The 60,948-nt window shown below is 40.0% G+C and overlaps 4 protein-coding genes across 5 annotated transcripts; 3 read left to right on the top strand and 1 right to left on the bottom strand.

The window, feature by feature from the left end:
- Positions 1–6,453: 6,453 nt before the first annotated feature.
- On the top strand, positions 6,454–8,147 carry LOC112573949. Its single transcript, XM_025254665.1, has one exon. The coding sequence runs from the start codon at positions 6,607–6,609 to the stop codon at positions 7,783–7,785; it is 1,179 nt and encodes a 392-aa protein (XP_025110450.1). The 5' UTR covers positions 6,454–6,606; the 3' UTR covers positions 7,786–8,147.
- Positions 8,148–22,621: 14,474 nt separating this feature from the next.
- Positions 22,622–41,596, bottom strand: LOC112573445 (solute carrier family 35 member E1 homolog). The gene is made up of 6 exons (XM_025253828.1): positions 41,092–41,596; positions 37,410–37,480; positions 34,911–35,048; positions 34,135–34,260; positions 32,600–32,845; positions 22,622–31,079 (listed from the first exon to the last, which is right to left on the bottom strand). The coding sequence occupies exons 1-6, from the start codon at positions 41,411–41,413 to the stop codon at positions 30,753–30,755; spliced, it is 1,230 nt and encodes a 409-aa protein (XP_025109613.1). The 5' UTR covers positions 41,414–41,596; the 3' UTR covers positions 22,622–30,752.
- A 143-nt stretch (positions 41,597–41,739) lies between these two features.
- LOC112573444 (fukutin-like) lies at positions 41,740–48,193 on the top strand. Its single transcript, XM_025253827.1, has 9 exons — positions 41,740–41,941; positions 42,253–42,367; positions 42,646–42,690; positions 43,993–44,166; positions 44,481–44,764; positions 45,112–45,371; positions 45,655–45,788; positions 46,314–46,438; positions 46,697–48,193. Exons 2-9 carry the CDS (start codon positions 42,272–42,274, stop codon positions 46,923–46,925), a joined length of 1,347 nt encoding a protein of 448 aa, XP_025109612.1. The 5' UTR covers positions 41,740–41,941; positions 42,253–42,271; the 3' UTR covers positions 46,926–48,193.
- Positions 48,194–48,909: 716 nt separating this feature from the next.
- On the top strand, positions 48,910–59,926 carry LOC112574379. 2 transcript variants are annotated; one of them, XM_025255423.1, is made up of 14 exons: positions 48,910–49,343; positions 52,776–52,868; positions 53,309–53,392; positions 54,083–54,250; positions 54,426–54,703; positions 55,165–55,610; positions 56,010–56,191; positions 56,613–56,757; positions 57,270–57,346; positions 57,645–57,827; positions 58,160–58,300; positions 58,544–58,621; positions 59,052–59,121; positions 59,570–59,926. In XM_025255423.1, the coding sequence occupies exons 2-14, from the start codon at positions 52,796–52,798 to the stop codon at positions 59,790–59,792; spliced, it is 2,148 nt and encodes a 715-aa protein (XP_025111208.1). In that variant the 5' UTR covers positions 48,910–49,343; positions 52,776–52,795; the 3' UTR covers positions 59,793–59,926. The 2 variants fall into 2 exon arrangements, with proteins under 2 accessions (XP_025111208.1, XP_025111209.1); XM_025255424.1 differs by having other exon boundaries at positions 48,910–49,037.
- The last annotated feature ends 1,022 nt before the right edge of the window (positions 59,927–60,948 follow it).

Genomic DNA, 60,948 nt, shown 5'->3' on the forward strand with positions numbered 1-60,948 from the left:
AAAAATGGAACCTCACACTTAGCAAAGAGGACCACTGGTCTCGAAAAAAATTGAAGATAAAGACCAGACCATGTCTGAGGCTGAAAGGACCTCAGATGGTAAGCAACTTCGCCACTTTGACGAGCAGGGAAGTTCGGGAAGACCAGAAGAAATGAAGGTAAACTGTCTCCACCAGGATCCTCCTCGCCAGACGAGCGACAAAGAAGCCATTGAGGCAGGAGGTCACAAAGACAATTATATCACGCGGCGAAGTCACAAAGAAAATTATCATGCAGTCTAGTGGCAAGAGCTCCTTCGGTAGGGACTTCAATGAGTCCCCTTTGTTCCCTGTTTTAAATGGCCGGGATACGTAATAAATAAAGGTTTGGTGAAAGACAGAAGGAAAGCTAAAACCCACTCGCACAATCAGTTTGCGAGGACTGCAAGAGAAGCTGTGGCGAGCGTTTCTCCGACATCTGCTCAAAAAGAGTAGAATAGGTTTTGTGCACACTCCTCCTCTCCTTCCCTTGTGCCACAAACGGGAAAAAAGGTCTTTGTTGAAACGAAACCATATCCTTAAATTTTATTGTCTTGCGACTATTTTTTCCAGTTTTCAACAAAACGAGGTCCACATCTTTGGCACAGCGGATGGTTCAAGGTGGGGTCTGATCCCAAGGGTTTGTCGGATCCCATTTCCTCCTGTAAAAGCTGTGCGATTGGTAGATGCTTGCCTTCGTCACCTACACAAAGATGTACAGACAATATCCGTGCGTATCATGATCGATGGAGCGATCGTGAAGATAACCACCCTCGCTGAACTTTGACCTTTCTGTTTTCTCATGGACTTTTTTTCCATGTAGCAGTTCATTTGAAACAAAGAGTGCTGAAAAGCGTTGATCAATGGCGAGCAGGGTGGCCGACATGTCAGGTGCACAGAGTGTTTGTCAGCGTGTCGACTTAGTGTACGGCCTCCCGTAAGTGCAGAATGTTTTGGTAGAAATACAAATTCGCAGGAAGTTTCTTTGTCAACTTCTTTGATATTCATCTCCATTCCGCAGTGACTTGATCTTGGTGTCTTTCTAATAGGATTTTATTGTTATTTGGTGGGGCGCTTGCTCGAGATTGCGTTCTAGCTCATGGCTCGATGAGTTCGTGGTTCGTGGTTAATTGATCATCTGCACATTTTTTGTCTCGCTGCAGTTTTACCAGACATAAGTGTCAAAGTACGCCCAATAAAACTAAAACTGCCAAAGGTCATTACATTCCTTGCCTTTTCCCCTCTTTCAGATGGCGCTGCTGATTGAAGGGGGAGCCGACGTCAATACCAGGGCCAGCAACTGCGAGACTCCCTTGATGGCGGTCGTATATCGCATCAGCAACAAGGGAGCACGTGCACGTGCGCTTCGCCAACTGCTGGCGGCAGGCGCTGACGTCAACGCCAGGAACGGTCAAGGCTACACGCCCGTGGCCTACGCATGCGCGCTTGACCAGACTGATTCTCTCCGCCTGATGCTGGAGCAGGTGCGTGGCTGATCAATCTCCACCACATTCCTTCCTCTTCCTCCAGCTGTCATCAAACACATCAGAGTCAATCGACCTAAAGGTCACAGGGTTTTTTTTCTCCTACCTACATGTTGATTTGCACTCGCATGGAGGACTTGAGTCTTTATTGTTTTTCGTTGATATTTTTTGACTGGATTAGTATTGTGGTGACAATGACGATATCAAAACATCACACACACACACATCTGCATCCCCTTCCCCAAGGTGTTAGTTTGACCGTTCTTCTGTGAGCATATTCCTCCTCGACAGCCTCATCACTGACGTGTACAGGTGGACTGCTGTCTGTTCGCCGAGACCAATGCTTGAGCCTCTTGCGAAGTTCTCCGCTGTTAGTCTCGGCGAGCCGTAACATAGACTGTGACTAAACCGGAAGCTTTGTAGTCTCATGCCTCGTTTTAGGAGTTAACTGGAAAAAAAATCGTCTGCCAGCAGTCCAGTGATACAAGTTCGAGGCCTCATCATTAGTCACCAGTTTCCCACTCTCTCCCGCCGCGTGTTTACATTGTTTTGCATGAAAGCTTTGAAGCTGAAAAATTAAGCGACTCCCTCGTGTTTGTAGTCACGGACCGTGTCCGCGCTGTTTACAATGTGGTTGTCAGACTACTAGTGCAAAACAAAAACATTGGCACAGGCAGACAGTGAGAATGGACGGACGGTACAGTTTTAGTGTTTAGAAACACTTGTCCTTCCTTCACTACAGGTACATCAAGGCCTTGCTTCGGTCTTCATTCTGTGGTAGGAGCGCTACTTTCCTATGTAACTGATGTTTACTGTGTTCTTACTATGTTTAATGTAAATTGTTTTACCAAGTTGTAATGTTTTCTATGGTGTGCACATCGGATCACCAATTACACTAGTCCGTCAACTACTGCTCCATGACTACCGAATGTTTTTAAGGGAACTGGAAAAATGACTGGAGACAAACTCAGTGCAAACTTTTAAAAAAAAAAACCACTTTTTAAAAACTTGGAAACGAAAGGGATTGGAGTCTTAACATGCATGCGTGGAATGACAAACGTGACATTTATTGGACACTAAGAAGGAAAAAAATAATTTATTACACATCTGATGTACGATTACCACAGACAAACATGTACAAAACTTCTGAAATAGTTTTTTTTTTTAAGTGTTTTGCGTGTTTTGTGTGAATTCATTGATTTGTGGCTTATGGCTACGATGAGCAGTCCACGTCCTTGCTGCCGTTTGTGATGAACATATTCTGAAGAAGCCACAAAAAAGAAGAAAAAAAAGAAAAAAGAAAAAGCAATTTCTTTTTCAATCTCAGAATCTCGGTGCGAGTATAGATGTTTCTGTGTATATATATATATGTTTTATGTGGTTTTTTCTCTCTCTCTCTCTCTCTCTCTCTCTCTCTCTCTCTCTGTCTGGGTTGGTCTTTATGTTTGTCTGCGTGTCTGCGCCTGTGCCTTATGTTCGAGAGTGTTCTGTGTTTTCGTGTGTGTGTTGTGTGTTTTCTTATTTATTACTTTGTCTTGGTTTACAGTTTCGGTCATGAATATCCCCCTTTTTTTTCTTGTGACTGGTTTGTCTCGATGTAAAAAGCATCTTCCTACTATCTCTCTTCATCTAAACAAACTTTCTTTTCCCACCTCCACACCGACACACACCTGTCTGTCCTCTGTACTGTGCACTTCTACCTGTGAAACTATTGATCTCCACCACCACCAGACGCCACACAAGCTGATGAAGCCTCGCATTTCACTTCCCTCACCACCATCGACACACCTGAGAGGACAGGCTTGTCCACCTTATCACAGGTGCGCATTTGCAACAGACCGAAACCGCTTTTCAGCCAAAGTTTACACAGCTTATCATGATTGCTAAAAAGTGTTTTTTCCCTTTCCAACAAATTTCTTTTTCTATTGAGTGTCACATTTTGTGAATACTCTACCTTTGGTAACAGCTCCGTATGAGTAATTCCATGTTTTTTATATTGAAACCGGGGAAAAATCCTCTGATAATGTTTACCTTAGAATAGAAAAAAAATTCCACTGCGTTGTTGCATGTAAAAGTATCACGTGACATGCGATGGTATGTCCGCAGAGAACGGGTCTGTATTACCTAACTTGAAAAAGACTGCGTGCTGGGATTAATTTCCTGTCCCCAGCGATCTGCAGGCTTCCCAACGAGCTTTTTTTCAAAGTGAGATAATAACACGTTGGAGGTTTTTTCTACATTCTGTACATCCTGGGGAGGCGACACCTCCAGCTCGCAGTCAGCACAGGGAGGGGCCCAGATGGCGGTAGAGGACAGGTTGACGAGGTGAGGACAGGAGAGGAGAAACAAAATGACGCGAAAGAAATTCGATAAGAATTTATTCTGACGTAAGCAAACGGTTCCCATGCGTCAGAGGTTTGCAGTTGTCGTGGCTGTATCTGCAGCAACCGGTCTAACCCCCGAGTGCCTATAGCCGTTGAAGAGTAAGGGTCAATACGCGTTCTGCTTCTCTCCACGAGGGGAACTAGTCCATTCTGTGACGTCAAAGAAGTATTGATCTCACCTGGCGGTGTGCGGATTGGAGGGTAAACATCAACCTTTTGGCCTGTGTCCAGACCCAACGGTCGGCCGCCATCGCGCCCTCCATTGCTACTTTGCACCTCTCGTGTCGTTGCTTGTTGTGTTGAGTCGTTTTCCAAACAAGTGACCCCAAGTCTCCTCGGGACACCCGGTCACACGCCGGCCGCTCAGGTGGGTGAAGGTTGCAGATGACCTAGCGATATTCTCCTGCCTCTCGTGTTCATGCTTCAGCAGGGGGGAGGCTCGTGTTTTGCCGAGCGTTGTCGGGCATTCGGTTGTTTGGAAGAGTATTGCAGGGATTGGGTTGTTTTTTTTTCTTTTTGCCTGCTGGATTGAGTTTCCTTGATTTGTGGCTTAGGACCTGTTTGCTGTGTCGATTGAGAGGGCAGATGATGATGATGATGATGATGATGATGATGATGATTGATAGAGGGTGATGATGACGACGACGACGACGATGATGATCATGAGGAAAAGAGACTGCAGATGAACAATATGTAGACAGATGTCATAGGTCTATAGAGACACCTGTGTTAATCCCCCTTTCAATGATTTTGATTACTAAGAAACATTTTTTTAAATTTTACATCGTTTGTATACTTGTCTGTGTTAATCGTCTACACATGTGAGTGAAAGAGACGGAGAGAGGAAGAGGCACAGAATGGGACAAAGACAGGAAGTAGAAAGTAAAGAAAGTAAAAAAAGAAAGAATGTAAAAAAAAGGAGAGAAACAATCTCCTCAACAGTGTTGCCATCTGGAGATGGAGAGATAGTTGCAGAAGGTAAAAATCAGCTACAGACATTTTCATTCCAACTTGTATTGAGTTTCATCGCTTTTATGATAAAATCGATCTGCAACCAACCGGTCAAACGGTATCAGGTCCTGCAAATGGAAAATGGCATTGAAAATACTGAATTATTGACATGAAACACTAGTGGGCAAAACTGTTCAGATGACATAAAAACATTTTGTCAAGCATCGGTGGCGGGTTAATGTGTCTTACTTTCTTCAATTATGGTTTCCCAGCAATCTCTAAATGTGTATATTTTACACTTTTATAAATTGTTATTCTAGTTCATCTCCTGTTCAGCTGTACAGTGTGTGGCTGCTGTAGTTTACCCAAGTACATAAAATACAATTAATCTGCACGATACCTGAAAACATTGTCACCTGCACAGTGTTCAAATACAACTCAGTGAGTATTCCACATATTTTCGCAGTTGTTTATTATATACACATCCCTGAAATCATAAAGCTGCCATACACCTGTGATATTGATAAGAAATATTGTTTATTTATCCTGGCGATGAAAAATGTTGACGGTGCCTCCGCGGCGGTAAAACTGAAGAGGAGATGAAACTAAGTTTTCAAGTCAAAAATATATTTTACAGGCTTGACAGATCTTTGAGAAGGGGAAAAAATACAGTTTGGGTCAAATATCTTTTTTGTGTGTGCTGTGATGAATAAAACTAGAAATACTACACACAAAAATAAATGTTTTCTCATATTCATTGTCTGTGCGGTATTGACATATATGTAAACTTTGTTTTATGTTTTATGTTTTACTTGCGTAATAAAATGTTTTAAAATGTATAAATCAACACATTGTCAAATATCTAGAAACTTACAACTCTTGCCATCTTTACTCATAACACGTTTGCCTGTAATCTTTTTCTAACTTCTTGGTATTAGCTGTGTTAGAGCATTTCCCGTTGTTACAATACTGAATAAGAAACAAGTGACAGTTTCTGTCTCTTTACTATCCTCCCTTCTCTGTATTTCATTCCATTTGACATTCTAGAATAAAAAATATATGGGTATGAGTTTATTTATATATACACCTGCATGGGTTGATGCTCCTGCTTACAACAACCTATGTAAGTTAATCTCATTATCAACGCTCGCCCTCCCAATCTCAAACTTTCCCAGGGTCTTCACAGGATGTACATATCTACCATCTAGTACTGAAATGAGGGTTGCTTTCTACATGCATGTTGGAATCTGTATGTACAATCTTTGAATGAATGTACTGTTTTGTGCTAATGATGTGAAAAAATCTCCCTATCTTAAAAGGAAAATAATCTTCACCGGTAAGTAAATAATTCCATTTGTCAACAGACATCTTTTCCATCTCGCTAGAAAAATTCGGGCACTTCTTTACAATTTGTTTTAATACTGTTTACAGGAGAAGGTGGATGTGAACCAAGGGGACGTGCATGGGGTCACCCCTTTGATGGTCGCCGCTGCTCTGAACCATCACGCGTCCGTCAGCGCCATCATGGACCGCGCGCGCGCAGGTCATCTACGAGTGAACGTCTCGCCAGCCTGACGACACCGACTTCACAGCTCTAGACTACGCCTCCCTCGGGGGAGACCGGACTTTGGTGGACCAACTGAAAGCTGGTCGCAGAAATTCGGCAAAACAGAACGTGACGAAGAACAGAAGCATGGAGGTCATCAACAACAACATCAAACTCACAACAATAACATTAACAATAATCACGTGATGAGGCTGAATAGTAGAAATGGCGGTCGAGTTCCTTACCAAGGCTGGCGAGGAAATCGAGCTGACTCAGATCAGCCCTTTAGACTCGAAAGACTCCAACCTGGCACATATTCATCATTTCGCTAAGGAAGTGCGGAGTGCTCAGGTGCAGAGCGAGGCTCACGTGACGGCCTTCACCGCAGGTTCGTCTTCCAGGCCTGCAAGCCGAACCTCGTCTGCGGCCTCCCGACCCATGACATCGTCCAAGACCAGGTCGCGGAGTCTAGAACGTGCCGGGACTTCGCGCCGGAAGTCGTATGGGTGGCCGCAGCGTGGAGCGCCCCGGAAGTCGACTGGGCGCGAGGTCACGGCACTCTACGATGGGGATGTCTGCGGGGAAGAGTACGACGACGATGACGACATTGACCTGACGAGCTTGCGTGACCTGATGGGCACGGTACGGGAGGCAGCGCGTGAGATCCGCGAAATCGTAGAACCCATGAAGAACGCTCGTGACGAACACGTCTTGACGAGACGGCGAGGGGGCAGCGACAAGGAGAAGAAGCGGAGGCACCGCAAGGGTCACCGCGGAGACCCAGAAGAACGTCGTGGGGCAGGCCAGCGCCACCAGGTCCAGGCGGAAGTTCACGTCATCTCCGAAATCAGCGGCCGAGTCATTCCTCCCTTACCTCCTCCCTCTCCGCTTCCTTCCTTCGGCACCGCAACTCGACTTGGATTCTCCCCCTCCAACCCCACCTGCCCCTTTCATCATCCCCCACCTTCTGCATTTCTGCACGTGGAGAACGAGGAGCTTTCGCAGACGTGGCCTCGCAGGGGGCGCAGCAAGTCTAGGGATCGACTGTTGTCCGGAGAAGAACTCCACCCCTTCGCGAGAAGCGTGGGCAACACCCCTGTCACCATTCCCAAACAGAATTACATGTCCGAGGTGCGCAAGTCTCCCCCTCCCATGATTCCTCCTGCTGCGGCGCGTGCCGAGCGCCAGATCCTGGAAAGGTGTACGGGCGCCTGTCACAGGCCGGAGGCGTGGACCCTCTGGTGGCCGCCATCAACTCCAGTGTCGGCGTGCCCAAGGGCGTCTCATCGTCGAGTCTCGGGTGCGCATGGTAGGTCGTGCTCGCGAGCACTGGAACACTACTCAACCGTCACAGCAATGTCTGCCCCACATCACCGTCTCCACTCACGCCACCGAGCAGTCTGACGACGACAGCATTGTCTCTCCCAACATATCCAGCGAGGATGGTCCAACTCGCTGCCGGCAGAGTCCAGCGACGGTGTGGTCACCACGTCCAGGCAGTTCCACCAGCAGCACCATGGCAGGATCGGATGGCAACTACCCAGCCACTTCTCTTCCGGAGACTCGGGTGCCGAAACCTGCAACTGCGATGTCGAAAGAAAATCTCGGAGGTCAGAAGCAGACGACAAGCCCCTACCCTACTTCCGATGATGGAGGCGGTCTCATGAAATCACTACACTCGTCCAGAGAAGCGGAGGCAGCAACAGGCTCTCGAATTCCCACCCGGAACAGACAGGTTAAGAAGACACCCGTTTCCAAGTGATGAGTAACTGCTTTGCTTCATAACTTTAACAGCAGATAAAATGAATTTTTGTCTTTAATTTTTAAATAAAACACATAGATGTACAATGCTCATCACACTCTCCTAATTACTCATGAACTCGTTAATTTTATTTTAGATGTAAGGAGAGTTCGCACCCTGACGATCCAATGCCTATTCCAGACCCCACTCTCCCTATTATCGTTGTTTCATCTATCTATCTAATAAATTACAATTTGTGAAGGTCCAGAGAAGTGGACTGGAACTCTTACCACCGACATTTTCAGATGGTTTCGAAATCATCGTGGTTTGATTCAAGCATCAACTCATTTTTGTCCCCTGTTCCCTGAGACATTGCTTCTAAAAATTGTTTATTGACTGAAAACTGTCCAAACTGCTGATGGCCTCCTTCAAAGTAGACTTTAAAAAACTTTCGGAGGTTAGGTATGTTTGACATTTTGACCGACAAATACTTTAGTCGGCTGAGATGGTCGACCACCTATCGATTATAGATTAGGGTTTATCCTCCACTACCAGACTGCTTAGAGGACTGCCCTGGCTTAGTGAGGATCCCAGAGACAGGAGAAGATGTGTGGTCGTCGGCAGCAACATCCTAATTCTCCTGAATTCTCGTGTGGATGTGTAAACAAACTTTGAAACAACCTCTGACGAATCGAGAACAAGGCTAGGACCGTCCACAAAATCAGACAATAATACAGATGTACTGTAAAATACTGTTGTGTCAAAAACAATTTAACACATTACATTTTCTAGTTGTTTCCTTTTGTCCTATTGTATTGAATTGCCGCTTTACGATCTTCACTTTCGTCACGTGACCCTAGAGCCGCATGGAAGTCCTGTGTGTCTAGGTGCATTAATTACTTTGGTAATGTTCTCGGTTTCAGGATCAGTTCCAAATGAGCCTGTTAATTACACGCGTTTCCATCGTCATTTTCTTTCATGTCTTTCTCAAGATCATCGAGGTTTGTTTTTTTTTTTTTTTTGAACTGACGAGCAGACAACATGGCTTTAAGTGGTTAAAGGACCAACCCGAGTCAAACAGAAACTAAGCTCAAGGTTGATGACATGTTAATAGAACTCTTATTAGTTGCACAAATTAGCATTATTCTGTTCTGTAGACGAACACATTTTGATCGACTTCAACTTCCCACATCACTGCACATAATGATCTTCTGTCATCACAACGAGTTTACTCCATTGTGACAACGCGGTAAAAAATGTATTGTTCTCTTTCCGAAACGTAGGTAAGAATAATTATGTGCAATAGCAACACAGAATTATTTGTTCACATTTGGGAGATCAGTAAACTAAGCTCCGTCAGCTAACAACAAAGGAGAAAATTTTGAACTCGGGTACTTGAGGGCTTTTAAGTGATGATGAATTCACTTCTGTAGCTCTGTGACAGGTGTTTGTAGCAGGTGACGTTGAAGTGTATCATGTGGTGGAGAGACTTTGTCGGACGGTTGAAGTAATGGTGTGAACAGGGTGCCTAATGACTATCCCCCACCCCAACCCCAACCCCAGCCACACCCATATTTTTCTCGGTGACTGTTTTGCACTCCTGCGTTTCCCGACCGGTGATGGGGGACAAGTCGGAGGTTCAAATGACCCGTGTCAATGCCGCTCGTTCTGCGCGGGTTTCTGTCCTTTCACGTGTCTCTCAATTCAGTCACTTATTTTCAATTTCCTTTCTCGGTTTTCTGTGCGTCCTTCAGGACTGGGCGCAGTGCCAGCTGCCGTCCTCCGATGACGTCATTGTCACTTCCTCACAGTCGAGCTTTTCTCCTCCCTCCTTCTCTGTCTGACAGTCTCCTGTCTCTCCCTCTCCCAACCCTCCCAACCTCTCTCTCTCTCACTCGTCTTTCTTGTGTCTGTTGACACTACGGGGCTTTCGAAACGCCGCAATATTGTTCTTGCCTTGAACAATGCAGCAGCTTAAGTTTCTGCTGCAAGTGACTTCTGTCTCACCAAACCCGGGTGTAGCGCACGACACCCTGCAGTCTCCTGTTCACGCCGCATTAATAATAAATGCTGCTTCCTAGTCGGCGAGCTGCCACCTCGGTGCTGCACACCCTCTGGCTGCAACCACTCACCCGCAGCCTCACCGATGCACACCACGACATAAGAACGATAGCGACAAGGGCAACCCACCCCACATCCCCAAGCCCCCACACCTCCACAATCGGTTTGACTTTTTGTTATTATTTTGTTGTTATATATGCGAGGAAGTGGTGTACAGCTGGCCTGGCCATGCTTCCAGCTGCACCACCACAATGGCCGACATGGCAGATGGTGGGTGCAGCGAGAAGCTGATACCTGAGAATTAGTTTCAGCTACCTTAACACTTACCCTCAGCCTCGGGGTGCTCGACGACCTACAACCCTTAACTCGTTAATCATTTTTCTTTGATAAAACATTGGGGTTAATCGATTGTTAGTGACGACAACAGCTTTTTAACATTTTACCTTCTGGTGGGAACAGATGCTGAGATTCATAGGATAGGACAAGAGTATTTGCTTGCAAGCGATCGTGAAGTTTATGTACGCGTTTGTGTGGTGTTTGAGTGAACTAAAGTCGTAAACAAGAGAAGTATTACTAGAAGTCATAGTGTGATCGTAGGAATGTTAAAAAGAAAACAATTTTTATGGTGTGTGAGTGAGTGTGTCTACCCTGCCATTCCGTGTTAAGTGTGTTTATGTTATTATTATTATTATCTCAGTTTTGACAGTTTACTCTTGACTTGTCCCGTACAGACGCACACACGCACGAGCATCTGCCACAGAAAATGCATTGCAAATACTGTGATCAGGCGGAGAGAACGAGAAACCTCAGAAAAAAATTCTGGAAGCAACTACTGGTCTGAATAATTTATCGGCGCCGAGGACTGTGGCGCTGGTACAAGGATTAGGACGGAGGGTCGCCACCAGTTATGCTGGGAATGTTCTGGCAGAAAGCACCCAAGAGTTAGGGGTGGTGGTGGGATGGATACCTGTATTTTAGTCAAAGTTTGCCAAGTTTCCTCACTTTTCCAGATTCTGGTTTGTAGATTCCTGTGCACAAAATGCTTTGGCGATGTCTAACATACCATGATGTTTAGACGAGATGTTTAATGGTAGGAACGGAGATTTGTTACTGTCTGTCCTTTTACTGTAAGTTCCTCCTCCTCCTCTCCTCCTCTCCTCCTCCTCCTCCTCCTCCTCTCATCATCATCATCATCATCATCATCATCATCATCTTCTTCTTCTTCTTGACAACCACTACCACCAGGCCAGCTGCATCCACAGGTTTCTGTCTACCGCTCTGCCTCCACTTCTCTAACACCGCTGCTTGGAAACAGATGACTTAAGAGTCTAGAAGATTCCACAGGCGTGTAAAACAAGCAACAACTGCATTTTTTCACAGTTCGCTTCCTGCTCTGATGAAGGCGATAACACGGCACATTGGCGATGTTTCAAAGGTAGGCGGCTGAAGCAACGCGTGAAGGCCCGGATGTTGTATTGTCTTTCTGCACGAAGGTCAGGCACGTGCCGTGGGCTGCGAGAGGTCACGTGCACCCGTGTTGTCACAAAGCCTGCCAGAGACTTCACACTGGCTGCAATCCCTCCCTCTCCTGCTACCACCTCCCCACCCTCGTGGTAGTATCTGTCCAACCTCTTCTGTCCTCAGCAGTCTTGTTCTAAGGCAAAATCTGTCTGGAGTAATGAAGCTCACCCTCAGCAACACAACTACCTTGGACGCCATCTGCACACCTGTAAACTGAAAAGCAGAGGCAAGAAAAGAGTTTCAAGCTTTCTTTCAAACTCAAGTCATGCAACAAGCTTCGTGTTCGTGCGCTTGGTTATGGTTGCTGGATGGAGGCCTCCATGGCTAGAACTCGCCACCTCACCTGCAGGTGTCTGAGGAATGGATACTTTTATTATTTTTATTATTTATTATGCCCTGAACACGATGAACCACTTACATTTACTGACACTACTACTGCTATTAGACTCAGTCTTTGCTACGCGAGTTAACTGCCCTTTTTCTTGATATAATATAAAATCTGTTGGGTGAGTCAAACTCACTCTCGACTTGACTAGAAGCTGAGGGGCACAGTCTTGCTCTGGGCACATCCCGGGTACACTGTGCCTTGGGTGGATTGTGTTTCAGAGGAGGCTTACTGTATTGGTGGTTCTTTCTCACGTTCACAGGAACAGTTTAGACAGAGGTTAGCTAGTGCACTACCAGTACAGAAAGCTAAGGAGAAGAAAACAGAAATCACACAAAACCAAAGCTGGAGCAGGGCGTTGGCGCTCATGCAGGTCTGCTGTTCATAAGAGACGAAAGTCGCTTCCCTCGGCGTCTGTACAGGGTGGTTGTGTTGACTATTCATTCATGGGGAACCACTGGTTGGGGGAGGGGATAAACCATTGAAGTTTGAGACTCATTAAGTCGCTAAAACTAGCAGGAAAATTATTTTTCTTTCAGACAGTCTTTGCCCTTCATTGTGAAGACGTTTTTTATTTTATTTGTACAAAAAGCTTTAGCATGGACGTAAGTAGTGTTTGAGCTGCTGAATAATTATTAATCAGGTGGTCTCAACACAGCGCTCAGTCAGTCACCTTCAAGGATGGACTAGCAGACGACAGGTTTCATATCACATTGTGGGAATCCTTTTTCACTCTGAACCTAGTTTGAACCTCTGTTTGAATCGGGATTCACAGCTTCCCTCCTCTTTTCATAAACCAGGAAGAATTGTCTAATAGTCTCTTAGCAACCACGCAACAGTCTATTAACATATTGTACAGCTTCTGGGTGGCCTGGTAGCGCAACGATTAAATTCGAATATCGAAAAATGCAATAGACAATAATAGATGTTTGATCCTAATAATAAAACCCACAGCACTATGTAGCAGAAGGTACTTGCTCAGCGTCCCCTAGAGCTGGATGTTCATCGGGCATGGCCTCAGTTCTTTTTTTTTTTTTTAAGCGCTTTGCCGGGATACAGTCACTCGGTTTACTCTAGAACTTACCGAACATAAGCAAAGAGCAGGGCTATGGTCACTAGTTAAGGATTGGCCCTACATTTTTTTGAAGACCCTGGCACCGTCATGCCCCTCACCAGGGTCAGGGAACCACATCAGACAAGGGTCGATCTCACAGCCATGTGTCGAGAACGCTTGAGCTACCCGTTGTACTTCAACACTTCGACCCGTGGTGATGTGATGGCGTCAGCTACCCTCCTTTCTGTCCGTCCTTTTAGAGGGCTTTGATAATAATAATATTATAATTATAATATTATAATAATAATATAATATAATAATATAATTAATTAATAATAATAATATAATAATATTAATAATAATAATAATAATAATAATAGAGCGCAGTTCTCCACCCGGATTGCTGTGGAGAGGCCAGTTGTACTAGCTGCAAGAGGCTTGCATACCCTGCTCTCCTTTGGGAGTGCTGCAAACAGTAATACCTGTCAGTGAAGGCTGCAAGTGAGACGTGGCCAACACGAAAACACTTCTTCACATCACTAGACTCGCCAAACGGTCATTTTACAGGTTCCCTCTTTGTCATAAAGCGAAAGATTTTCGATCCTGGGTTCGTTTCCGACTGTTTTCTCTCCTCCCGCTGGATGCTGTGTCTTGTCGGCCATCAAGATGTCGCTACCATTCTTATTTAATGTACCAAGTATCAAAGAGATCCGCTCAAAAGCCTGAGAGGTCAAAAGACTGGTCGCGTGGGGGAGGAAATAACAGCTCAGAGTGACAAATGACAGACGACAACCATGTTGGTTAAACAACTTTTTCTCTCTAATAATAGAAATACATCACACCCTGATGACATCTCACCAGAAATGACCTCTTGTTACTGAGTACATCATGACTCAGATCTTTGGCCAGGTGAAACTTGTTAGACGAAATATATTTAAATAAGTCTGGAAGTGGATTTCTACTCTGTGTTCAGAAACAAAATTTGGTGTCATATCTTACAACAGTTTGATAAATAAAACATAGTGTCTCGAATAAGCATGCGTGAAGTAGGGGTATGTGGAGGGTATGTGTGTAAACCGTACCCCGAGGCTAACAGCTCTCTAGTGGTGAAGACTCCAATCGTCCGACTGTCACGTGCGCGACATGGCGCCGTCGCCCCAGACATTCTCTTGATATGCCTGATGGAGTGGAATGCTTCAAACATCACACAATGTCTGTGGTGACTCCTGGTTTCGGCACCACGACTACCTGCAAGCATGCCAGGCGTGTCGGATCGCTGGCACAGACCGTCTCGGCAAGCAGCCAGCCATGTTGCCATGACACACGCCAGTCGGTGTGATTGATGAGCTCATCCGCGACTTCCGTCTTGTGTCCTCATATCGACCTTCACCTGAGATCATTCTAGTCTCCTCCTTCTCTACTGTTATTGTTGTTGTTGTTTGTGAGAACGTTCATGACCGTTGTGATGATTATTTGTTGCTGCTTTTGTTATCGTTCTTCTTTGTTCCTACGTTTGGAGTAGTGAAAAAACAACAACAAAACAAAAACCACGCACAATCAATGTAAACTGAAATTTTTTTTCTCAAGTAACTAGAAGTTGCCTGCACACGTAGCTCATAGGGTACAAGCCGTAAGTTGAAGACGAGAGAGAGAAGCAGTGAGTCGAGGGATGGATAGCGGTCACGTGATACAGCTGACGTGGCTGGTGCAGTTGATGTGTTATCGCCGACGATCTGCTGTATCTTCTCGCTTGCAGTCACTGGCGTCGAAAGCCCTGACTGCCTCGGCATTTCGACTAAGTTCTGGCATTTTGAATCTGACAGACCAACTCAAGCAAGATTCATGTGTCTGCAGTTGAGTTGGTGTCAGACACTAGAACTGAAACTCTGTTTGCCTCGCCTTGTGATAAGTAATAATTTCCTTTTTTTTTTTTTTCTTTGAAGAATCGTGCTTCATCTTTAGAGGTCCATATCTGTTGGCACTACAACTTATGGCAGTAATCTTTAATTTAGACATTTGTGGACCAAAATTTCCATAGACGGCCATATTGTAGTCCTTCAAACTACATATGGAGTTGCTGGTGAGGTATTGAAGAACTTAGATGAAATCCTTTCAAATCCTCGAGCGAGTGAATGAGTGTAATTTCATTTGCAATACTGAGGTATGGCTATATGTACCAGCATCATCCCATCGATGATTTTTTTAAATATATTTTATTCTATAATGTACATATACACCAAAAACGAACTCATGTAGAATTCACTTCTTTTTTGAAGAAAGGGGAACAAACAGTGGCAACAATGTGAAAGATTAGTCTGGATCAAATGTAGATAATTCGATGAATGTCATTATTTTGGTCTCAGTCACAAGCCCTCGCTATGATCAGGACATGGAGAAGAGATGCATACATGAAGTGTAAGGTGTGGCCGACCCCAAGCTGAGGTCACAAATGGTTTTTAACTGTCCGATATCAAGTTAACACCAGCTTTACTTTTTTTTTTCTTCTTTTTTGTTGTTTTTTTGTTGTTTTTGTTTTGTTGTTGTTGTTGTTGTTTTTGTTTGTTTTTTTTTTTTGCAAACAAGATGGTTGTTAACACGCACATTACCCTGTCATCTCGAATAAGCCCCCGGCCGCTTCTCCTCCCTCCTTACCCCTTCCTCGCCCTTTTCACATCGGAGGTCATCTCCCTGCCTTTTGCACATCAATCATGGAAAACTTGGTCAAACTCACATGTGGGATTACTATCGCCAGATCTTCCTCCCCACCAAAGGCAGTTACTGTGTTATCAGACGGTTACCGACCATTAAGTGACAATATTATATTTGTAATATTGCCTCCATCACAATTCCCTCTGCTGATATAATGTTTACAAAAAAAATTTTCGGAAACCAAACAGATATCTTGTTCCTCAGTTTTGTGTCACTCCCAGGACCAGAAAAGTCTGAAAGGTCATGTGCTCTGGAACACGTGACCGAGTCCACAAAAGAACGGAGGGTTTGTGTGTCTCTGTGTGAAATGTTTAATCTGTTGCGATTTTTGTTGTTCATTATCTCGGTGAGGTCAATCGTTATATAAGACTGCATTCTCTTGACCTGTTCTGTGAGTGCTATTGTAATTGAGTTTGTATCTTAATTCACCTTTGTATGCAGTCATATCGAATTTCAAACTATTGAACAAGTTTAATTACTTTTCACTTGTTTGTATAAAAGTTCATCAAGATACCCCGTTACCATGTTTTTTTGCTGGCAGGCCTACCCGATCATGATCGTGAGAGCTGAATCAAACTGGCATTGTCTCCTCGACCTGCTTGTTAAAATAGAAAGGATTTTCAATCTGTGTTCGTTTCCGATTGTTCTCCCTTCTCTCACTAGGATCCTCTGTCTTGTCTGCCATCAAGATGGCGCTGCCATTGACTGCTGCGACTATGACGCAGACCCTGTGTATCAGGTGTAGTGAATTCATTTCAGCTAATTGATAAGTTTGTTCACCTCCGTGACAGATTGCTAGTAAATTTCAGTGTCTCGGGGCCTAAATTCTCTCCGGAAATGGAATCAATAGGAGCGAAATCGACCTTGTTGATCGGAGGAACTGGAGTCTGCACAGCATCATTCAGAATGGACTAGCTCGAGGGTTGGGGAAACCAATGCATCTGTTCCTAGTCAGACATGTCGTTTCCTCCTCATTTACACCACAAAACAGTTTTAAAATACAAATTGTTCTGGGGTGACTTTTTGTGCTTGTTTACTTTTCAGCTAGATTTTAAGTGACCCTAGTTACCTGAGACCAGGAAGAAATATACAGTTTCCATGAACTCGGTAACCTCACCTCCACCCTTAGTTCCACCATCCCATTGAAATATGTTTGTGCGCGTGCCGGATAAATGATATGATTATCACATACACATTTGAAGATATTAGAGAGATTGCAATTTCGACACATTGCAACCATTCTTTTCCAGATCATAATTATATCAAAACTTCACCCCCACCACCAAGTGTGATAATTGCCAAAGTCTGTAATTAGTAAGGTAACTGTCTTCACATGCTGATGCCTGCTTTAGATTATTACTGTTATTATATCTGATGACAAGAGGAGGAAAGAAGGAGTTTTTGCTCAAATTTTAAAAAAAAATTTTTCTGGTATTGTAAACGTGTTTTGAGACATCGATAGGAGTTTTAATTAGCATAATCAATGCTGATTACAAAATAAATTGGAACCTCCTCCCCCACGTGACACCATGTGTCGCCTAGTGAAACATTCTCCCAGAAACTCAGTCTGCGAGTTGCATGCGTCACGTGTCCACGATCTTTGACTGAACCCACTTTCATTGCTTTTAGACGATTTCTTTTTGCTTCGGAAAACGTGAACTGTGATATACAGGTGTCTGGATTTATTCTTTTGTTTTATTTTAGCAATGAATTTCTTCCACTTCTGTCCATCCTCCTTACCTCCCCTCTCACCTCCCCCTAACTCGTCACACAGCCAGTTATGATAACATCGCTGTATCGGTTTAATGGTTACAGACCTTGTTGCATGAGGTTCTGCTGATAACCATCCAGGTGTTGCTAAGGTAGAGTCGGTCTTTATTGGTCAGTAATTGCTTTCGCCGTCAGCCTTAATTAGATTACTCCATCACAAGGTACGATCTGTTCTGGTAATTTTTTTAACTATTTTAAGTAGCTCTATACTCATCTGTAGAACTTACTAAGAGCTTTGCCATGTAGTGAGCTTTAGTTTGTGGTGAACCGAGCATGTTTATTTACCTAGAGATGTCCAAAGTTTCCATGACACTAGCGGGTGGGGAAGGGAGCAAATCTGATCAGAATCAAGCAGGATTTATCAATACTCTGGCCGCACATCGAACTGAAACTTACACAAAAAAAAGCAACAAAAAACTTATTTTCAGCTGAGTGCGACGCGCCGCCTAAAGTCAGCTGGTAGACGTGGCGCTAGCGATGGAGACGAGCACGCGACGCTCTCGTGCCACGTCCTCAAGAAACTGGGACTCGCCGCGCGCCCTGACCCACTTCCCTCTCTCTCTCCCCCAGCTTGCGCGTGCTTTTTGGGTGTTATCACACGACACGCCGTCAACCTCCCCATCTCTCTCTCTTTCCTTCCATCCCCCCGGTGCGACTCACCACCAGCTAGCCAACAGATCTGCTTGTACTGAATCGACAAAATTGCTAGCATCGATTCAACCCCAAAACAACGGCGGGGTGAGTATGGTGTGTGTGAGAGAGCGAGAGAGGGGTGGGTAAGTGGTGGGGTGGGAAGGGGAGGGAACCCGAGCCAGGAGCCTAGGTGTTCCAGACAACGGCAGGTATGTGCAGAATGCTGACTGTTCGATACCGTGGCGACGCATGGCTGCTTCGGCTGCCGTGGGCTGAGATCGATACCCCGATGCCGGCTTGCACGGGCCAGGCGTCGGCGAGCTCTCCCCCACCCCACACACCCCGATCTCCCCCTTCCCCCAGGTCTGTCTGTGTGTGTGTGTTATCTGCCTTCGTTAAAACGTTCCACGCGCCATTTACTGGATTTGACGGAGGGTTGGGGGGCTGCCGTCCGCTGAACACCCGACCGGTAACCAGTCTGGCATCGGGAACATGTCGCCATGGAACCTGCATAATAAATGTCCAGGGTCCACGTTGTTGCCTTACTTGCACGCTTACCACGGTCCGGGTACTTCTCGCCGCCATCTTCACATTTGTTAACGTTGAACATTATTTCGAATTTGTTGATTGCGCAGCCTTGGGACATATTTACCTAACAATCCGCTGATCATACGGGCATTTGCAAACCTCGGCATTTTCTCTGTCGTTCCATCAGACAGACTCATTAGTGTGCAACAATCAATTGATAAGGTGGAGCTTTTATTTTAATATAAATTTTTACGTTTCAAGACTTCTGCATACCCTGTTGTTTTGTTGTTTTGTTTTTTGTTTTTTGTTTGTTTGTTGTTTTTTTTGTTTGGATTTTTTTTCTTTGTTTTTGTTTTTTTCTCGTAAGAAATACGGAGCGAGGGTTCTAGGATTGCTTATTACATCGCTTCAGGTGAACTCCTGTCACCGTTCAAACAACACACACCACATCGTCATTAGTGGGAAGTTTGCACAACAACTCACTAAAATCTTTTATAGGACACTTTGACGTGGGGTACATAATTTTTGCCCCGAGACAAGCTGTCTGTGTTGTAGTAAATCATTGCACCTTGTACCTTCATTGTACCCTTTATGGTCTGACTGTCCAGGGTAGCAAACAGTGATATATATTCTCTGTGGGAGTAGCTGTTGTACCACCAACAGCAAAGACTTTATCTTTAAAGTAGAAGGTCTTTGCCCTCAGGCAGGCTATAAAATGCACGGTTTTCCCTACTCGTACCCGGGAGCAACACACACACACATACCCGGGTAGACTTGCTATGAGCACAGTTTTCACCACCGACGACAAAGTCATGCTCAGACCCTGGGTATTATTAACTGTCGCGATGTCGAACGACTACCACGCCCTCGACAAATAATGTTGAGAGTGGAGCATTGAATGCATCTTTAGGTTGAATCTGTTTCATGGCGGTACGCACTTCATGAATGCCAACCACCTAAAGAGCAATCGTTATGCCGGCAATTGATTGATCAGAAAGGGGTGGACTTTTTTTTTTTTTTTTTTTTTTTTTTTTTTTTTTTTTGGCATTATGCTTGATCACTGGCTGTTAGCCTGTTGAGCTTTTTCACAATTTTTTTTCCAAAATCTTCTCCGTCCATACTGTTCATTACTGCTCCAAATCGTGTTTCCTCCAGGAGGGTTTATGCAAGTGTAATCTCGTTTACTATGTGTAATGACGTCCATCGTATGAACACGTTCTTCATGTAATGTTCTCGTGCTTTCTGTCGTTACTAACAGTTAGGTCTGCTGTCGCCAGCAAAGAGCTGTTATTTTATTGTTGTTTAATGATGTGCAGTTGGAGGTGGATTTCTTGTTAGACTTGTTGTATCTTGCCCTGAAATTAATGAAGCTTTCAAAGTGGGCATCACTTATACACTTATAGATTTACTGCTGCCAAAATAAACAAAAAGAAAACGTGATTCTTGTTAGATAATATTGTTTTGCTGTTTGCTGTGTGCGTGCGTCTGTGCGTCTGTGCGTATGCATTCATGCGTGCATAAATGTACAGAATCATACATTATACATACCATTACACACGTGATATGTCAGTTTACCACCAAGTTCAACGACTGTTGTATGCCCTCTTCTTTATCTCGAGGCCCACAGCTCTCCAAACACAGGTCTGCACGTGAGAAACGTGATCTGGTGCCTGGCAAACCCAGAACATTATACTTACACACACCTCCACTGTTCACAGTCGTGCTCTTCCTCCATCAACTGCAGCAACGGAAAGAGAGCAGAAAAAAAAAGGGAAATAAAAATGTGGGTAGAGAAAGACAACATAGAGCTTAGAGTTCCAGCCTTGTCTTTGAATTTATGCGCCGTCTCCAGTAGTCACATTTGATTGTTGTAGATTGCGAGAGGCCTCGTTAGCCATTGAGCTCTGGGCCCACTTGCACAACATGTTTCTAAAACTTAACACTGCCCTAAAGAAGTAAATTTAGATATTTTTACCCTTGCTTTAACACGCGTTGCACAAGCATGGATGAAAATTTGTGCTAATCGACGAGAAGGAAAGTCTGGCCTAAACAATTTTATCCTATTTAAAACAATAAAAGTTTTTTTTTAAAAAAACATTAAAACCTTTTCTATACAACTTATTATTTAAAAATTAACGGTAAATTCAGTTTCGTTTAAAGGATGTACCAGTTAGCACCGTTGCATGGCTGATTTTTTGCAACTTTGCTTTGCGGGTTGGCTTCCAATATTCCAATTCGTAAGAGTTCTCTGAGATCCCTTCCTTCTCTGCTGGTCTCTGACAGACCTCTTCGGTTGGTCCAGCTTGAGATCTGTGGTTCAGTCCCTTTCTTGATTCAATCTTTGTCCAGGTCTCTGAGGTCATCCATTCCTTGTGTTTTCTTTCCCTCTTCCCTAGAAGATCTGTACATCTGTACAGGTTGTCTTGCAAATGCTCTTGAGTGTTGACCTGTGCTTTTCCACTGATTATTCTGTCAGTCCTAAAAGGACCTCATACTTATTTTTGATTACAGTTATAAATTTCCCTTGTTTCCTTGTTCTTGAGGGACTGACCATTACACTTGTCCGCCTGCTGGATCAGTGAAGGACTTCAGCTCCATCTTGAAGACTGCCACTAGGACCTGGTGGTCTGAAGCAACATTCTGCACCTCTTCTCACTCGGTCATCTTGGAGACTCCTTCTCCACTTTCGAGCCAAAGTTTTTATATAACCATCGATAAAACTTTTCAAAACTTGTTCAAACGTTGAAACATATTTGTTCAGTTAGGAACGGCCTTTAAACAGATTAATAAACCAACGTGCTCGAGGCCTCACGCGAAGGTCTTGACCTACTTGAACTATCAGAATACAAGAGAGAGACAGAGGAAGACGAAGCTCGGAGAGCTATTCACTTATTTACATCCACGTACAATCCATGTCTGGCAACATCTTGCCAGAACTATTCTGTCCAACATTTTGGGAGCATGGTGCCAGTGACCTTAGCGATCATGCATGCAAGTATCCTGTCTACATAAACACTCAACTCTGATCTTGACCTGCACGGATGGTCGGTCGTTATGCGGAGGAGAGGGAGACTGAATGGCTGAAGCAGCCGACAAACTTCGCCACAGATGCCTTTAATGAGCGGCTGCAAGCAGGTAAGATCAATCCACTCTTATATTCGCCAGCCACTCCTTCTTCCGCCATTCCTGTCGTTGGCCTCTGCCAAGGGTGTCCTGAAGGACGGTGGTAGACACAGACTTCTGTACTCTTCGATCTGTGGTCGCAGTGTGCCGGGTCATGTGGTCAGCCAGACAAATTATGCCTCTTTATACCGTGTGTGTGTGTGTGTGTGTGCATGCACGTGCAAATGATTGCTGTGGTGCCTGTGTAAAATACGTCCTCTCGCACCTTCCAGTGTGGGTATTAATGCAAAGCACTTTGAACCTGCTCCCAGTCGTGGGAAAACCCTCTATTCACCTAAACAGATGTATTTATTACCATGACAGACTTAGTGGTTGGTAATAATGTAACGGTAACACCCTGTCAGACCCGGGTGATCCAAGCCAGTGCTGCTCTCTCTCTACTCCAATCCTGAAATTTAATTTTTTTTCTTTCAACTGTTTTTTTAGGGTGGCTTTCCGTTAGTTAAAGCTGTAGTCCGTTGATGTAGATCACTACTTTACTGTTAGAGTTACTATTGACCATGATTTCTGACTGTTATGTCAGTTGATGACGGCTTGCAAGGTTCCCTTGTTCTTATTACTGCCATTGCTATTAATGTCACCTGCCAGTCTGAGATGGCATATGGATCCCCCGGCATGGCGTGTACACGCTACGACAATTACCACTTCGTGCCAAAGAAACCATGAATTCTTTTTTATTTTATAATCGACCAACAAATCAAGAAGTCAACAAATTTGAGCAGTATCTACAAATTCTACACGCAAGTGTCACACAAATGTTTTTGGGTGCATACAATCCTGAAGTGCTTGCTATTTATTCTTGCACTGCTCTAAACGATGTAACATACAATGACCATAACTGTCAATGACAAAATTGATGATCGTGGTCACAGAAACAGAACAATTATTTCCAAACTGATGATGATGATACCAAAGATCGCGTTTTAGTCTGTAAATTTTGAGAGGATTCGTAGGAATAAAAATGGTTGTCTCATTTTATGTTTGATTTTTTTCAAAAGTGAGGATTCGTGCCAATCAATAGGATTTAGTTTTGGAAATATATTTTTTAATGTTTATTACATAAGCTCCTATTTTCATGTGGAGTCAGAGTCAGGAAGCTGAGTTTTTTTTTTTTTTTTTTTTTCTTTCTTTTTTGATGTTTTCGTCTTTTCCGACGAAAATAATAGAAATGCAGCCACATGTTTATAAAACAACAAAACGTGGAAAATCTCGTATTTCTGTTTCTCCAGAGAAATCCGGTTCCAATGGCCATCTAACGGACAAGATATTAAAACAGCAGCTGGAAGATGCAAGTTCAGTTTCCAGAGACGAAAAACAAAAGCGCGATCAGACTTGGTCGGCCTAACGTAGACAGATGTCAGCAAAGGGCAAAGGTGAATGCACATTATCCTAAAGTACTAAACGGCTCTTGGGGTCTGCCTTAATTAGTAGTCGGCATACTAACTCATACTTGCCAGGACCTCTGACCATCTAGAGATAAATTGTGGATTGGAGGAAATGGTGAGGAAACCTGACTTCCTAAGATGGCCAGCCCTTTCCCGTGAACAGGTGTCACAAGTGCCAACTACGGAGTAAGAACAGAGTGTTCAAGACAAGATCAGAACCCAGGACTGTAGGATTCTCAGCAGTTCAGGAAGGTTCGCGAGCCTATTGTATTTGTCCGTGCTCATTCGTCACTACCACGTCTGCGCCTTTCTGGGGTAAAAAAAAAAAGTTTTCTCACTGCTGTAATCGTTAGTTTGCAAAATTCGTGCATCCAGTTTATTTTCACAAAACAAAATTTAAATTTTGGAAAATCTGCAACGTGTGTTATATACATAGAATCGTGCAACCATGAAAACACACAACGAACACAAAAAAAGATTGTGTGTTGGGTGGGTAGGGGGATCGCAGGGGCGCCTTGTATTTAGCAGATGGATGTGTAATGGAGAGAAAAAAAAATCTGTTAACTGTCAACAATTATTTCTCTATGCGTGGATATAATGAAGACGGAAAAACAAATCTGTTAAAGTTAACGAAACACACAGCAGACATATCAGCTGCCCACATTTGCTCTTTCGCATAAACAAACGCAGCATACAAAAAGTTCTTAAAAATAACAAATTGACTTAGCCCCCTTTTTTTTAATCTGTGAACAGAATTTAGAGCTGATTGCATGAGTTATCGAACAACTTTTCTACATAAGAACTCACACATTTCACAGGCTAAAGATGCCCTGTGGGCTGTATAATGAAATAAGAGCCGAGCAGTCTAGTGACACACTCGCCTTCCCTAATCTTCTCAACATCTGGCTTTTGTAACCTCTCAACTCTTATGTAGCATAGTTTGTTTTTTTTATTCTAGTCGGCAAAGTGAGAAAAAACACCTAGCAATCGCAGATTAAACAGATTTACAAAAAAACAAAAAAATACAGACCATTTGCAACATGGTTGAAGCGTTTCACCTTTCTTACCTTCAATATATATATATGGATGGCGCCCCTGCAGACATAACTTGTTCTTTATCAATACATTTTTATCATCAAAACTTGGTGGGGGGATACTAAGGATAATTAATTTTGTGCATTCAGTTCAATGACATTTATAATGAATATGATCACACGGTAAGGCAGGCAGTGCACCACATACGTGGACTTCTGATGTCTCTCACACACACACATGCGACATATGTGATCTTGCTTTCTCTCTCACACACACACAGGCAGAAAACAATCTTATTTCTCGTCTTTTTCGGAAAGGAAACAATGAACATTCTTTTACTACTTGCGTTCAGCTTTTTCCCTCCAAAAGAAAAAAAACTAAAGGGTGGTGAGCGGCTGCTATCTTAGCCCCAAGACAACTGGCCTCTGTGACAGATGTACGTCAGCCTGCCTCAATTATGTTCCCCAGCCTCCAGGGCTTGCAAGCAGCTTCTTATCACACATGCACCCTGCAAACCTTTGCCGGGAGTTCATGATCTGTGACGTAACACAGCTGCCGAGGTGTGTGGAATATTCTCGGCGAAAACTATTCCTCCCACACAAAAGCTTCGCAAACACAGCACACGCATCACTAACCCAGTCCCATCTGCCTGTCAGCCGGGCCGGTGTCGTGCACGCTGCATGTAAACGACTGTGCGTCTGGCGGGGATGAGCGCTTGCAACAAGTGCTACTCGGGCGTTGACCACTACTGGTACTTCGCCAACCTGACTAAAGTATGAATGTTGCCAGGTGAGGCGGAGGGGGGAAGGTTTACAAAGCAGCTTTTTGCAGGCAGAAGCTTACAGCTTTACATTCTACACCGACCAGATGTTCCTGATTTCGGCGTCTAAAAGTTACCTGTAGGCTGATAAACTTTGCTTCTGCCAGCTCGAAGCAAGACTTCGAATGTTGTTCTAAAGCCATCTGTAGCCTGCGTTTTGCCATCGTCAGACAGCGCTTTCTTATAGTGTTATTCTTGTGTGGTACATGACAATGTGGTGGGTGCTCTCTCCTGACCCCCGTCATGATACTTGCAAGCTCACAGAGCAGTGTGTTCACCATCAGATCAGATTCATGTCTGAAGGCAACTGGCAAAATATGTAGCAGAACGCTCATGCCATTTGCAGAAATGACTGACAGTTTATGTCAGTGGCTTAGGAAGATTATATATCACAGGACCCTTTGTTAGGAGAGAACTTAGTTGCAGTCTAGGTCAAAATGACAAAAACAGCAGCAAACCAGATGCCCATGCATACTAATATAGTACATTTTTAAGAACTCATAAGTGAAAGTTGCAAAGTTGGAGACCAGAATCTACCAAACCCACACAACTTGGAGTAGGTAACTAACTCAAATGATATGACTAAGATTGACCTCCTCCTAAATCCTGAATGACACAAATGAACAAGCAAACCAAAAAAAAAAAAATGTTCTGTTACATTAAACAAGTATCTAGTCATCTTGTGTGGAAGATCTCAAAGTTCCATGTCTAAGGTTACTTTACCTATGAATTTTATGAATCTCTTTAAGAGTTCCACAAAGAAGTAAAGATAATTATTAAGATTAATCCTGATACTGTTGCCTTGCACAGCAGAGGAATGATAGCTAGTGGTTAATAGTTTCAAAACAACCTAATTTATACAACTGCATTATTTCTTCACCACTGCCTGCAATATACAAGGCCATTGCATTGTTTAATAAGACAGATGGTCCAACCAATTAACCTTTCACTATAGTACACAGCAATGCACAATAAGCAGTTTCTGATGAAGCAAAAGAACAATATCCAGATATTTTAGATCAGGAGTTCCAGTGCCCCTTGAACTAACTGTTGTACATCTTACCTTAACAAATTGGTACATTAAAGCACATTCTTTAACACATTTCTTTGTAAACATTTAGAATAAATTTTGCTTTGTTATTATTTTGCATTTGCATACAAAGTTTGATACAGCAAATATACAACCCTTCAAATGAGATATCATGAAAAAGGAACCCACATTGCCATAATTATTTGCAATAAAGATAGGAGTTTGGTATCATCATTTGTGCAGGACTTACTTCCCTTGTACTTACATCTTAAACAAGCAGATAATTGCAAGAAAAATTTCAATCTAAAGTTTTGTGATGCTGAAAGTGAATGTGATGCTTAAAATTTTGAGTATAGTACTATGTTCAACACCTAAGTCAATGCACAGAAAATTAATTATGCATAAACATGTTAATCCCACTAAAATCATCAACTTCCTAAAAAACACAATAAAACATTCATTCAGCCAAAACTGTAAGACATTTGGTAACCTAAAACCATTAGATTTTGCAAGTGAAACTATCTAAAAATAAAATTTGAAAACAATATTGAGCAACTGAAATGAAATCTTACACCAATGTCTAGATTTTACAACTTAAAATAACTCTAATAATCCACCTAAACATTCCTTTTCTTTTGATTATTAAGACATGTGATCTACACAAAATCTGCATTAAACTATTAAAAATCTCATCTAAACTTGGCAACACCTGAGAAAAATGGAGATAATCCTTGTCTATAGCTTGAATATAAAATAAAACAAAAACACCAGCTTGAAAAACTCTCTTTGATCTAAAGAAAACAAAAACATCTGTAGCCTGTAGAGCCTGAAGTATCACACAGTCATAAAAACAAATATTGCAAGTGCAGATACAGGCAGATGGGAACATGAACAAACATTCTCTCTTACACACACACACTCCTAGCAGTAAAACTGCTCAGCACCACAATTTTTGCAGATAGGAATTTTAAAACTTTTACATGACAGCAAACGCACTTATCACTTCATACATGCAATGCTTAATTTAATGCAGCACACAAACCTCACATTAAATGCATACTTGATCTCTTCCCGTGCATCTTAAACAGAGTAAAAAGACCAAACAAAGCAGCAATAAAAAGTAATGTTTGCATGTTCTCTTATCTTTTAAACTGCCTGTAATAATAAATAAGAAAGTCCCCTTGGCGACATAACTTATAAATACATCAACTCCATGAAGCCTTTCACAGTACAGTTGTGTTCCTTGTTACAAAGAACATTCACAGGTGTGGTTTAAAAAATCAGAGTAGCCTCCCTTGGCACAAACGTTCATTTATCACCTTTTTATAAGAGAAAAGGAAGATTTAGCTACAAATTTATTTCATAAAGCCAGAAACCCACACATTTTTAAAATAGCTTGTAATTTCCTAAACCATAATCCTAATCAAGGCAACAAAACAACGATGGTAACAGCAACAGTAATAAAACTATTTCTCCAAGCTCACTATTAATTTACTGTCATGCTGTATCAGCATTAGCAATTATGGAGTTATTAGTGTTACGGAAAAAGAAAATTAATCAGATTTTCCTTTAAATGGTCGTGAAAAAAAAGATCAGTGAAGAACCACAATCTACCATGGAGCATGAACATATTACCTGCTCCTGAGAGCTAAGAAGTTTCACAGACCATCTCTTTACCTTCTTGTGTTAAGTAATATTCTTTTCTTCCTTAACCACTGAGTAAATGCAGTTTCTGGCTGTAAAGAGTTAAGAATAGCACAATTTTTTAAATGCTAATCAAATTATGGAGAAAATGGTAATCAATTAGAAATTTCAAGATGCAGTCACTTATCACAGTATTATCTACCCTGTTTTAAAAGTACACATCTTGTTCAAGTAAGAATATAGTGACTTTTAATATTCAGAATAAAAAGTTCTAGTTTATACAACTAATACCTTCAGTGTTTCTTTTCTTTTTCATTTTGTTTTCCTCTTTGGGTCAGTAAAACATACAGAAAATGATTTAAAATTAAGGTACCAACCTGAAACACAATGTGAATCGGTCAAAATAACTGTAGGACAAAGGTTTGTATTATTCAGCTGTGAAAATTTCCCCTAAATTTTGTTTTAATGTATTACCTAGGTAAATTTTACTTAAGTACCACATCAACACAACACAAATGTGTTCTCTATCAATGAATAAAAAAAGTACTAAGGCTGTATATTGTACCAAATGTGAAATGATCTTCTTGTTAAGTATTTCAAAACAAGTTCAGTTACTGTAGCATTATGATTTTAGCAATGCTTACATGTATCTGAGAAACTAGACTTAAAAATCAAATCTTGGTTTTAAAAATTTATTGTATTTCTTCTTTGGTTCCATCGTGTTCTTGGGAGGAATTAAAAGGATTAGCATTACAGGAAAAGTTTCCAGTCGTGAATTAAAAACATAAAATATATAAAACATAAATATAAAATTACAGTGGATGGTACAATCTTTTTCTCAGAAGCATGCATGCATTAGCGAAACATGTGCATACACACAAAAACTCTGTAGGCTATACTACCTTTCGCAAAGATCAAAAGCATGTAGATTCCACACTGAGCAGTCTATTATCAACAGCAGCATGACTGATCACAGAACTGCCACCACTCTAGCTAGCAACAGCATTGATTAACAATTAAGTATTTTGGCCCAAAGAAGAGACACAATCACTAGCCATAACTCTTTCAAAGAAAGAAAACGGCAGACAGTGTCAAAACTACAGAATCATAAGCCTGATCAACCACCCAAGCAAAGTCATGCTGAAAGTCATCCAAAATACAACGTTGAGGAACTGCTAGCTGGCTTCAGTCCATGAAGGAGCACAGTTGAGCAGATCTCCAACTGTTACATCCTGATAGAAAAAGGTCTACAAACCAGCAGGATCTCATTGACCTAAAAAAAACATTTGACAGAGTTGGAATGAGGGGCTGAAGATGAAAGGAGGGCCTTGCTCAAGTTATCAAACTGTAGTCAAAGAATTCAATGAGCTGATTACTGAGTAACCCAATAGGAACTTCCTTTCACAAAACAGTGGGTGACTGTTTAAGGTGCCCCCTATTGCCTGTACTGTTCAGCACTTTTCAATCTGGAAAACATTATGCAAGAAATGTTTTTAAAGTGCAGATAAAACAAACTACATAAGAACTAGCTATCAAACAAAACAAAACAACTCAAAGCACAATCCGTAAACCCAATCTCTAAAGAAATTATGTGCATTATTCATTACACCAGCTGCAGAAAATGAAACAAAATAACCAATGACAAAATAAGTTGAAAAAAATTATCTACAAGCATTTTGATAAGCATAAATTTAAATTCAAATTATAAACATATGAGGCCAGAGAAAAATCCATATGCCAAAGGTAAACAGGTTTAATAAAATATCAGTAAATTTTATACAAGACACAGCATATTCCTGCCCACATTTTGTCAACGAGGGAGGAAAACTACCAAAAGGAAACCAGCAACAAGCACAATATTGTTTTCATAGAAATCTTTATACAAAAAAACTTCCTTTCCAAGAAGCAATCGTATGAAGTAGAACAAAACCATGCTCTACAGGTACGTGTTTCTTCAGTAAGTCAGAGAATGCTGTTCAGTTCTTTCTCAATTTTTCCACATGTAATAATACACTTTTGCCTTGACACCTATAAAGTGCACTGATTCCTTTTTCGAAGAAAAAAGCAAATTTCCTTTGAATTGGAATTCTCTGAAAATTGGGTGTTATGGGATGGGATATATCAAAGAATGATGTAAGAAAAAAAGGAAATTGCAGTTAAAAGATATTGAAGAAGCAAACAAGCATGCTGTCCATAAATCTGGATCTCTAGAACACTATGGTGCTGCTAGCCTGAAGACAAATGTGACCCTCCACGATGAAATGAGTCTTCAGTTTTGTGCTAGAGGCCCCAAAAGGTGATAGGGGTCAATTTTGTGCAGTTTAACTTTTCTTTAAAAATTGATTCCTTGGTTATTAAACTATTAGGAAAATACACTGCTATGTTAAAATAAAAGTTAGAAATTGGACTTTAAATACGCTTTACTCGAGGTACCCTACTGCGATCCGTACCGATTTCAGACGAAATTCAAACGCTGTTTCAGATACTGTTTCCCTGTCCTAACCCCATCGTGTTATACCTTGCCAGAAAGCATGGAGTCTGTATGTTCCACTTCTTAAGACTCATTTCGTCGTGGAGGGTCACAAATTTTCAAATAACTAGAACACTAAGGCGATGCTAGTCTGAAGACACATGTTCAGGAGTTCAGAACACTCAAGTGCTGCCAGCCTGAAAACAAGTATTCATTCAACTAGAACACCTGGATGTTGCAAGCCTAAAGACAAATGTTCAATCAACTAGAACAAAGTTGTTGCTAGCCTGAAGACAAATGCTCCATCATCTAGAACTCAGATGGCAAAATAAGACATAGGTGAGTGTTCAGTCTGTGGATGCCATCACTGATGCAGTAACTCATTGATCTCAGTAGCTCCTTTCAGACATTATAAATATTGCGTGAGTGAAGATGCACACTGGGTTCGTGTATGTGCTTGATATCAGATGACCTCAAATGCCTCTCAGGAAAGCTACGGCTGGCTACTGGAAGCAGCACAAGGCCTTCATCACTCTGCTGCCATTCCTGCAGCAGGATATGACCATTGGCACTGGCACCTGTTCCGTTTGACAAACCAGAACCCAAAAAATTGGCATCACTCTTTGAGTGAGCAAGATGCTGGACACCATGACCATAGAACTTAGGATCACTGTGAACCAGAGGAAGAACCTTTTCCCTTCGTGCTGCTTGGCTTTCGTCATACTTGGCCTGCAGTAGAAGACACAGACATTTTCATCTGAAATAAAATTTCTTTAAGCAGGTGTTATGGCATGTACAAAAACAAACAGAAACTTTTTCAAGAACTGAGTTTTTTGTGGTTCTTTCATCATATACTCTTTGTGATAAGAAATAGTAACAGTTATCTAAAATCAAATGTCTGCAGATTTTTACCACAAAGTTTTGATAATTCTGACAAGATATAAGTCAACATTTTTTTCTATAACAAAGGCAAAGATGGAAAATTTTCTTTTAAAAAAGTTAGTTTTTTTTAAAAGGAACAAAATAATCAAGTTAAAACATCTAAATCCTTTTTAAAATTGGAAAGATTTAGTTTCAAATCAAATTACACTTCAGATAAATCATTTTCCTGGCCTTTTAGCATCCCCTGTTTTTACTGTTAAATGAGTCCAATTAAGCTAAATTTACCCTACATCACTAGTCAAAAGGTCATCATTCCTTAATGTATCTTTGCCCCGGCTACCAATCTTACCATATCTAAAATTACCAGTTTTTAATCATCATATTCTCAGATGGGCATTTAGTTGTGGGCATTCAAGTAGTGCAGCTATGCAAGATATTGCAATTTCATACAAATATGCAAAACTGCCATAGCTTTCATACATGTTCTAAATCCAGAAAGCCACATCATCATCATCAATATTATCACCCTGTTTCCATGCCTTCATTCAAACTCAGCATGTGACCCAGATCTAGGCTTAGTCATAAACTACATTCTAGCCTGTTTGACACATAAACAACATTTACTGAAAATGTTCAGTGACAGCACATAAAGAAGTGATCTGAACTCCAGATTTTACTCATTATTGTTATCGGGGATGTGCTCAACACCAATTTCATCATTTTTGCAAATTCTGTCAGTTATCATAAGAATCTACAGATCTGAATCACTGATGTCTTCTGGTTGAGAAAAGTATGCTTCATTTGAGACTTCTTTCACACTGAGTGACCTGCATGAGCTAGCTGCCATTTTTCAAAATGGGAGGCTTGAAAAATCTATCCACTTACATTACCCATATCCTGTTTACCAGTTAAGGGATAGAATTCCATTCAAAATTGTTCAAGTAAAGCTATGATTGTGTTTTGTGCACACGTCATACTTATATACAATATAATTACAACATACTGCTTACAGTGCTTATGTCAGATACTGAATTGTGTACAACAAGCATACACAGCATTCTCAATGCATTAACCTTAACTATCCATTGAATTCCACATTAAGCAGATGTCCATCACTAAATTTTAAAGCACATACTGCAACACATCTTTAAGTAATTTAAAGAAATATTTTGTGCTATCAGGTCATCTTACTTATCTGAATTTATAAAATTTTAGATTTTGTCAATCAATAAATAAGCAACAATGAACCAGTAGTAAAAAAGAAAAGGGAAACAATATGGACAGAACAAAGGATGGATCATTGACTCAAATCCTTCTCTCTCTCTCTCTCACACACACACACATAAAATATTCCATAAAACACTAACCTTATTGTAGCACAGGACACCAAAGACTGCAATCAGCATTCCCAAACCATTTAGAGGTGAGACCGTATTCTGAAGGATTAGAATGGAGCCACCAATGATAACAATGCGCTTGGTAGCATTGGCAACTGCATAGGAGAGTGGTGTGACGAGGGCCAGGACAGTGAAAGCAAAGGTGCTGTGCATCATGTTCAACACACCATTGCAGAAGAGGAGCATCAGAGTCTGGAGGATTCGCCCACTGTGTAGCTGCATCAACAGAATGGTCAGTACTGCCTCAACACAATCAGCAAACATCAGCCCCAAGACAATAAAAAAAATTAGCTCACAACTGTGATAAATATCCAGTCACAAACATATCAAGACCTGAAGCACTTCATTTGCCATTAAAGTATCTTGTCCAGTTTTTGATCATAAAAACATCTGTCCTATGATGCACAACTCACTCAAACATTGGATGTGTATATTCTAGGTCACTAATGTTATAATTAAAGACAGCAATAGTTCACACATAAAATTAAACAGTATTCTTAAATAATAACACGCTATACTCTGCATGAATTCTTTCCTTTACTTGCATGTGGTGGCTACATATTAAATAGCATCAGTAAATATATCCAAAATCTGCAGCCAAGAAATTTTAAAAAGTTCATAAAGCATGAAATTAGAAAAAAAATATTTTTACATTATAAACAAATGGAATGAACAAAATAATTCAATATTTTATTAGAGGCAGACATAAAATTTAAACAACTCTTACCCTTTTTTTTGTCCATTAAAATTTTTATACTTACAGTGCAAACTGAGATTCAAATCAATAATTGACAGCTATCGCTTACATGTTGTCCAGCAGACTAACTTTGTACTTTTCCAAAAAAATTATTCAATTGGATGTTTTGTTTAGCTATCAGAAGAAGAAAATTATTGGCAAATGAAGGGTTCATTATCTTTTTTTACAAATATTCTCAACCATAGCTGCTTTCAAGTAACCCAACCATTATAAACTTCAAAATAAAAAGTAGTTTACACAAAGCCTTAAGACCCAGGAATACTTTACAAATATTTTAAACAGCTGGTAACTTTTTCTTTTCGTACCCACTGCATGTCAGTCTGCTTTTGTGTAGGCACATTTTGTGTGTGTGTATATATATATACATGTGTTTGTGAGACAGAGATATTCTTACACTGACTGCTTATGTCAAAGCACATTGAGCTTGATGCCAGCAGGAAAACATGCTAAAGAAATGATTGCATTCTTATTATTATTAGAGCACATCAATATGAAAACCATGACAGCGTGAAATTTCTGTGTATGGTTTAAAAATTAAATGTTACAAAAATAAATCAATATTTCCTAAATTTTATCATAAAAAAATATGAAATTCAAATAAAACATGTCTTTGTGTTGTAATTTTAATTTCGAATAGTGCAACCAGCAGCCATCTCTCCCTTAAACATGGCATCTAACAAAGTGATTTTCAAGCAATAAAAATAATCACAAAACACAAATGATGAATCCATTGAAAAAAAAGCCTTACAAATTCTGAGTCATGGATTATCCTCCAGAGATCAGCTATCACCCAAAAGGGCACAAAGCAGGCAGTTGCTATTCGACTGACAAGGATTAAGAGCTGCAGATGGTGGTAGCCAGTATCCTTCAAGCACTGCAAACAAATCCATGCAATAACAAGTCAAGCAAAAAACAAGCAAAAAATTCTTCAGCTCTAGTAAATGATATTCATAAAAACTACAGCTCTTTTATTAGTTTTCCTGCTGTAAGTACTTTTTATCATTCACATTTCCTTCAGCAATTTAACAAAAAAGAAAAAAAAACACACACACACACACAAAGGCATAAAGACTAATGAAATGTACATGCTACTGAATGCCTGTTTCTCCCTTACATGAGAGGGAGGGGAAATTGGTGTTCTACCCCAAGCCAGAAACTAAGGCTTTATTAAGGCAAAGCAACCAGCTCAGTAAATAGATGCCACATGCAGAGAAAGAACAGCAAGCCCGAGACGAGAATTCAGGACATCCAATCCTTACTGTATTGGTGAGAGTATAATCAGGTAAATGACTTAAAATGATTTCTCCCAAATTTAAAACCTCATCCCCAATTCTCTGTAAAGCTAGGTACCAACAGTTGGGTCAACTAGGGAAAGTTTGCTGGGTCACATAGGTCTCAAAACAGCATGCTTCCACTGCCAATGCAAGTCAGTCCTCAAACCACTCAGCTATCCACTTGCCTATTTTCCCTCACTGCCTATGAACAACTGATAGCCATTTATAAAAGCAAGTGAAATCCTGTTACCTTTTTGGTGAAAATCGTGAGCAAGGAAAAACAAACTGTCGATGTCAAAGCAGATGCAAGTCCCACAGAATCAAAAGAGGCCTCGGTCATCGTTGCCACACCAACACCAGTGATAATAGGTAGAAGGCTCAAGTAAACCTTCAAAAAATATTTCCAACATAAACTTAGATGGCCCATTAAAACAACGCTCTATGTCATACAGAAATAGACTTAAGAAGTATAATATAGAACTACATATCATATGTCCTACTAAAATATGAATAAAGCAATTAAATGTTATATTCTGTTTATGATATAAAATGACGGAGAATCTACCCATTTTCCTTCTTGAGATACATACCTACAAATATTTCCATATATAGAAAAAGGTCAATAACACAATATCAGGACTGGGCATGAATAAGCCTATGACATGAAGACTTTAAGGCTAACTTTTCATGGTTCAGCAGGAAATAATGCATTTGATCTGGCAAAGGGAGGTAAGGGTACTTGTCAGTCCAGATAGAAGCAATTAGCAAGGACTGACCACTAGGGTTACCCGGCACTGCGTGCGCTTCGTAATTCCCTCTCTCTCAAACAGAACCATTCTTTCCCACTATAAGCTAAAAGTTTGGCCTTTAAGCCAATAGCAGAGCTAGAACCATTTGTTAATTAGAAATAGCTATGCACAAATGTGATTTCACAGTTCTGACAAAAATGACAAAATGTTCACGTGCAAACATATTTGTAATTCCTTTTGCATATCTTTCCTTATGTTTTTAACTTAAGTTATTATTTGTATCATATCTGTCGTGCCAATATTCTTATTTTTCAACTTCTGATTTGAAATATACAAAGATGGTCTCTAAATGTTCATGGTACCTAAACTGCAGACATATCTAATGATAAATCTGTATTTGATATGTCACGAAAGTTAGAGACTTAAAAGTGCATTATCATTCATTCAGCAATTAGTCTTTTGCAACTGTTTATCATTTAAAAAAAACCTTGATACACAAACAACACACCTAAACTTAAAAGGATAACAAACAGCCAAATTAACAAAAAGCAAACTACTTTATCTTTGAAAATTGAGAAACCAAAGAACCAAACAAACTGAGTGGCACAAAACTAAAGTTAAGTTAAAGATCTGCCCAACTGGTGACACATACCACACAAAAGACTCCTTTCATATCTCTTACCAATGCCTCAAACATAAAATTGCAAGGAGAAACACGAATCTCATGGAATTAAATAAAAACCATTTCCTCGCCTGTTCTATTCTCCATTTGGGCCTTAGACCATGTGTGACATCAGTACCGGTGGCAGTTTGGCTGAATACAGCATAGTTGATGCTACCCAGAAAATACGGAGCACAGATATGGAAACTACTGAGTCATTGTTGAATGCACAAGAGAACATAGTGACGGAATAAGTCATCATACATTCCCAAAAGATTCACTGTTGAGAAGACAATGGATTGATGTGATCCATGTGTGTAGAGCTGACCACTGTACCTACACAATACTCTGTCGTAGGTGAACGCCACTTTGCTCCTGAATGTTACCCAGTAACGTGTATGCTGAACACAAAAGAGACTTTTGGGGGTACTGCAAAAGCACCTTCTTCCATGGTCAGTGCCTGCTACACTTATATAAATAACTGTGCCTTTTCTCCTCCAACAACACAGAGTAGCTGCATGAACACCTGAAGTTATCTTGATAAATCTACTTCAAATCCAACTTTTCATGCCATAGAATTATTGCTGTGACTGGTGACACTATGTTGTTAATAGCATGCAGACAGTAAATAATAAGGAATATCTGCACAGTTTTCCTAAAAGTGTATCGCTGCTTTTCCATTAGTTTTAACTTCTATTTACAACAACAACCAAATGAGCAATTATGGCCATATAAACTTGCAAATTAGTCTCAATGGTAAATTTTCACTCTTGATGCTTTTGCGACAGTATGTAAGTAAGCAGAAAACAATAATTATAATGGTCACCTTCAAGTTGCAAAATTTGATGAACATCAATGATGTCTACCATGTGATATTGTGAAGTTGTTCATTGTCATTTGCTGATAAAAGCTAGAGAACAGTACTTCACACTCATCTTTGCTATTACAGCACAAAAAATGAAGATCATCTGACGAACCTGATGTATTGCTCCACCTTCTGGCTATTATATGATTAACAAAACACAGCATGGACTCCACCGGCTGTGATGCCACACGTTGCTCGCATACAGGAGCAAGAATTTTGCAGCACTTGAAGACCTTAGGTGCAAATTGCCTACTTTGAAATTAGATACCAAATAAACCACTGTGTTTCATGCACTGAAATTTACAGAATAAATTCATATTTTCTCTTCCTATCAGCTTATAACTTGGACCAAAAGGGAAGGTCATTAATGACAAAAAAAGCTAATGCTTGGGGAAGAGTAAGGAGAAATACATGCAAATATGGCTTAAGCAGTATGTATATAAATGTAATATAATATTAACATTAAAGACTTACTGGTGGTGTATGGTTTTCTCCAAATATGAGTTTTGACCATGCTAATGTAAACAATGGTAGTGTTGCTTTGACTGAAAAATACAATGTAAAAATACAACTTTATTTTGGGTGAGAATACTTTTTTATTAATAAGACTAATTTTTTTATCCCACATGAAAAACAATAGATTTAGAAATTCAACATACAGAGATACTGTAATGAGCACACATAACCATACCAAATGATTTTTCACAGATATTACAAATATAATAATAGGATTTATATTATAATAATCTGTTTTTGTAACATACAGCATCCCGACCAAGATAGATCGCACTAGACCAGTAATGATGAATGAACTTTAGATAACAGATAGTGCATGGTGAGATATGTATAGGCACACTGAACAACACAATGAAGAAGTACAAGAGTGGAACGTAATGGATGAAGGTATGAAGGGATATAGGTACTATAAACAGTATAAGATGGAGTCTTTATATGATGAGTAACATGACAGACAATATTGCAAAAGGAGCTAAGAATAGTAACTCAGGGATAGTACTTGGTGAACAGATAAGTTTTCATTTGGTAGACATGCTTGCTCAGCCATGATGTAGCATAAAGTGCAAGTAAATGGATGAATACCAAGCTGAAGTCAGCTGTGGCAGTTTTTGAAGAAGTCAGCCACAGCATTTTGGTTACATCTCCCTAAAACCTTTCTTCTTTTAGCTACTTATCTTCTTATGGTTCATGATATACCTTGAAACAGTCTACCGTTTGGGATATCCTACCAAACGAAATGCTTTTATCTGCATAAATGTGATGCACCAGGTGGTGCTGTCATATTGATTCGTTTTCTCCAGCAAGCTCCGAAAACAGCTGAGTTCTGCTGAGCTTTATGAAGCAAAATCAATTATTCATTTCATCCATTTACTCATAACTGTAGATTACAGGACAGGTGGTGTAAAGAATTACAGCTGTGTCATGAGAATTGATACAGATGCTGTGTTTGCCTTCCTACCCATGTTAGGTGGTAAAACACTTTCTCACACATATAGGTAGCAATAATAATTATGATGAAAGATATGATGACAATAATGCAGAATTTTGCTCACATAAGAATGTGCAGACCACATCATAAATACATATTAAAATATAGTAAACAAACTTACATAAGTGGTGAATAAAATTGTAACATGCAAGACACAAATAAACTAATAACATAAATGCTACAAAACTGAATATAGATACTTTAAAGCATGAAGATGCTTGTCAAAAAAGATGAGTTGTTGATATTCTCACTACAGTAAGACAACCAAGACAGAGTTCTCTATTTCCCTGCACAAGTTGTGTTGTTTCAGTTTACTGCCCATTTATGACAAGTTCCTATCTCTTTGAGAGTCTTTTCATTCAAAAACGGTTTAAACTCTGTGCTCTTTATCTGTTTATCTTTATTTTTTTTATCTGTTTAGCCAACAACTCCCACCCACTCCAACAGGAACTTGATATTAGACACATAGACGTAAGTGGTAGGTTTAGAGTTCCTAAAGCTGGAACCAAACATTATCTGCACTCATTATCCCGGCTGCCATCCAAATATACAATCAACTCATGGATAGGACACGCACAATAATGCAGATGGCTATACTGCTTGTTCTCATTTCTGAGTGTCCTTTCTGTAGATTTTTTAGCTAATGTTGTACTTGTCTATGTTGTTCTAGTTTGACAAATTTTTGATACTTTTAATTTTTAACTTTTTAATAATAATAATTCAAAAATTTTATACTTTTTAATAATAATAATACTAATTCAAAGTTTGTAAAGTGCATACTCATGCTCCTGAAGCATACTCTTAGTACCCAAGAACAAGAATGAGACATGGACAGCATATGAGGGTCAGGAAAACAAAGGTATAATATTTAAACTATAAAAGATTAAGCAACAATACTAATGATGAATAAAAACAAGTATAGAAAACGCAAAGAGGAACAAAATAACAAGAACTGAGAGTATCATAATATTGCAAAAGGAAGACAAGCAGGGAAGGGTGTGAAAAAAAAGACAATACTTGTGACAGTGACTAAAAGTGCAAGTGAAAATGCTTACAAATGAATAACTAGAACTGACTGTAGACATTTTTTGTTCTTTTCAGTCTGTGTTGACTTTTATGTTCTAATGTTATCATTGTCAAATACAGCCGTTTCCTAAAAAGGATTAAACAAAGATGTTTTGCATATGTATATTTGTGAGTTCTGTGAAATCTTTGTACTAGTGCTTTATTATTAACGGCACACATAAATGATCTTTAAAGACTGGAAAAAGCATAGAAAGGTAAAGATTCCTCTAGCCTTGTGGGTCTGCGGTCAGTGAACATAAGTGGCTCACCATCTCTACAGCAAGAAATATGGAAGGTCGAACCCAACCCTTTCCTGATACCCATTTCTGCTAAGCAGCTGCTGGGTGAGCATGAGGATTTCCCAGACACAGGCCTCAGAATAGCAACATGCTCTACAGCTGAGTGTGCTAATCTCCTATAAAAGATGACCCAAGCTCAATTTTACTTTCATGTCTGTGTTTGGTTTCCAACAATATACAAATTTGCTAAATATTTATATAAATAACTTTGCGCCTTTCTTGAGATACAACACACCGAACACATGCTTTCTAGGAATGATGCCAAACCCCAGTCCATGTGAGAAAACAAAAATAGGCTTGCTAACAAAAAAAGTCATGTAATTCTGCTTCCAAGCTCTTGCTTTAGCTGCATTTTTTGCAGGTATCAATAACAAGTTTGAATTTAAATAAATGTTTATGTGCTCTTACAAAATTGTTATTTAAAAAACACTTTAGAGACAAACTAATGACCAAGTACTGTAATCAACTCTGAGCTCATGTTCCTGTTTGACTCAGGTTAGTAGCCCACTTGGTAATAAAGTGAAGGGCAGAAATAAAAATATGGCTGAAGTTTTAATTTTCTTTAATTTAAAATTGCTCTAAAAACTTGTAGTTCTGCATTCACTATAGCTCATTATCAGTAGCGCTGAATATCAACATGATCTTTGGCTCTGTGCGCTTTACATTACCAGGCTATGAATATGGAATTGGTAAAAAGATGGTCCCTTTGTTGTTGGGGAGTGAGGTGTTAGAGGTGTTTTCTCAAAGCCAGACTTTATGGGAGCACCTTGAAACTTGGAACAGAGGGAACAATTTGAAATGAGAATGGTAGTATGTTCGGGTCCAGTATAAGAGAAGGATCGCTCACCAAACCTTTTAAATGGTATTTTAACCACCAGCAAATATTTCCAATTGTACCATTACTAGTAAATAAAGCAGAATTAAAATATATTAAAAAGAGAATTGCTTGATTTTTATTTATTTTTTTTGTTTGTTATATGCCAATGAAAGGATGTGTTCACATAGAAACACTTCAGTCTGTTAATTTCTACTCTCTTCACAACACCTTCAGTCCAGTATTCCAGGACTTTGATCTCGACTTAAAAATCACTTTAGGAAAGATTGAAGCTTGTTGTCTCTCTCTACAGCAGCGCAGCCCTGTATTAATAATCTTAATTCTTCACTGTTTTCCTGTTTCTATCTACAGTTAAATGGGCCTTTAATTATACTACTTTCTAGACTAAAGAATGCTTGTAAGAAATACTTTTATTTGATAGTATTTTTAATGAAAAAGACTTGAACTGGTTACCTGTGTGTGCATAGGATACGGACACTTTCCATATACTGATGTAAGAAGACACTGATGATAAGAACTTTCCAAAAGCTAGAGGAAGAATCATTGTGAACAAATATCGTCTATCATATTCCCCTTTCTTTTTCGCTCCTAAACATGGAAGAAAAGGTCCCAGAAATAAGGATGTTGTGAGTAACTGGGCCATTGTCAGTGTCATAGGATATGGAAAATCTGACAAGACCACTTTTCCTATGATACTGTCGCTGGCACTACTGAGATACCACAGTAAACATATAAGTGCGATCTTTAGAAATTCTAAGTAAGTAGTCCCATCCATCTTGGCCTCAACACTAAGCACACTTTGAAAACTGGGTGTACATATCGGCTATAACAGGGAAAAGAACGTCACTTGTGGTCTGCATATCGTTTGCAAATCACAGCTGTTTCTCATCGGTTACATGCCGATACGTACTATATACTCCAAGTACACGTTGCTTCGATATGTATACTTCCGTTTCTTCGCAATAACGGGATTATAAAAAATTCATTTTATAACACATTATTGAGAGAAATAAATGCTTCTTTTGTTTTTTGAAGTAACAGTTCTTTTCTATATTGCAAATATTTGTTCTCGCCAGCTAGGTAATTCACTGCAGAACCTTAACAATGGCGGCTTCCATTGGAATAGAGTTGGAGGAGAAGTTATAGGTTCATCGGAGCTATCTGCTCTAGTTAATGTGACCAGAATTATCTTAGCCAATCCGGGGACACGAGACGGGAGGGAAGAACTAGAGTAGCCTAGTCCAAAAAAAAGGGGACTGTCCCCAGAAACGGGACGGATGGTCAGCTTACCCTACTAGCAAGTGTAAGCGAAAAGCAACAAAAAAGCGCATATTTAACAATTAAATAGCAATTCATGTGCTTATTTTAAAAGATGGTGTACTACTGACCTTTTTAGATTACTGCTACTTACTACCAATCTATACTGATATCTCGATAGTCAAAATAAAAATTTAGATTGAGCTTATTCATAGACTCATTATTTTAAATGAATACTACTATCTCTGGGGACGAGTCTCGCGAAAGCTTAACTCTTCTTTGAATCAGAGGTCTGTATATAGACTATAGAGTAATGAAGAGGTAATTAATCTTGCATAACCACAATTTTTTTCGTAGGCTACATCGCCCAGCCCTGATGGGGTCGTTGTTTGAAGTACGAGGATATACCATTTTCAAAGGCATAGCAGCTCTTGGAGTAACATTTCTTCTTGTGCAATTCATCATCTACAAGGTTATATTTGTGTTTCCACAGAGAGAAAGAGAAAAAGATAGTGTTTGTGTCTGTGAGAGAGAGAATGAACAAGAACAGTCATACAAATGAGGCACTTTAAGTATTTTTGAAAACTCTTTGCATATATATATATTGGGGACATGTAATATTTTTTTTCATTCTGTGTAGTCTATGTGGGTTTACATTTGTGTGAGTGAGAGAGAGTACTGAGAGAGGAGTTCAATCATTAAGATGGATATGAAAATATTGATTTTGTTGCAATATTGATAATTTTTCAGATCTTTGTGGACAAAGTAGAACATCGCTTTGACACCTCGCCATGGGTCAGTTATACAGTTAATTTAATTAATAGAATAATGTAAAATACTATTTTTACAACTGCATTGCAGTAATGATCTTCATGCAAAATGTGTTCAAACTCAAATCTGACATTTCATCATTACATGAATTTTGTAACCTGATGCCTTGAATGATGAGTAAATCACAGAAGATTTCCAGGCAGTGATGGAAGATGGTCTGCACCATTTGCTATCCTCACTTTAAAAAACAACACAAATATGGAGACTGATTACAATACCATGACTCAAACAGCCCTACAGTGCTTGCAAACATTGCACAGTCTAGAAGTCCTGGGTTATAGCTGACATTAAGTCTGTGTGATGATAAAGGAGCTTAAAACAAACTCATACTGATAGAAAATAATAAAAGCAGTTAACAGCCTGAAGTCAGAAAGAACATGAAAAAGCAAAGGAGAATGGGATAGAGGAACAGTGTCATGACAGTGAAAAAACTCCTGAAGAGAAATAACAATGAGCAAGCATATCAAACAGTCAAAACACAAACACAAGGTGAATCTTCACCATTGAAGGGTGGGGAAATGAGGTAGGTTAGTTTATTCCTTGTTACTCTTTGATGAGCATAGGGCCACTAAATAAAGTTATATAAAGGGAATATAGTCACTCAATAGTCTGCTCAATGATGACAAGAGGGTGGAAATGTGGTCAATGCATGACCTATCCTGGCAAAACCATGCTTGTTCTGGTCTTAGTCTCTTGTCTTGTGCCTTCTTCAGTCTCTTGGGGAAATGAGAGTTGGTAGTAATATTGTCAGATGTCCACTTGGCCAAAGAGACATGGTGAGAGACACATGTTAGAAACCAATATTTAGCATAAAACATCTAAAACTGAACCTAACCAGTCATGCTGACAGAGATATGGATGAAAATAACATTTACTTTAAGACCTGTTGACCTTGCACAAATTACCTTGCTTGCAAAATTGGGATAAGAGCAATGGCAGTCAGCTGGACTGCTGGTGCTAGAAGCACATAGCAGACTGCAGTGAACAGGATTTTCAGGGATGTATAAATATTTTACTCTTCCCGGTAGAAAGGGCTAGGGTTATCAAAATATTTATAGCATCACTTTCACTGAAAGTGTACCTTTCTTTGTTAGGATTGGTATGTCATTTTTTTTATTTCAAGAGGCATAAGCAATCTTATCTGTGTATTCATTAGCATATTCATTGTTAAGGAGACTTTTATTCCCAGTCATTTTATTTAAAATTATGATTTTATCTGTTTAAATGCTTGAGTTTTGTTTTGTTTTTTTTTTATTGTTGGAACAGGGAGTAACTCGTCTGTTCTTTGAGACATGTCAAAATTTGGATCTGCCAGTTTTTGCTGTAGAGCCATCTTTACTACGTGCACTTCGAGCTGGAGAAAATTCTCTGGAACTATGGAACAGAGGACAGTACCCTGTGCTTACTTTTGGTGTAATTGAAGCTAGCCAAGATGAGCTGGTAAGAGGTGAAAGGTTTTGTTTGGGGAATTTTTTCAATAATTGGAGACAAACTTATGTCTGAAGTTTGTAAAGGTTAGCTTAATAAGTTTTCAGTAAATACAGGACAGAGGAAAATAATAACCTTTGACATTAAAGTTAATTTATTTGAAAAATATAAGAACAAAGGTGAAAATCCTTTCAACACCAAAATCAAATTCAACATTACTTTTTGAAATTCAAGTTCAGCAATTGCTTGAAAACTGCCACATTTCCCTGCTAGATTTGCTTTTATTATGTATCAGATTTATTTAAAATTTAATTATTTGTTCTCAGCATGGCCTTTTGTCAAGCTTTAACTCCTTCAACCATCTAGAAGTCGTGAGTGGTGACCCCAGGGAGCTGTCCTCTGTTGAGTCGGTACAGAACTACAGAGTCATTCCTACTCACTACTTCTTATGGCGACCACACTCTCAAGCACCATTGCTCCATCTAGTGGTCTTCTATCGCAGAGGAGACTACTACTGGACTGGTGCAGCATCCACTGACAGGAACTTCCGTTCTCTGCCATTAAACGTGTCTCATTTGATCCTTGGGATACATGCTTCATCCCTTGAAATGTACGACCATTAAATATCTGTCATCATAGTGTGTTCCTTGTTAGGATAGTTCTGGTGTGTTCTGCCTAATGTAACATGGCCATGTTTTAATATTTAATATTTTAATATTTTATTTTTCTTTCTTCCTTATTCATTCAAACATGGGCTGGGAGACTGAAAATTTGTCTTCCTATCTTGCTTTGTAGAAGCACCACAGTAGAGAAATACTATTCTTGCATCATATCTTTACTGCCCAATTTCAGCAACAGAATCAATGGTGCGAATAGTGGATATCACATTTCAAAGTTTTTTTAGTTTAGTTTTATTTGTTTGTTACATTAGATCAACATTTTCTGTCATTTTTTCAGCTTTTCAGTTGTAACAGAGAAATTCAAGGGGTTACCGATATCCTACCCTAAAGATACTTCTTCCTTCATTTGGAACTTGCAGCATTCCAAATTTATGGAGTGTGACTATGCACAGGCTAGGCATTTCTTCATTAAATATGGAAGGAAGAACATGCAGGATGCTGAGTTTCGTCAAAAGGCAAGACAACTATTATTTTTGGTGGTTAAAACACTGGACAGCATGTCTGTGCCATTTTGGCTGAGTAGCGGAACCTGTCTAGGTGAGTGGGCTTTATGATATGTGGAATTTTTACTTTTTTAAAATGTAAATCTTCATAATTAAGGGTCCTTTCTGAAATGCATAAGCTGTAACAAAAAAAATGGATTATGTTTTCCAGGTTTTTCACATGAATTCTCTCTTTTTTCTTTAACTCCTGGTCATTTAGTTTTGTGTCCCAGTTTTTTTCCCCCCATTTTAGATATAGGTGATACTTTTAAAAAGTCACATGAGGTAACATTGTCTGTCTGCCATGTGAATTTGGAAGAATCTTTTTTTTTTTTTAGGATGGTTCAGACAGTGTGATATCATTCCATACAGCAAAGATGTTGATATTGGTATCAGGATCAAAGATTACAGAGAAGAAATGATTACAGCTCTGGAAAACAATGGACTTCATTTAATTCAACTGTTTGGAAAAGTAAAAATGATTTGTGATTGCTTTTTTGTCCTAAAATATACCTCTTTTTTAATTACTAAACAGCCTGGAGAACAAAACTTGAGCAGTATCTGACTTGTGTAGCTCCAAGGCAGCTGAACAAGCTTTAAGCACATGATACAAGACTCTGCAAAAATCTTGATATGATGATTTGGCATACATTTTCATTTCCTGAAACTGATTGGTGCTAAGTGGATCTGACTGCTATTGCATGTTCTTTATAAAACTTTTAATTTGTTGATTCCAAAGTGTCTCTAGCTATTCTACCCCAAAATTTTTAATTTGTGCTCAGATATTTTTCACGCAAAAGTTAATTTTATGTATTTATTTATGAAAAATATTTGTAAACTTTGAACTCGGTACTGGTGTAAATTATACTTATCATGATTACCATTACTTTGTTTACTTGCTATGCTTATTTGAGAATAAATATTTTCATTTACACTCATGTGAATAAACATTTGTGTTAGAAAGAGAGATGATGAAGATAAACTTTTATGGTCTAAGGTTTCAGATAGCCTTGAGCTTTCGTTTGCTTATAAGGATATCAAACTGGACATTTTCTTCTTCTATGAGGAAAAAGACTACATATGGAATGGGGGTACACAGGCAAGCACAGGAAGAAAGTTCCAGTAAGTGACATCTATTGTTTTATTGAATAGAAAAATGCTATGATATGCAGATTGATGCACAATTTTTATTGTTGGTCTTTACAAGTATGTGGTTGCGTCTATTAAAGTATTTTTTTAATGTTGTATGCTTACCCCAATTTACGCTATCACAAGTGATGTCATTGATTTTGCCAATTACACAAGTTATGATAATCAGCAGTAGTTATTTAAAGTTTATTAAAAAAAATAATTTTGCTTTTTAATATTCTTGTTTTGCAGGTACATTTTTCCACTGTTTTCTTTATGCTGGACTGATTTCTTGGGACTAAGAGTGCGAGTTCCAGATCCTGCCTTGCCCTATATTCAAGCTAATTATGGGAAGAAATGGGATGTGCCAGTGCGAGACTGGGACTGGAAGAAAAGTCCTCCCAATGTGGTCGAAAATGGGGAATGGCCACCTAGGGAAAGAGACCAAGTGATCCAGCTCTTTGAATGGGAGAACAGCTAGAAATATTAGAAGGCATTAACATGTCAGCAAAGACTCACCTCCAGAAAGTTACATGTCTTCTGTTTATTGTGCTTTGAATATCTTTGAATACAGTTCCACATCATCTTCTTCATCTTCCATGTTCAGCAACAACAGTAAATCCAAACCTTAATTGAGTACATCCCAGATACACCATGTAGAAAATGTATTTTCTACTTTTAGCAATGTTTGATTAGAGTAGGGCAACAGCAATAGCTGCAAAGACTTTATTGCTCACAGTTTGGGTTCTAACATCAGCTTCCTTTTGTCTTTGTTACCCAGTTTTGTAATTAACAAACTCTTTTTGAAATATTGCTTTATGTATAGCTTGTAATCAACTTACACTAAATACAGGCCAGTTGAACTGATGGTCTGTGCTGCATGCCAAGAAGTGAAATAAATTCACTACATACTAGAGCATGTATACACATTTATGGTATATATATATAGAGAGAATCTCATTTTATAATGCTAAAAAAAATTTTTAATATTTATGGTTCAGTGTTTACCTGAAACATGGATGTTTAGTTGGGAGGCAAAGAATGCACAGTTCATTTGGATGTTAAACTGTTATGATGAGGAAGGACCAAGGCAATTACTATACAATGATTTTATTACAACAGCTGTTTTTAATGTGCCTTGCTTTAGATAAAAAAGCAAAAACAGAAGACTATTGGTTGTGACAGGAAATACTTGTAAATGATATCTCACTATTTCTGATTATCACCTGTTCAGAGTGAGATTTTGTGATGTGTGGTTGTGGCTGGTAATCAAGACATAACTTTGGGCCTTACCTGTCTGTGATGCTTCTATAGCAATTTTTTTTAAAAGAAGGGACTGTATTATTTTGATAATAAATCAATTTCTCTTTCTGAATGTTGCTTTACTTTTTCAGATCTTGGCCTTGTTTGATTTTATAATTTCATATATCAGTTATCATGTACAGGTTAAGGTTAAATGCGATGGATTGCACAGGAACACTATACTATTAGCAACAGTGCGCAGCTGTCATTCCAAATGTTTTCTTGTCATTTTCATGAAGTGTAAAATAAGGGAGAGAAAGATACCTATGTGTATGGATGAGGGTAAAAGAGTGTGTGGATGAGGGTAAAAAGAGTGTGTACTACAATGATGCATTTCACTAGCTGTTTGCTATTCAACATTATTCTTATTATCTATATATTTAGTTATGAATGATTTTATGTCAGATTTTACACACAAAAGTGCAAATTAAAAATGTTTACACTTAATAATGGCTATCTGTTTCTTTTTCGATCCAGAGATAATGATGTCAGACTTAAATTTTTCTGTTATAAAAAGGGCTGTTTACTCCATGTTTTATTTGGTGCTCCAGAGTTTTTCTTCCAGTTTGGCTCCTGACGCCACAACTCTGTCCATGTCTGTGTAGTGATCAGAACTGATGGACATGCTCAGACGTTTGTAGGCCTGTCTTGCATGCAGTTTTCATTGTATGACAGCCCCAGGCAATGTACACAGTCAGCAGTGTCCAATGCGCAGATGGAAAATGATGGTCTGTTGGCGGTGCTTTAGATTTAGCATATGGTCGTCTGACGGTGGGTTGTTTTGCACAGATTGTGAAGCACGTATTTTAAACATAGAGGCTTGAGGAACAGACCCTAAAGTTAATAACACTTTGGTATTTTTTTCTTAAGTTAATTTTCCTCTGCTGCAGTCTAAGCTATATTACGAAAAAAAACTCATTCATTGTCCCATGCATTCACAATTTGCACCCTGGAGATATGCCTATAGGGAGTGGTTTGCAGATGGAAACGCTGGTGATCAAGTGGCGCAAAAATAAAGAAGACGAGGATTCTGACTTCTTCAGCACACGTAATATATCTTTGGGCGTGACATCTGTTGCTAGGGCTTGTTACGGTTTTGAACGAAAGTTTGTTCTCAAACGGCCCATTTCCATATGGTCTTAGCCTTATAACGCACTCAATTGGAGGGTGGTAAACACAGACTTGTGTTCGGAATCATACAAGTTGATTTGAAGTTTGGTAGTCAAGATATTGGGATTCTGATTCGAAACCAGATTGGCATAAAAATATTTGATCATGCAGCGAATATAAGGTTATTCTGGTCTATTCATGAAGGTTTTCAGAAGTTCAAAGCATTCACTCCATGGAACTTAAAGAGTTCTGCGAAGGAATCATGCAGAACATGCCAGAGTCACAAAGCATCGATAGTAAAAAAATTATAAGTGTGTGAATGACAGATTGTAAAAGCCATACGACGACAATCTAGAGCTAAGAACTGTAACTGTGAAAGTAGTAAAAAATGGACCATGAAATTCGTGCGCTTAAAAAGGACGTTCAGACATAACGGAACGTGTTTGATAAGAGTAAATGCAGAAGCAGAGTTATATTTGAGCCGCAGGTAGGAAAGTAATGTTTGCATTATGGATTGATACATGGAGATTTTATTTAAAATTTTGTGAAAGTCCATGGACGATCATTTTCATAGGTCTGGATGTTTAATAACCCTTATCTGATAACTATCTATCTATCTATTCCTCTTTGTGCATCAGGTTGCACATAAGGCCTCAACCAGAGTCCGCCACCGATGTCGATCGGCTGAAACACGCTCTAGGTGACCCCATGTCCAGCCCTTTCCTTTCATCTCCCTTTCCACTGTTCTTCTCCAAGTTTCCTTTGGGCGGCCTCGTTTTCTTCGGCCGTCTGGAGTCCATCGTAGGGCGACTCTGGAAAGGTCTGCTGTCTGCTGGCGGAGCACATGTCCAATCCATCGCCAACGCCTTCGTTGAACCTGCGTGGTGATGGAATCGGTTTCACTTCTTCGGTGGAGTTCTTCGTTGGTGATGGTGTTTGGCCAAAAGATGTTAAGTATGCGCCTGAGGCATCTGTTTTGGAAGACGTCAAGCTTGTTACTGATGGTTTTGGTCATCTTCCAAGATTCTGATCCGTAAAGGAGGGTGCTGATCACATTTGACTTGAAGATTCTCAGTTTGATCTTCTGGCTGATGTTTTTTGCCTTCCATGTGCTCCTGAGTGAGGCAAAGGCCTGACTGGCTTTCGCCAGTCGGGCTCGAATCTCCACCTCCGCATCCCCAGTGTTTGACATTTTGGACCCAAGATAGGTGAAACTGTCAACTTCCTCAATCTCTTCTCCATTTAGTTTGATGCTGTCTTGGACTCTGGCGTTCACTCTCATACTGTTAGTCTTTTTTGTGCTGACCTTCAAGCCAAGGTTTCCAGCTGTTTCTGAGAAGGACTTTGTTTTTTCCTGCATGTCTTGGTGGCGGTGTGACAGCAGGGCAATGTCATCAGCAAAGTCCAAGTCTTCCAGTGCTGTTGTTGCTGTCATAGTTATGGTCCATCTGAGCCCTCTCCTCTCGCTGTCGGTGGAAGTCTTCATGATCCAGTCCATGGCCAGGATGAAGAGGAACGGCGACAGAATGCAGCCCTGCTTCACCCCGGTACTGACGTTGAAGGGGTCTGTGAGCTCCGTGTCACAGACAACCTGGGATTTGAAATCGCTGTACAGCATTGCAATGACCTGAACAAGTTTTGCAGGGACTCCATAATGCCTCAGGATCTTCCATAAGGACTCGCGGTGGATGCTGTCAAAAGCCTTCTCCAGGTCGATGAAATTGATGTACAGCGGTGTGTTCCATTCGTTGCTCTGCTCCAGAATCTGTCGCAGAATGAAGATGTGTTCGGAGCAGGATCGCCCAGGGCGAAATCCTGCTTGCTGTGGTCGGAGGTCTTTCTCAAGAGTTGCCGTCAGTCTTGACAAAACAATCTTGCTGAAGACCTTGCTGGTGAGGGAAAGAAGTGTTATGCCCCTCCAATTATTGCAGTCTCCAAGATCTCCTTTCTTGGGTAACTTGAAGATGAGCCCTGTCTTCCACGCAACAGGGACCTGCCCTGATTCCCAAATTTGCCTGAAGATTTCAGTCAGCTTGGGAGCTGTCACATTCACGTCTGCTTTCAACATCTCTGCTGTTATTCCATCTGCCCCTGGTGCTTTGCCGCTCTTCATTGTCTTGACTGCTGCTGTCACTTCTTCCAGGCTTGGTGGGTCTGTGCAGATGTCAAGGTCTATAGCTGCTGGCTGGATGTCTGCAAGCTGAGGGGGATCTGGTCTGTTCAGAACCGACTCAAAATGTTCCTTCCAGCGCTGTAGTTTTTCTGCCTCTCCCTCGATGACATTACCGTTCACGTCTTTCACTGGCACATCACTGTTCTTAAACCCGTTGTTTAGCTGTTTGTTTATCTTGTACAGTGTCTTCAGGTCATTTTTACTTGCTGCATTTTCTGCTTCATCTGCCAGTTTCTCTATGTGATATCTTTTGTCGGTTCTTGTCATCCTCTTTACCTCTTTGTTCAGTTTGCATATCTTTGTCTGTGTTGCTCCTTCAGGCGTTCAGATCTGGTGCTGTTGATTCTTTGTTTGGCTGACTTTCTCTCTTCTATCTTCTTCCATGTCTCTTCTCTGATCCACTGTTCTTTCTTTTTCCGTTGGAAGCCCAGTATTTTCTCTCCTGATTCCTGTAAGACTCGATTGAAGTCGTCTAAGGTCATCTCTTGTTGGTCTCCTAGTGCTGGAACCTGTTCTTTACTTCCATAGCAAAGGCCCTTTCGGTGGCTGGATTTTTTAGTTTGCCGGAGTCCACTCTCTGCTGACGTGCCTGTTTCCCTCGTGATCGACGCAGCTTCAGAGAAACTGTGGCTATCACAAGAGTGTGGTCACTGGCAATGTCTGCTCCTCTGTAGGCTCTAACATCTTGAAGTGAGCTCCTCCATTTTCGGTTGATGATGACATGGTCTATCTGGTTCTTTGTGATCCCATCTGGTGATGTCCATGTTGCCTTGTGGATGTCTTTGTGTGGGAAGAGTGTGCCTCCAATCAGTAGGTTTGTTTTCTTCACAAAAGTCTGCCAGTCTCTCTCCGTTGTCATTGATGCTTCCGATTCCATGTTTGCCCATGACATGCTCCCTGCAGGTGTTGTCACTTCCCACCTTGGCATTGAGATCGCCGATGATGAGCAACATGTCGTGGGCTGGAACGCTTTCTGAGGCTGCCTGGAGCTGATCGTAAAAAGCATCCTTGTCTTCTGCCTCAGAGTCATTTGTTGGTGCATAGCAGGCTAGCACTGTCAGCTTGGTGTACTTGGAATGGAATCTTGCTCTCAAAAGCCTGGGTCCATAAGGCTTCCATTCCAGCAGTGCCTTTTCCGTTTTCTTGTTGAGGAGTAGAGCTACTCCTTCAGAGTGCTGAGCGTCTGATCTTCCTGAGAACAAGATGGTATGTCCTGACGCTAGTCTCCTCTTTCCCGTGCCGGTCCATCTGACCTCACTGACTCCCAGGATGTCCAAGTTGTAGTTGTCAAACTCCTTGACTAATTGGAGCATCCTGCCAGTCTGGTACAAGGTCTGGACGTTCCAGCACCCCACCCTCAACTTCTGCCTCGGCTTCAGTAAATCCGCTGTCGGGGCGCCAGCTCCCTTTCGGGTTTGGCTGTCGTCCGTCATTAGTCCAGTCTCCTGGTGTGCTTCATTACCTTCGCCATCTGTGACGAGTTCTCTGGTTTTAGTTTCTGTAACAGGATTTTTTTTACATGGTGGGGTTGTTAGCCCTACCACAACCTATTTTACCTCTAGGTGAGGTGTCCACCTTAGTCGCCTCTTACGACATGCCTGGCTGGATGGCAGGGACCCTATTCTTGCAATGCTTGCTAGGCAAGCATACCCCGGGGTCCCACAGGGATATCTGATAACACTGTAATATAAACATTACAACCATGTAGATGTATGGTTAGGAAAATGAAGCCTTTATTCTGTTCAGGTACCTTTAAAGTTTGCATTATGAAGAGCCTTGTGGAGCTCGCCTTGGACAGCATCAAAAGGGATGTAACACTTTTCACAGAGCATCTTCATGGTAAGGCATACCTTAGTTTCAGATCATCCCTACATTCCCATACACAAAACTTCGCCTGGTCATCCTAATTTCTTCTACTCGTTCAAAACTATATTCATCTATTTTTTAATCTGCCTCATATGTAAACTCCAACTCCTGATTCAGCTATGCATGCTTGTGCACACAAAATCTTCTGATCAAGTGAAACACAAAGGAAAAAAAATTACAAACATATGAAAAGTAAATTTTACCAAGATATGGACCCACATTTTCAGCATATAATACCACATATTTGGTACGACAATACATTGAGATAAAGTAGAAACTTAGTGTGCAGACCAAGTGGTCTGCTCCATGATCTGCTTGTTAATAGCAAAGTGTGTATGTGTTTCTGAGATTTAGGAGGATGCATTGTACATTTTATCCCATACTTTTGTTAGACATTTTGTTATTTGTTACAGAGCTTCCTTTTCCATTGCTGGAGCAACTGCTGACATCTCTTAGTCCATATCAGCTTTTATTACTGGAACAAAGATTAGGCCCAGGTAATCTCCCTTGAACATTTGTATGTTTTGATGTCAAAATGAGGTGTGTGCAATAAAAAGTTATGTATTCCCCAATACTGTATATATAGTACATATACTGTCGGGTGGACCAGCGGACAGGCCGGTCAGAGGCAGGGGAGGCGGGCCAGATCCGGCCCGCGGGCCAGCCTTTACCCAGGTCTGGACTATAGTATACCCTTTCGCTGGCTACCAGTCCAAGCTCACATTGATAACACGATGGCCACACTTTTAAGATGGCCTTGCCCCAACATACCTGTCTGAGCTACTGACACTTTACCACCTGAGTCGATCTCCAGTCTGCCTGTGTTTCTTCTCTCTGTGGCATGCATCAGATGGGAGAAATTCAGCAGATACTCATTTTCCTTCTCTTTAAGAATATCTTGCATAATTAAGACTATGGTTCCACCCACTCCTCATTTCTTCATCCATGTACATTTTTTTTTCATGGTGTTTTCTGCTTTCTGGTGTTTATGTTTATCGTACAGTTGTTTGTCAGTTTGTAATCCTTCGTGTGCAATGCATTAAGCTTGTGTCCAAGAAATGTCCTATACAGATAATCCAATTATTATGTTTTTGTGTAAAGTATGTGAATTGATTAAGTTAGCAGAACAGTTTAAAAAAAAACAAAAACAGGATCAACCTGTGATGTTTATTTATTTTTATGACAAGGGCTGAACACAGAAAAAGCTTGGAAAAATCTCTGCGAGGTTAATCGTTATCTGAACCGTCATTCAGGATGCAGTCCTATAGCAGATCAAGATATACTAACCTGGAGGAATTTCTTTATCAAAATGTATATGTCAAGTTATTTGGTACCATACATCACAAAGAAATACAGTAAGTCTTGTTGAATATCTTGCTTAGCTTGATAAATGAGTATGCATATGTCTGTGTGTTTATGTGTGCATCGCTTTGCATTTGAATTTTCATCAAAGCATGGGATTGCTGTTTGACAATTGTTTATAACATTATTAATGAAGGCATTAAACATTTAATCCTAATTATTTTTCAGGTTGTGAACCAACACTACAGATATACAAGACACCTCCTGATAATGAGTGCGTTTCTTACCAGGCTAAGAGGGATGAATTTGCTGGTCTTTCATTTGAGGCCTTCCATGATCATTTGCTCCAAATTTCAGCTTACACATGTAACTTAAGTGTCAGGTGGAGGAATTTCGCCCTTTTTCAGTATTACCCAGGACTGATTGAAGCACTGCAGCCTAGCTTGCGTGTATTGAGTGTGAATTGCTGGAAATTAAAGGATTATAAATGCAAGACATTTTTGAGGGTACGATTTTTCTCTTATCATTTGAAGTTATGTAAGTTTATAACCATCTGAAGTTTAGTGGATTTCATGCAGGATAAGTTTGATAACTGGGAAAGAAGTAGGGATTTTGCTTCGTCATTAGGCAAGTAAATGAAGGCTTTTTTCCTCAGTGCATTAAAATTTTTAATTTCATGACTTAGAAACAAAATGTGAACAGTTTTTGCTCTTGACTTTGGTTATAGATTTAAGATCCATTCATAGCTATTCTGCAATCTGCCATGTGTAAATCTGTTTGTTTTCTGAACATTATAAAAATGCTTCTAACATTAGCATCAAATGAATGGCAGAATTTCACTTTTACATTTTCTTTCATCCCCTTATTCCTCACAGTAAAATATAAATCACTTAAAATGACAAGATATGCTTGCTGTACAGCATGGCAAATCAGCCATTTGAATGTGATGTCCACATTTTTTGGTCAGAACTTGGCTCACATCATGTCCGCGGGCAAGCTGACATCTCTCCACCTGGACAACGCTGAACGCCTTCCTTGGGACATGTTCTTTCAACTTATCAGTGGCTGCCTTCATTGCCAGATGTGCTTGTCTGCATTGCCAGAAATTTTCAAGTTTTCAGTAGACAGTGCTGCAAGTTTGGAGCAGCATCCAGCTAGCATGGATCCTCTTGAAATACCTGCATTTGATGAGAAATGGAATGAATCAAGTGATAGGTCAGACGACAGTGGCATGGAGCAGACACTGGCATGGAACAGAGCTGAGCAGGACCTGGACCTATTTGACGAAGCTTTGTTATGTGGTGGGGATGGTGAGAAAGGTCACAGAAATGATTCATATCATCTCTGGATGCCTCACCAGGCAGAAGCAAGCACAGAACATGGCTGTGAAAAGACAAGATTTTCTGTCAAATTGTGAGTACATAATACAGTATGAATCAAGAAAATTAAGTTGTTCGGTTTGGTTTCATTTGTCATACTGTTAATGCTTGATTGAGAAATAGAATATGGGCTCAGAGTTTTAAATCTTTAAATTGATGCAGGTATTTTTAGGTGAGGTGTATGATTGAGAAATGGAATCATAATAAAGAAATCAGAGTTTACAATTTTCAGTGATGCAGATTATTTTGGGTAAAGGGGTATGAGGCAAGGAGAAAGATGAAAGGGGGCACCTGAATGTGGCTGTATATGCATGCATGTGCATGTTCTTGTGACATAAGAAAAGTTTGTAATTGAGTAGCATGAAGCAAATGCCAGAATTTCGCTTTTTGTAGTTTTGTCGTCACTAAATCACACCTTACTTTTTTTTCTAAGAATAGAATCTCCAGGTAGAGATGGAATTCTCAGGGGTGCCTGCAGACATGAGGCTGGTATTCAAAGGTTCAAGATGTCATTTTCCCAGCCTGTCAAAAGTGCTCCTTTTGTTGCTATGGCCCACTGGCTACCATCATGGATGTCCCTTAAGCATCTTACTCTCAGTCTCAAGAATGATGCAGGTAAGCATCAAGGTTTATTGTAGTTTGTTTATTCAGCCTTTAGTTCCATGAAGTTTTCTCAACTATTTCATGATAACTCATACTTCCTAGGTTCCAGAACTGATGACCTTGTGACCCTAGCAGTTGTTTTGTTTTGTGCTTTTTTAATTTTTTTGCGAAGAACTTTGAACCAGACTTTATGAAAGGAAAGGTACGTCTATCTTTAGCTTCTTTTGCTTCCCATTTGACAATGTTGCTTTAAGTACATTAACAAAACAACAGACTTGAATTTTAAATAAAGACCTGGGGCATTAGAAAGCAAAAGTAAGTGGTTTCCCTAGGACAGTACTCCATGTTACTTAAGGACAGCATCTTACCCTTACTTCATAATTAGGACAACTGGTGATTTGTGATTGTGCTTGGTTGGTATTTCTTTCTTCAGGCTTAGAAAGTGCCAAAGATGTGATTCTAGACAAAGTCAGGACAAGGCAACTGAAAACCTTGAATCTGAGTGCTGGGCCTTTATGTTATCATATGTCACAGCTGTTTTGGGATGTTCTTCAGGTTCTTGGAGATAATGTTGACAGGTAGAGTACCTCCACAACTGCACTGTAATGGCATGGACAGCTACCAAAGAATACATTTCTGTGATATGTTATTAACATGCATGGCTATTAGTACAGCATTTTACAGACATGCATATGTGCACACATGGGTGAGCAGTAAATTGAAAAAAAATCAGTAGATGTAAAATGAAACTTGCTAATGTTATTTATAAACAGTGATACATTATTTTTTTAGCCTGAAAGCTCTAAAGATATATATTTTTTGTTGCATCCAGTGGTAAGTTCTTTTAGAGAGGAATTAAACTTATTTTAGTGGTGGCCTGACTGCATTAAAGTAAAGTTTTCTATGAGGCAAGACTCTAAATACTTGAATTTACTTATCTTACCACCTTTAAGTCTCAGAACAGCAATTTTACTGCAACCCTGTTCTGACCATGAGCATGCCTAATATGTGTCTGTATTTACTTATGTCTTTGAGCAAATCATTGGAAAAATGCTATATAAATGTTTTGAATTTTTTTAAACTCTTTCAGGTTGGATTTGTGCCCCATGCAGTGTTTTGGATTTTCAAGTGATGCTCCTCTCTGCTTCCAAGAATTGCCTTGTGCAGGTGAAATCTGTTATGTTAACTTGCTATGACATTGGCGCTGGTGCTGCTGTATTAGCATCCCAGTATATTAAGACAAACAGAATTTTAGAACCAGAGATTATTAATCTTAATTTGATGTAATAAATTAGAATACCAGATTAATTCTTGCATATGGGTGCATATGTGTGTTTGTGCCCATGCACATGTGCAGTGCCCACTGTTCTGTCTTTTATAATCTTTGGATTGTCCTGCGTCCTGCTGCCCTGCCTTGATATACCCATTGAACAACAGTTAAGTATTCTCCTTATGCACTTTTCAGATGTTTTTCTGGGTGTGCATCACTTGTTGTTGGAGGGAACAGACTTCAGCCAGTGCCATTCTTTGGTGGGATCACTAGCAAAGTTTATTGTCAGAGACCACGCTTTGACACATATCCACTTAAATGACTGCATATTTTCTCAGGCTGAAACAGAGCAGCTGCTGGAGGCCATTGCCAAGAAAGGTTTGGAATTTGCAATTTTGCTTTTTTACTTATTACTAAATTATTACAATTCTATGAAATACCTTCAGCTTTTAAATTCTGCATGTTGTTTCTCAAAAAGGGATGATCCCATGAAATGCTTTTATGCATGATTCACAGCTCCCATTTTGATGATTGGATGAACATTCACATCCACATATTTAATTAACGAGATTTGTGACATACAATTGATAATGAATTATTCTCAGCACAAAGACTCAGAGAAATCCATGTCACATAAAGCTAACATGAAACATGCAAGTAAAATAAGAGTTTATAATATGGGTTTTTCAAGGGATTTTCTATCTTTTCAGATCCACAGATTATTGAGCTCAGTTTGAATGGAACAGATCTGAGTGCCAGATTAATTCAGGAATATGTACATCAGGTCATCATCAAAAACCAGAATCTTAGTCTTCTTAGTCTGTCCAATTGTAGGCTTGGTCCAGAGCACAGTAAGCTGCATTTGTCATCTGTTAGCTGATGCAATCCATAAGCAAGAATATCCTGTTGTTGATCCTATGGTGCTAAATAAATTTTTCTTGAGATAGCAATCCTTAGGCATATGTAAAATGAAATGGAAAACAAATCAGTTAATTCATGGATCAGAGTCTAGCAGATGATTGTTTCTCCTGTTCTGTTTTAAAAAGTTTACTGTAAAGGACTTTCACCCACAATTACCTTTTATGTTCGGACAGTCATGAACCCCACCTTTCTTGATGCAGTTAGATCCCACCAAAGTTTGAACAAACTTAATATCTCAAGAAATTTGCTTGGTAAGTTTATCAGCATTCATAAAAATGCTCTTTTCGCTAATTATATTAATTAAAAATTTTCAGTCAGTGGAAATGGAGGAGTTAAGAGGTTAGAAATAACTGAAACAGACCCAATAACTATTGATTCACACATAGTGGTAAAAAATAACTAAAGACCAAGTGGATCTACTGACCAAGAAGCAGAAGATGAACTCATGGGATGTTCAATTTTTTTTCTCACTGCATTTTTATTTATGGAATGGGGGTTAGGCAAAAAGTTAGTAAATGCTCTCAGAAACAATGCATTAGAACAACACTAGAACTTTGACCTAAAATTAGTATCACAGTGCAGTCATGCTCAGATTGCTTATTCCATTTAGAATATTTATGTAGCTGTTGGAGAATGCTTGAGATGTTACGTAGCCATTTATTGATTTATTTATTCTACCAGGCGAATGTGTTGAGAGGTTTGTTGAGAAGGTGGTCTATCCTGAAAGTTCAATCAAGCACCTTGACTTGAGGTAAAAGCAGTAGATGTAAATGATTTGTCTGCTTGCTTAAGTCAGCCCACACACTCATGGTTGAGGACATGCATATTTAAGCTGACATGTCTTGATAATTAGAAATGTTTTTTGAAAATTAAGAATAACAGTCCATATATGTGTGTGATTTTAGTAATTTAATCTCACTGCTATATACAAAATTAAACAAGATGGTCTTTTAGTTCGTCAATGTTATTACACTGTCAGCCTCTGGTTTGCTTTCTGTTGCTCTACTTAAGAATGTCTAAGATAGTGTAACATTGTTTCTATAGAAATATTTTGAAAACAGACCTTGTTTGTAGTTGTCCTGATATTTTTTCTTTTGAAAAACAAATAGACCTTTGCCTGCCCAAAGTGAGCAACTTCAAATGCTGTTATAATTGGAGAACTTAAGGTGTTTCATGGACAACTTTTTTCTTAATTCCAGGAAAACGAACTGTAGCACTTTCATTTTGGATGGTCTTGCAGACTTTCTTTTGCAACATTATCCAGCAACCACCTTTCCACTTCTGGAAAGTATTTCCTTGGATACTGATCACTCTTCCTATGGGACTCCAAACCCCACTGTGTTAAAGTGGAAAGGTGTTGCTGAAAATGTCAACTGTGCTATTTGGGAGCATACTTTATTTGATTACATTGCACAAATGTAGATAGAAAGGTGAGAAATGTTGGGGACTTGTTAATATCCATTAGCATGTGTGAAGTGGTGGGTTGTAGGCAGTTTTTTGTGGGGAAGACTTGTTTGGGTTTTTTTAAATAAAGATGGATAACAAATCCTTCTAAACAAGTTTTGTCTTTTCACTAGTCAGTATACCATGAGAGAGCAAGTGAACTTAAGATTTTAGCTGTCTTGCACTCACCTTTTGTCCACCTCCTCTTGTCTCTTATGAATCCTAAGTTTTTCAGTTCAGAAAGAATTAAAGTGCATGATAGCGATTATCTGTATCAGCTCATTACTTTTTATTTGTCACTGATATGAATCATCCAAGTCTAGCAGGCAGGATGATGCAATAGGCCAGTCAAAATGTGTATTTATAATGTTGGAGAATAAACACATAATTTTATATATAGATATAATAGAAAATGTGATCGGGGTTGTAAAAGAGGGTGTGTGTGAGAGAGGGAGTAGGGGAGCTCTTCTTTCTCTCACAGAAATGGGAAGAATGATTTCTGTTTAATATGTAATTGGATATCATCTACAACAAATTACCTCTTGGTGAGTATTGCTGAACGTGTGGCCGCGTCTGCGGTGTTCCCGCTCGACGCCGTGGGGCGAGCTCGTGCCCTGATTGGGCCACCGCCTCGGAGCTACCCGCACGAGGTCTAAATTTAGCTCGCACGATGATTCACCGCGCTGCTATGTGGGACAAATAGGGTCAAGGTCGTGTTGTTTGTGTCGTCTGCCCAAACAATAAACCAAGCGCGTGAGTTGGTTTGAAGTGTCTGAAACTGCGATCATGGGGTGCTAGGCCGCGTGCTGCGGAAACTTCGCACAACAGCGCCACGAGATAAAAATTACTCAAGAGACGCAAGTTTGTCTGACTTGGCTTGAAAAGGGGTGACCATTTTTTTTATATTTCAAATCAAAGCGTGGTTAGCGCCATCGTAAATTTGAAAACCATTTTCTTATCCCAGCTTCTTTTTATACAATACACTGACAATGTTTTGACAGAAAGTTGTCGATGATGATGATAATGGTGACGGCCGCCGAAAGGACTGATGTTTTGGTGCTATATCAAGGTTTTGTAAGGAGGATTTATGAAAGGTCAGAAAATAGATTGAGAAGTTGGTCACTGATTATAGGTT

The sequence above is a fragment of the Pomacea canaliculata genome, linkage group LG10 (genome assembly GCF_003073045.1).
Source record: "Pomacea canaliculata isolate SZHN2017 linkage group LG10, ASM307304v1, whole genome shotgun sequence".
NCBI lineage: Eukaryota > Metazoa > Mollusca > Gastropoda > Architaenioglossa > Ampullariidae > Pomacea > Pomacea canaliculata.

Excerpts from the sequence above, each read along its gene's own strand:
- LOC112573949 (XM_025254665.1), top strand. The coding sequence starts at position 6,607 with ATGGCGGTCGAGTTCCTTACCAAGGCTGGCGAGGAAATCGAGCTGACT.
- LOC112573445 (XM_025253828.1), bottom strand. The coding sequence starts at position 41,413 with ATGGATGGGACTACTTACTTAGAATTTCTAAAGATCGCACTTATATGT. Across the intron at positions 37,481-41,091 it reads CGTATCCTATGCACACACAG|TCAAAGCAACACTACCATTG; the intron begins GTAACCAGTTCA and ends TGTATTTTTCAG. Across the intron at positions 34,261-34,910 it reads TCACGATTTTCACCAAAAAG|TGCTTGAAGGATACTGGCTA; the intron begins GTAACAGGATTT and ends ATTTGTTTGCAG.
- LOC112573444 (XM_025253827.1), top strand. The coding sequence starts at position 42,272 with ATGGGGTCGTTGTTTGAAGTACGAGGATATACCATTTTCAAAGGCATA. Across the intron at positions 44,167-44,480 it reads AAGCTAGCCAAGATGAGCTG|CATGGCCTTTTGTCAAGCTT; the intron begins GTAAGAGGTGAA and ends ATTTGTTCTCAG. Across the intron at positions 45,789-46,313 it reads TAATTCAACTGTTTGGAAAA|GTTTCAGATAGCCTTGAGCT; the intron begins GTAAAAATGATT and ends TTATGGTCTAAG.
- LOC112574379 (XM_025255423.1), top strand. The coding sequence starts at position 52,796 with ATGAAGAGCCTTGTGGAGCTCGCCTTGGACAGCATCAAAAGGGATGTA. Across the intron at positions 52,869-53,308 it reads TTTCACAGAGCATCTTCATG|AGCTTCCTTTTCCATTGCTG; the intron begins GTAAGGCATACC and ends TATTTGTTACAG. Across the intron at positions 53,393-54,082 it reads GGAACAAAGATTAGGCCCAG|GGCTGAACACAGAAAAAGCT; the intron begins GTAATCTCCCTT and ends TTTTATGACAAG.